This window comes from Ictidomys tridecemlineatus, chromosome 2, assembly GCF_052094955.1.
Source record: "Ictidomys tridecemlineatus isolate mIctTri1 chromosome 2, mIctTri1.hap1, whole genome shotgun sequence".
Taxonomy (NCBI): domain Eukaryota; kingdom Metazoa; phylum Chordata; class Mammalia; order Rodentia; family Sciuridae; genus Ictidomys; species Ictidomys tridecemlineatus.
This window is the reverse complement of record NC_135478.1, coordinates 58,989,282-59,061,370: the sequence shown is the minus strand read 5'-3', so window position 1 is coordinate 59,061,370 and position 72,089 is coordinate 58,989,282. Positions and strand designations below refer to the sequence as shown.

At 33.1% G+C, this 72,089-nt stretch overlaps 2 protein-coding genes across 3 annotated transcripts in view; both read left to right on the top strand.

The window, feature by feature from the left end:
* LOC144370512 (uncharacterized) overlaps positions 1–7,638 on the top strand; it is a 19,132-nt gene extending 11,494 nt beyond the window's left edge. Inside the window, exon 7 of the mRNA XM_078031326.1 lies at positions 7,604–7,638. Within this exon, the coding sequence (XP_077887452.1) occupies positions 7,604–7,638 (35 nt within the window). The remainder of the gene's footprint in view (positions 1–7,603) is intronic.
* A 6,269-nt stretch (positions 7,639–13,907) lies between these two features.
* Positions 13,908–66,392, top strand: LOC144375094 (ankyrin repeat domain-containing protein 26-like). Of its 2 annotated transcripts, XM_078038653.1 has the most exons (13): positions 13,908–15,420; positions 17,750–17,807; positions 17,900–18,048; positions 30,463–30,558; positions 32,807–32,900; positions 36,701–36,774; positions 45,016–45,109; positions 46,011–46,212; positions 48,087–48,270; positions 52,811–53,755; positions 58,818–59,090; positions 59,885–60,054; positions 64,388–66,392. In XM_078038653.1, exons 1-12 carry the CDS (start codon positions 15,388–15,390, stop codon positions 60,020–60,022), a joined length of 2,340 nt encoding a protein of 779 aa, XP_077894779.1. In that variant the 5' UTR covers positions 13,908–15,387; the 3' UTR covers positions 60,023–60,054; positions 64,388–66,392. The 2 variants fall into 2 exon arrangements, with proteins under 2 accessions (XP_077894779.1, XP_077894780.1); XM_078038654.1 differs by lacking the exon at positions 58,818–59,090.
* Positions 66,393–72,089: the final 5,697 nt, after the last annotated feature.

The window sequence follows — 72,089 nt, the reverse complement described above, 5'->3', positions numbered from 1 at the left end:
CATAATAATAGTCTATGAATTGTGTCTATTGGATTTGTGAGTTGTTTATAATTCTTTTAATTGTTGTTGGTATTGTCTGAATGTGAGATTTCATCATCAACTTCAAGCTCTGATATTTTTTCTTTCACTTTAGTCTATGGTTCTGACTTCAAGTGGATATTTTTATTTGAGATATTGGGCTTTTTATTTTCAAGATTTCTACTTGATTCTTTTTCAGAATCTTTATTGAACTGTTCTTTCATGTCCTGCATTGTTTTCATTAATTTATTCAGTTTTTCTTTGCTTTATCATTGAATTAATTCATTATTTTAACATTTTTTTGACATTTTTTCATCATTTTGTCTCTTGCAGTATCTTTGGAAATAGTTTCTAGAGTTATGAACTATAAAACAATCATACAGATCTTTTTATTTTTCTTATATTTCTATATTGAAATTTTTATATGTTCAGGTATATATAAAACCACATTTATGTGAGAGTCTGCTTAGGAAATAGCCTGCTCTGCATGATGCATCTTGTGCTATTGGTTTATTGCATAATGTTAAATTATTTTCCAAATGGTGTATGTATTGTAGTTTTCTATGTCTTACCTGTGATTTATAAATTGTGATAGTTTACACTGTCAAGTTCTTAGGTAATAATTTTCTGCATCAGTATTGTGAGAGTGAAGTCATGTTGGTGGAATAGTGATATAGGCAGTAGAGTATCTGAAATGCACTTTCTATGGTGGTTCCTCCAAACTTGTCAATATTGTGCTCTAAAAGGATATGGGAGAGACCTAGCCTGAGGACCTGCATAATTCCATAAGAGTTGCTTCATTTATTTCTAGTCTTGCTTTAGAATGAGTGTCCATACCTTACTGAATTTTGGTCATCTCTATCCATTACTAAATGGGAATGTTAGGTGGAAACATTTTATCTCTGTTATTATTTTATTTTTTTTAGCACCAGGTTTTATTTGTTCTTTTTAGATATATATGACAGTAGAATGTATTTTGTACATACATGGGCTATAACTTATTCTATTTAGGATCAGAGAGAACATTTGGCCTTTTTTGTTTGTTTGTTTGTTTGTTTTGGTATTGGCTTATTTCAGTTAGTATAATAGTCTCAAGTTCCATTCATTCACCAGCAAATGCCATAAATTTCATTCTTCTTTATGGATGAGAAATACTCCATTGTGTATATGTACCATATTTTCTTTAACCTTTCATCTTTTGAAGGGCATGTAGGTTGTTTCTATAGCTTAACTATTTTGAATTGAGCTGCTATAAGACACTGATGTGGCTTTGTCACTGTAGTATGTTGATTTTTAAGTCATTTTGATATACATTAGGCCCAGCTGTCTATCTTGGCACTTGAGTTGGTTCTATAGCTTAACTATTGTGATGTTGTTATAAACATTTATGTGGCTGTGTTGTGTCACTGTAGTATGTTAATTTTAAGTCCTTTGGTTATGTCATGTCACTGCAGTATGTTGATTTTAAGTCCTTTGGTTATATATGTAGGCCCAACTCTCCATCATGTCAGCTTAGGAACTGACTTCCTCAACAAGACTTCTAAATTGCAAAAAATAAAATCAAGAAACAACTGGGTTGATAACTGTTTGAATGGTGGTTCCATTCCAAATTTTCTGAGGAATCTCTGTACTGTTTTCCAGAGTGCTTGTACCAATTTGCAGTCTCACTAGCAATGCATGAGTATAACTTTTTTCTCACATCCTCTCCAGCATTTATTGTTACTTGTATTCTTGATAATTGCCATTCTGACTGAGAATGGAATCTCAATGTAGTTTTAATTTGTATTTTTCTAATTGTTAAAGATGTTGAGCATTTAAAAAATATATTTGTTGACCAATTGTATTTCTAGTTCTATGAACTACAAGTTCAGATCCTTTGCACATTTATCAACATCCTGTACCCACTAGAAGAAAATATAGACCCAAGAATATTGGGTTATGTGTGTGTGTGTGTGTGTGTGTGTGTGTATGAAGTTTTTTGATTTTTTGTGGGGGGGGAATTACTGGGGACTAAACTCAGGGGCATCCAATCACTGAGCCACATCCCCAGCCTTATGTTTTACATTTTATTTTATTGTATTTTTATTATTTTTAGTTGCATATGGACACAATATATATGTATGTTTATTTTTATGTAATTCTGAGGATCAAACCCAGAGTCTCACACAAGCAAGGCAAGTGCTCCACCATTGAGCTCCAGCCCTAGCCCTGTTTTGCATTTTATTTAGAGGCAGGGTCTAGTGCCTCACCATTCCTAAAGCTAACTTTGAACACTCGATCCTCCTGTTTCAGTCCCCCGAGCTAGTTTTTTGAGTTCTTTATATATCCAGAAGACTAATGTTCTTCCATTTTGTAGGCGCTCTGTTCATGTTCTTGATCATTTTCTTTGCGGTGAGAAAGCTTTATACTTTGTTACCTTCCCTTTTATTGATTCTTAATTTTATTTGTTGCAATTTAGAAGTCTTGTTGAGGAAGTCAGTTCCTAAGCCAACATGATGGAGATTTGGGCCTATATTTTATTCTAGTGGATACAGAATGTATGGTCTATTGCGTAAGTCTTTGATATACTTTGAGTTGAGTTTTGTGCAAGGTAAATACATATTTCCAGTTTTTCTCAGTACCATTTGTTGAAGAGGCTGTCTTTTCTTTTAATGTATGTTGTTGGTGCCTTTGTCTAGTTTGAGGTAACAGTATTTATGTGGTTTTGTCTCTGTGATGTATTTTCTGTTCAATTGGACTTCTTTCCTGTTTTGATGCACCATTCCATTTTTGTAGCTCCATAGTATAATTTGAGATTAGGCATTGTGATGTCTGCCACCTCCTTCACTTTTCTCAATAAGGATTGTTTTGAATATTCTGATCCTCTTGTTTTTCCAAGTGAATTTCATGACTACTTTTTCTATTTCTAAGAAAAATATCATTGACATTTTAATAGGAATTGTATAAAAACTGTAGCATTTTGATAGTATGCCAATTTTGATAACATATTTTTGCCACTCCATGAACATTGGAGGTCTTTATCTTCTAAGATCTTCTTCAATTTCTTTCTTTAGTGTTTGGTAATTTTCATTACAGAGGTCTTTCACTTCTTAGGTTGTTTCCTGAATATTTTATTTTTAAAATTTTTAGATCCTATTGTAATTCATCAGCTGATGCATAATTTGTGTGTGGGACCATAATTAATTTAAGGGTGTTAATTCTATATCCTGTTACTATTCTAAGTTGTGTGGTGTTTTTTGGGGGTCTTCTACATATAGCATCTTGTTGTTGGCAAATAGGGACATTTTGAGCTTTTCTTTTCCTATGAATATTCCTTTAATTTCTTTTGTTTTCTTTATTTTTTTGGCATTTGGAATGTTCACCTTGGGATTTTTGGTATAGAGCTTTTAAAATGTTCAGTTATGTTTCTATTATCCCTAGTTTTTCTGTCATTTTGAACATGAATGGATGCTATATTCTTTCAAATGCTCTTTCTTAATCTATTGAGATAAATATGTGGTTCTTTTTTTTAAAGTCTATTGATGAATTACATTTTGCTTTCTGTAGGTTGCATCCCTGGGATTAACCTCACTTGATCATGGTGCACTATATTTTAAATATGTTTTTGTATGTAGTTTTCCAGTATTTTATTAAGAGTTTTTACATGTATGTTCACTAGGGATATTTGTCTAAAGCTTTATTTGTTTGATGTATCTTTGTTTGGTTTTGATATCAGGGTGATTCTTGCTTCATAGAATGAGTTTGGAAGTGTTCCATCCTTTTCTATTTCATGGAATAATTTGAGGAGTATTGATGTTAGTTCTTCTTTAGAGGTTTGGTAGGAATTTCCAGAAAATTTATCTAGTCCTGGACTTTTCTTTATTGGTAGGTAAAAATACTGATCCATGAAAAATAACTGGTTCAAAAATGATAGAAATGGCTGGGCTCAGTGGTACATGTGTATTAATCCCAGCAGCTTGGGAGGCTGTGACAGGAGAATCATGAGTTCAAAAACAGTATCAGCAATGGCTAGGTGCTAAGCAACATAGTGAGAACCTATCTCTAAATCAAATACAAAGCAGTGATGGAATGTGGCTCAGGGATCGAGTGCCCCTGAGTTGAATCTGCAGTATAAATGCTAGAAATGAGAAAAAATATGAATATGTATAAATGTCCATGAATCATTCAGGTCACAATTAAACAGGAAAGGAAAAAAAGAATATATATATATATATATTTTTTTTAAATAGATCTCAGTGCTTTTGTGGTGCTAGTAATTGAAGCCATACAATCAAGAAATTGAGGCACATTCTCTGTGAGTGGGCTACATTTATAGTCATTCTTTCATTTCTAGTACTCTTGTTCATCAATATAGGGCATGAAGTCATATAGATTACATGCTGAAAAAGTGTGCAGTCTATAAAAATTTTTCACTTATGAGGAGGATTGAGAAAATTGACATCATATTGTATGACAGTACTAACTGGACCATCCTGCTCTGCTGGGACCAGATAAACTCTTCTCAATGGAATTTTACAGTCTCAGGAAGTCATAGTTTGGGCTGGGGTTGTGGCTCAGCAGTAGAGCACTCGCCTAGCACATACAAGACACTGGGTTCGATCCTCATGAAAATAAATAAAATAAAGGTATTGTGTCCAAATACATCTAAAAATATTATTTTTTTTAAAAAAAGAAGTCATAGTTTAAAAAATTGTCCTCAAAAAGTCTTTTACATCTACAATCCCATGGGAAATAAGACTAGATATGAATGGAATGCATGAATTGAAATAATCCTCTTCTTTTGAGTGGTGAGTATAAACTCAGTCTTTATAATTTTAATAGTACAATTCTTTTAAAAATCATCATAATCATTATCATTATAGTCATTATCATCATTTATTTTACTGTTGGGCATTGAAGCCAGAGCTCACACATTCTATGTAATACATTACATTACCACTTAGCTCTTTCCTCTGTCCTACCAGTAGGTTCTCTCCGAGAAAATGCCACAAAATTTAAATTTTTGTTTGTTTGTTTGTTGTTGTTTGGAAAGACAATGTTGGGCTCATTCTGAAAGCATGAGTGACTTAATAGCCTATTTAAATATTTTATCATGCCAACTATTACTACATAACAACTTTCTGCTACCTCCCTAGTGCTTCTTTCTACATTTCCCCATGACAATGTGGTATGGATAAGAGTGTATAAACTCCGAAAGGTGTAATCTTTCAACAGTTTTATTCCTAGGGGAGGTAAAGTTCTGTTTGTAATACACATAAGATAGAAAAAGTAGCTGGAAGTAAGAGATCAGCATATTTGCTGTCTCCTACACTGGAATGTCTTTTTAAAACTGTTTACTGAATTCCTCTAATTTCTATAGATGTTTTCATATACTTGTTGATCATTTTTATTTTTTCTGTGAAGTTCCTGTTAAATTTATTTGCCCATTTGTTAATTGAGTGGTGGTGGGTGGTGGTGGTATAGTTTTAATTTATATTTTTTAGTTCTTTATCTATCCTGGAAGTTAATGCTTTTTCTGAGGTGCAGGGGGAAGGGTATATTTCCTATTCTGTTGGTTCTCTTTTCACATCCTTGGTTTTTTTCTTTGCAATGAAGAAGCTTCTTAGTTTGATGCCATACCTTTTATTGATAATTGATTTTACTTCTTGCTGAGGGGCCTGCCTTTCTAGCATCAACTGATGGGAGCTTGAGGGAACAGAGAAACCCCCTCCAGAAACAGTTTCATAGAATGGTGTCTGGCTGTATGTGCAGCAAAAAATAGCTTTTATAGTGGGTATGTGCCAATTTACATATAACAATCATGATAGGCCAGAGATGATACACAACATATCATATTATGGGAGTCCTGAAACCAAGAGTCTAGGAGCTGCCATGTAGGCTAACCTTGTACTAACAGGGAAATAACTTCTTGTCAAAGAAACAGGGAAATGGTGCTTGCCAGTGTTCTGACAACACTCTGTCTCAAAACATAGAGCTGTAGTTAGCATTTCCCTACTGCACAATCATTAGCAAGATAAGCATTCCTCCACATAGATCCAAGGTCAGGCCCACCAACAACTTCTTGTGCTTTAGGGATCTTATTAAGAAATCAGATTCTAAGCAGATATGGTGGAGTTTGGGGCCTACATTTTCTTCTAGCAGGTGCAGGGATTCTGGTCTAATACTTAGGTCATTGATCCACTTTGAGTTGAGTTTTGTGCATGGTGAGAGAATGAGAGTTTAATTTAATTCTGCTACATAAGGATTACCAATTTTCTGAGCACCATTTGTTGAAGAAGCTATCTTTTCTCCAATGTATAATATTGGTGCCTTTGTATATAGTATGAGGTAACTGTATTTATATGGATTTGTTTCTATATCATCTGTTCCATTGGTGGTCTTACCTATTTTGTTGCCAATACCATACTGATTTTCTTTTTATAGCTCTGTAGTGTAATTTGAGGTCTGATATTGTGATGCCTCCTGCTTCATTTTTCTTGCTAGGGGTTGTTTTGGATATTCTGTGTCTTTTGTTTATCCAAGTGAATTTCATAATTGCTATTTCTGTTTGTGTGAAGAAAATCTTTGGACTATTAAGGGGAATTGCATTAATCTTTTTACACTTTCAGTATGATGGCCATTTTGACAATTCTGGATATCCAAGAACAGAGAAGTCTTTTCATCAACTATGGTCTTCCACAATTTATTTCTTTAGTATTCTGTAATTTTCAATGTAGAGATCTTTTACCTCTTTTGTTAGGTTGATTCACAAGTTTTTTTTTAATGAGATAATTTTCCTAATTTATCTTTTAGTTTATTCGTTATTGGAGTATAGAAACACAATTTATTTATGAGTATTATTTTTGTATCCTTCAACTTGATGAATTAATTTGAGTTCTAGGAGTTTTCTGGTGGACTTCTTTTGGGGTCTTCTAAATATATAATTATGTCCTCTTCAAGTGGACCTAGTTTTAGCCCTTTTTTCCCCTATTCATATTCCTTTAATTACCTTTCTTTGCCAAATTGCTCTGGCTAGAGATTAACAGACTTGATTTGTTCAGCTCTCTATTCATTCAATAGTGAATTTTATCTTGTGGGATTTTATTACATTATGATTTGATAGATTGCAGGGTATTATCTCTACATTTTGTACTTGCTACAAGTTGGTTTGTGTACTAATAGAAATAGTGAAAGTGGGCTCCCCTTTCTCATTCCAGTTTTCAGAAAGAATACTGTAGTAGTACTCCTTTAGTATTAGGTTGGCCTTGGGTTTGTCATATGTAGCTTTTACAGTGTTGGTATGATTCTTTCATTTCTGTTATTTCTGGTGTTTAAAGCATGAATGGATGTAGTATTTTTTAAAAAAGAGATGCTGCAATTATGTATTCTTATCTCAGTGTCTATTTGTGTGATGAATTAAATTTACTGATTTCCATTTGTTGAATCAATGTTGCATTCCTGGGATGAAACCCACTTGGTCATGGAGCACTATCTTTTTAATATATTTTTGAATGAGGTTTAGCAGTATTTTATTGAAGATTTTTGCATCTATGTTCATCAAGGATATTAATCTGAATTTTTCTTTTTTTGATGTTTCTTTGTCTAGATTTGTATCAGTGTGAGATAAGCTTCATTGAATGAGTTTGAAGAGTTCTCTCTTTTTCAATTTCATGAAATAATTTGAGGAGGATTGGTATCGGTTTTTCTTTAGTGGTTTGGTAGAAATTGGCTGAGCATCTATCTGGTCCTGAGCTTTTCTTCGTTGGTAGGCTCTTAGTGACTTCTTTATTCTCATTACTTGTAATTGATCTGTTTAAATTCTCTAGATTCTTCTGGTTTGATTTGGGTAGCTCATATCTCCAGAAATTACTGATGTCTTTAAGATTTTCTAGCTTATTGGGGTATATATATATTTTAAATAGCTTCTATATATGCTCTGTTTCAGTCGTGTCTGTGGTGATATTTGCATTCTCACCATAGGTTTTGGTACTTTGCATTTTTTTCTCTTAGTTACCTTGGCTAAAGTTTGTCAGTTTTATTTATTTTTTTTTAAAAAAAACACAACATTTTGATTCATATTTTTCAATTTTTACATGTTTATTTTATAAATTTCATCTTTAAATTTTATTCTTTCCTGTCTTTTGCTGATTTCAGTGTTTTTCTCTAGGACCTTGAGAGGTAATGTTATTTACTCAATAACTTTCTATTCTTTTAATTTATGGGCTCAATGATATAAACATTTATCTTAAAACTGCCTTGGCAGGGTCCCAAAGATTTTTATATATTATATCAAAATTCTCATTTTTGTTCATATTTTCTTTATTTTAACCTTGATTTGTTCATCTATCCATTCATTATTCAGTAGTGTATTTAGTCTACTAGTGTTAGCTTTTTTAATCTTGTTGATTTCTAGTTTTATAACATTATGATATGATAGAGTGCAAGATATTATCTCTATTTTTAGTATTTGCAAAATGTTGCTTTATGTACTAAAATATGTTCTATTTTTGGAAAATATTCCCTGTGTAGCTAAGAAGAAAATGTATTCAGTCATTGATGAGTAAACTGTTCTATATATTTCTGTTAGATCTAAATTATTAATTGTAACTTTAGTTCTGTACCTTCTATGTTTAATTTTTGTTTGTTTGATCTGTCTAGTGATGAGAGAGGCATGTTAAAGTTCCCAAAATTATTGTGTTGTGATCTGTTTGATTCTCAATGTTGAGAAGAATTTACATAGATGCTTCATAGTTTGGAGCATATATATTTACTGTTGTTATTTCTTTCTTTTATATTACTCCCTTAAGCAATATGAAATGGCCTTTTTATCTGTTCTAAGTAACTTATGCTTAAAATCCATTACGTCAGATATGAGAATAGAAACACCTGCTTGTTTATGAGATCCATGTGATTGATGTGCTTTTCTTACCCTTTCACTGTGGATATCTTTGGATATCTTGTGAATATCTTTGCCTATGAGGTTAGTCTCTTAGAGACAGCATAGTGTTGGGTTTTGTTTCTTAATTCAATCTGCCAGCGTATACCTTTTGATGAGTTGATTCCATTAACATTCAGTGTTATTATTGAGATATGATTTGTATTTCCTTTTATTTTGATTTATTTCTAATTATCGAGTTGAATTAGATTCTACTTTGATTAACTATTATTTTAGTTGTAGTTTTACTCTGTTTTTATTTGAATATTTTATTTTTTCTTCGTGAAATATTTTATTGAGTATGTTTTATAATGCCAGATTTCTAGTTGTGATTTTTTAAAAATTTTTTTATGGATAATTTTAACTCATATTTAAATCTGACATAATTTGGTATTCTTGGTGTGGTATCCATTTTCTTCCAGAGCTTGGTACATATTATTCAAACACCACCTAGCTTTTACTGTCTGGGTTGATAAGTTAGTTGAGATCTGGATCGGTTTTCCTTGCTTTTCAATGTGACCGATCATTTTTCTCTAGCAGGTTTTAAAATTCTATATTTACTCTGTTTGTTAGGCATTTTCATAATAATGTGGCTAGAAGTGGGCCTGTTGCAATTTTATATATTTTGAGTTCTATATACCTCCTGTGTTTGCTTTTCTATTTCATTCTTAAGATTTTGGAAATTTTCTCTTATTTCATTGAATAGATTGTTCATTTTTTTGGTTTGAAACTCAATGCCTTCATCTACCCCAATTAATCTTAAATTTAGCCTTTTCATATTATCGCATATTTTTTGAAAATTTTGTTCATGGTCTGGTAACATCTTTTCTCCATGATGAACTTTATTTTCAAGATTATGTACTACTGCTTTATCACCTAAACATCTGTCCTTCAAGTCACCTCGTTTATTGGTGATGCTTTGTATTGAATTTTTAATTTGGTTTATTTATTTATGCATTTGAAGAATTTCTGATTGATTTTTTTAGAACTTCTATTTCCTTATTGAAGTGATTTTTCACTTCTTGTGTTTTCTCTGATTTTACTCCTTACATTATCTTTTATCTCATAGGTCAGTTGAAGTATAAACTTTCAAAATTCCTTCTCTGATGTTCTCTTCACTGTGGTTTTTGTGGAATATGCTGTTGAGTCATTCTGGTTTGTTTGGAATGATTTGTTCCCTTGCTTGTTCATATTGTTTGTGTGTCCACTCATTTATCTAAATGAATCTGCCTCCACAGAACTTCTAGTCGATGCATTTCTAGTGATCTTGAAGATATCCTGTGGCTCAGATATTTGGGGGAGGGGGAGTCAAATAATTGCAACCAACTGTGTGTACAATATATAGAACTAAATTGAGTACTTAATTTTTATTTTCACATAAAGTTGTTACAATAAACAGAACTGTATTGATTTCTGTCAGTAAAGACAGTAAGTAACCATGAATTATATCTTTCATAAAATCAAAGAATAGATGTTTCTGATGGCTTCAACTGTATTAATTGTTGTTTCAGCATTAGTGGTGGTGTCTGTGGAGTTTTATAAACAAATTAGTGTTAGGAGAAATTAAAAATAAACTTCCTTATGAGGAAAGGTGCAGTGAGGATAGAAAACGATTTGTAGTTTCCAGGTGTGAATAGGGCAGATGCATAGTTGATATAGGATGTGTTGTTTATGAGGAAGAAGGAGAAAAAAAGAAGTAAAAATATAGAGTAAAGAGAGAACAATGGAATTTGACTGTTTATAAGAGAAAAAGGAGAAATAGAAACAAAGGGAAATAAAAGTTTTGAAACAGAATATAAAGTCAATACAAAATATGCTAATTGACCAGAGGGTCAAGCCTAACCTCAAAAAAAAAAAAAAAACAGAATAAGGAAAAATAATCATGTTTAAGAATGCTACAAATTAGAAAGCAGAAAAATATATGTACATGTACAACTGTATAAATGTCTACCATGTATTCATCAATACACGTTGAAAAACTAAAAAAGGAAAAAAAAAACCTATAAGATTGTCAGTGAGAGTATGTGCTTGCTGTTTTGGGTGTCTTTCCATCTCTCAGTTTTCATTCTCCATGGGATGGTATGAAGAACTGTGAGAGGTGCTGTCAACTCTACCCCCAGGGTATAGGTTATGCTGGGTTCTACAAGATGTTCTCATGGGAGGCAATGAGGTCTAGTTTTTGCCCAAGGTGTTTCATTGCATGAAGAGTTACTGGGCATAAATAAATCAATGCACCCCTAGGACTATACCCCACTCTTCTCCCCAAAGCTACACTCATGTCACAGAAAAGCCAGTTCTTCACCAGTTCTTTTTTTCAGAGATACTATTCTTTCTGACCTCCTGAGATCTGCTCCCAAGCACCAAGCTCCATCACTCCTGCTCATTCAGATTTTGAATCCACTGCCACTGGTCTTAGGCATTGGTCTATCAAGATAAGAGAGTAGGAAGGCTTTCTTTGGCCTATCTGACTTGCATTACCCCCAGGAAAACTTATTTCCATACCAGATATTCTCCTGATTTGCTAGGCTCAGTTTATATCTTGTGGCTGGTGTCTGCCAGGTTTATTTATTGAACTGAGCCCCAACACAGGGTTCTAAGTTCCCAGTCTGAGTTGGTGCCACAGCAATGCAGATGTTCAAACATGTCTCCAACTTCAGCTCCCCAAACATAGCAGGTAGACCAGGGGTGACTTTTATGTCACAGTTTATTGATTAGAATAGCTTCTGAGTCTGCCCAGGTTAGGCTTGACCCTGTGGTCCAAGGTTCTGCATTCCAAGACTGTCTGTAGCACTCTTCTTCTTCTTCTTCTTCTTCTTCTTCTTCTTCTTCTTCTTCTTCTTCTTCTTTTCTTCTCTTCTTCTTCTTTCTTCTTTCTTCTTCTTTCTTCTTCTTCATTATTACTATTATTATTATCATTATCTTTTTTAGTTTTAGGTGGACACAGTGTTTTTATTTTATTTTTATGTGGTGCTGAGGATTGAACCCAGTGCTTCATGCATGCTAGACAAACACTCTACCACTGAACCACAACCCTAGCCCCTTCTCTGCAGCATTTTTCAGTCTTTCCTGTCCTTATGTACTGATTTACCCAACTCCCATAGAACCTAAGCTCCATTTCTGTTTTTCATCTTTGTCTAATGCACCCTAATTTCCCCAGTTTTCAAGGCTCTCTGGCCAATATTGAGTACCAGTGGCATGCTTTTATCACCCACCTCACAGAGAAGCAGTTTTCTCACTCTGAGTCCCATGTGGTGGAGCTGTGAGAAAAGCCACTTCCTGCTAATCAACCATCATGTCTCCCCTTGTTTGATACTGATATCTTTATGCTATTTTATGTGACAATGATAAGGTTTTCTTTCATCTTGAAGCTTTTAGTAAGGATTATGATTATGGTAATTATTTACTTTTAATTATCAAATTTTTGCAATTTTCTTGTATCTTCCTTGCATTTGATAAGTACATAGTAGGAGACATAGGAGTTGTTAATCATTGCTTGCCTGTCAGAAATATAATTAATGTTAATTTTAAAACTTCTCTATGTATGGGCCTAAAGGAATATTTTATAAATATTTTTTATAAAAATAAATTTTTATAAAAACATCAGTCATCAACGTTTAGTATTTTACATTTCTGTTTTTGATTAAATATATATTTTACTGTTTTCTTTAATAGTAAAAGAAAGTTCTAAAGATGACTCATTAAGAAGGTATGAATTTATAGATTTTAAATGAAAAATATCTACTAACCCTAAGTGGAGAGTGAAGATATAAGGATTTGTTGAGTATTCTATTCTGGGACAGACACCACATTCAGTTAACACTTTTTTCCTAAAGTTTTCTTACAAACACTTTGAAAGTGTCTGTGCTATTATAACCTGTTAATTACTAATAAAGCAGCAGTCATTTATAGAGATGACTATTTGTCCCATATTTGCCTATTTAATAAGTGTTGGGCCTGTGGTTAGACTGTAGCCTTACCTGGCTGACAACTCCATTGTGTTGTCACAATGTACAGATTGATACCGAGATGTATCATCAATTCTATATCATCAGTTTAGAAAGTTAAAGGCAATTATGTGTTAATTCTGATTTATGTTTTAACTGAGAAGCCGGGTTATAGTCAAAGAATTTGTCCTGACTTTGAAAGTTTACTGGTAACCAGTTTTCTTTTGGTTTGTTTGTTTTTTTAATACACAAATCTTTTATGTAAAATCTCACAGATCTATGGCCACATGGTTTTCTAATAAACAAGATCAGACAAGTGCTATAGAAAAATTATTTTTCTGGAAGTGAAGAATAACATTGTTTAGACAATGTTGTATTAATTATATTAATACTTAGAGGACATTTTGATTTCTCTACTTCCTGATTTTCCAATAAGTTTCTCTTTAATTACTATCCCATCCATTTTATGAAGACTTTTACTTTGATCCTTTTTTTCTATTACTATAATCTCTGATTTAATTTTTATTTGTATTTTCTGTTTTTTTCCATTTGTGTTTTTATTTTGTCAATTGAATTGAATATTATTTCTTTTTCTGCTGACATATTCGAAAATTCAGAGAATTTCAGAATTTTAAAGAATTTTAGCAACCATCTAGTCTTTCAACATGTATTTGACATGCTGGCCAAATGATAATTTTGAGAATGAACCTGAAATTTAAAAATATTAAAGGGGCTTTTGTGGGTACAAATGATGACAGCAATGATATTTGAACTCCAGTTCCTTAGTTCTAAGCTCAGTACATTTACTGGTTATTATTTTTTCTTGAGAGAGGGAGAGAGAGAGAGAGAGAGAGAGAGAGAGAGAGAGAGAGAGAGAGAGAGAGAGAGAGAATTTTTTAATACTTATTTTTCAGTTTTTGGTATACCACCACATCTTTAATTTTATTTTTATGTGGTGCTGAGGATCAAATCCAGCGTCATGCACATGCCAGGGAGCGCTTACCACTTGAACCACATCCCCAGCCCCTGGTTATAATTTTTAAGGTGAATTTTTTTTCATAATAGAATGAGGACTGACTATAGGAACCCCAAATAAAGAGGACAAGACTAGAACTATTAAGTGACCAGTGTAATAGAGGATCAAATTTAATTAATGAAGAAAGGGACTATTTTGAAGGGTAACAATACTGTATCTCATAGGAATAAGGGTTTTAGAAAACAGTCTAAAATCTTGGGGTTTATGATCTGTTTGAGGCACACAAAACAGGAATTAATATTAAAAGCTCTCTCTAAAGGCATTTTAATACAATATTTAGAGGATTCTGATAGCTTGTATTTTTTTGTTTGCATCCTTGTTATGCAAGAGTGAATTAGAGACTAGTGAATTTGTTAGAATACATGGATAAAATTTGTTGGAATATATGGATCTGTGGCCCAAAGTGGGTGTCCATTAACCTTCACTTTCTTTCCAACTTGCTGGTGTTCTTACAATGTACATGTACTATTGGGTGCAGGATTGATTGACAGGCAAAGTCATTACAAAGATTCAGTTGAGTAGTTGGTAAGGTATTTAGACAGGCCATTGAGACTCCATTTAGTTTACCCTTGTGTCAGGAATCTGCATATTCATGGGATATAAATTTCAAGTTTGGAGACTGCCACTGAGTTCTGCAGATGAGGTACTGGGAAATGGATTCCCAGAGGAAGGAAGACACTTACATAATGGTTAGGGAAACAGAGGTATGAACACCAAGACTCTGCTTTTATGGTAGTCTTTCCCCTTGAGCATCTGAGTGCCTATAAAGGTTTTAAAGTGCTTGCTAGTTTATTTGGACCTGAATAAAGTTGGACCTATATAGGAAAAATTAATTTTATAATTTATTTCAATTTTTCTGACAAAAGTATTCTAATTAACATATATATTCACTTTTTAACTTTCAATTTTTTTAAGTTTCAGAGAACTCTGTGCTCTGTTTGTGGGTAAAGGGAATAAATACGGTATTTCTATTGGTGATTTCCATGCTGAAGAACAAAGACTGCCATTTTCAAGCCCTCTTCCTTAGTATTTGACTCATAGATATCCAAGAGAGGGAATTACGCATCTTGTTACCTTGTCTTGGGTTATCAGAGATTTGTTTCAGTTCAGGTGGAAAAAAAATGTCAGCCATTACTTGGGTTTAAGTTCAGCCTTCAAGACTGGCAGTTTGCAAGTATAAATTATCCTCAGGTTCTGCTGCTGTATTGACTATCACTCTGAATTGGAACTCAGAGTACATTCATTGAATATTTTATAGATTTACAGCAGTAGAGGCAGAAGGAAGTGAATATGAGCTTTTTTTGTAAATGGAGGTCATATTTTAATTATTTCAATCAAGAACCACCATTTAATAAATTATACCTAAACTTTAAACAGACTTTATTTTTAAAATAAAATAACTCACCCATTGTTGTTGTACATTTTTGCTCTAAAGATCTACCCAAAAAACTCATCCAGGTGAGTCCTGCTTTGAAATGATTGAGAACAACTATGAAGCTCATATTAAGGTAAAGAGATATTTTGTAAAATTCATGTTCTTGCTCTGAATTTTGTGTTTTTAAGATGTTAATGCTGAAAATTCTGCTATATTTTTTCTGACATTTTATATGAAAATTTTCTTAGTTTAACAAGACTTATAATACTTTAATAATTTAATGCCTAAATTAATTTTTCTAGAATCATGAAATTTCCCTGGTGCTTTTAGTTTGGAATGTATAATATACATTGCACATAGCTTTTCTTTATTCATTTGAACCCTTGGTTAATGTTTTACTATCATAACATTTTCAGAGATTTTTATTCTCTATTTCTCTGCTTGGCTCTGTATTTATACTAAAATAATATTGGGAATTGTGGCAACCAAAAGTCTAGAATCTGTATCTTAATACTTGTATTAAAAAGTGTTTACATATCCATACTTTCTGAGTCTTTCCACTAAAAGTGACAGTAATTAAAAAAAAAACTACTGTAAATAACAGAAAGATTAGTAGAACAGAAGGAAGTACTAGGTCCTGAATTAGAACAAATTATATTCTATAATTTTATAATTATATGCTAGTATATAACTTCTATTGTGATGTATAACTAAAAAGAACCAATACAAATCTAAAAAAATGAGGTAATGAACTTTTCTAAAAATTTACTCTTCATCTAATTGAAGAATAGATGGTGTGTGCAAAGTAATAATCAGTTCTGGAAGCAGAGACTCTCAATAATTGTAGTAATACTTTAGTTTCAGAATTGTTGTTTTTCCATTATAATTTCTTAAAATATCTAAATTCTATGTCACATTCTGAAATTTCAAATTTTAGTTTCTGTATTTACTTAAATATTCATTGTAAAACACTACTATATTTATGAACTATTCCAGGTTAGAAATATATTTGTAAAAATCGTGGAGTAGTAAAATAAAATTTAAATTTTAAATTTTGTTTTTGAAATGACTTTAATTTTATTTCAGTGATTAAGAGCTAAATATTATGTGAAAAAGAAGTGTGTAATATTTATTTGGGAGGAAATTAATATAGAGCTATCATAGTGTGTTCCACTTAGAATGCTATTATGGTATTATTCATAGCTTAACTGAGCTCATTTGGCCTGGAGAAATGCACCATTTCTAAAAGCTGGTGTTATACACAGTATTGAACATGAGTAAATGTGGAGAAAATAAATGTCTACTTGCTGAAATGTCCTAAGTAATGTAATATGCATCAGACAACTAGTAATTAAGTCTACTGAATTCAAAAATATGCTTTAAGTTTGTATTCTCTTTTAATATATGGTATGTGAAAGTTTGAGTAAGTTATCTCAAATTGGTGCTATAAAGGAAGAATCCTTCTTACTTATCTTTCATTATACAAATACACATGTGAAGATGTAAATTTGGTGTCAACATAACTTATATACTAACTTACATACTAACCAGGAGATGATAAACTGTAGTATAAAGGTGTATTAAGAATTGTAATGCAAAAAAAAGGACTTCTTCCACTGTCTTGTTACCTATGTCAAGCAAACCTGGTGATATGATTTGCAGCACCACCTGGTTTATTAAAAAATATTTTATTGTTTTATATCTTATTGTTTTGTTAACTCAATTATATGAAGTTACTGGAATAAAAAGAAGATATGCCCCTTTCTAAAACAAATGACTTACTCTAATACTATTTTCCTTGAAGAAAACATCTCTTCATTGTCTATTCATTGTGCCATCTCTGTCACTGTGGTTTGGTCATTGAGTTAATGTTTCTGTATAACAACACTGTGTGGTTTTTATTCATTGATATCACTCCCACATGATTTTTTTGTCATTCCTCTTTTCCTTGGAAGGAGAAAAATTTGAATAATCATTTATCTTGAGCTATTTGACACATAGGATAGATAAAACTTATACTGTTTATGTATCCAATCACTCTTCTTTAATAGATACTCTTAAAGCTCATATCTTACAGCTTTCCCCACAAGAGGTAATTCATGCCAATATAAGTCATAAAAACACATTAAAATATCACATATAATTTCTCATATTGTTAGTCTTTTTCAAAAGTACTCTAAGTAAAGATGGCTACAATTTTTATCCTACATCATTCAGCTTAAGAAAATAGTATAATGGATTTCAGTATTTGTGTAAAAATCAATTGAAGAGGAGTACATTTTGGAAATCTCTATGTCATGGCTCATAATCCTTTCCTCATTAGAAGGTATAGCTTAGTAAGTGAGAAAATTATAGTTTGAGTATGCATCAACATGCTTATTCTATTGTACCTACAGTCATGGAGAACATTAATTAATTTTTTAACTTTGTTTCTTATTATATCTTAATCTCTTTTTCCCTAGAACATCCCAGAAGAAGGAGGAGAATTAACTGAAGCTTCCAGACAATCCATGAAGGATGGTAAGCTATTTGAAGACTGCCTGATGTTGTGCAGCTTATTGACTTGAAATTACAGAATTTTTGTATATCATTTATTTTGTTTTTATTGTTAGAAGTAAAATATGACACTGGGAACCAAAAGAGTGGAAACTTACCTGACAACAGTAACCCTGCCAGTCAAAAGAAGGATGTAGTTGAAACACTTGTGCAAGCAATCAGAATAAAGAATGATTGTCCTTTCTTTTCATCACCTGAATCAAAGGTAATTTTTTAAAACCTCTTTCATTCTTTCTTTCTTTTTTTTTGCATATCATCTTCCATGATGACAAAAATGCTAGAAAGAAATAAGACTACAAAATTACAATAGAAAACAAGGATAGCAACAGGTGAATTAACATTGACAGAATGTGGCAGGAATAAACAATTCTTTGGTGTGCCCTTATGGAAAGAAAGAAATAGAAAAGAAGCCAAAAGAATAGCTTTATAAATTTGAAGCTGAGAAAAGGGGATGCATATGAAGAGCAAGATAAGTATCCAGATTGAATAAGAGAGTCAAGATGGCTGATACTTAAAATAAGAAATATTGAAATTAATAAGAGTAGCAACTCAATATTAGTCCAAACATAGGAATATTTGGGGAAGTACATGCTGGATATTTGAACAATGTGTCATATTTGTCTGTTTTTTACTCTTGACATTCTTGAATGACTAGGAGGCAGGGTGTGGGATTACCATCACAATAATTTTGTGATTATAATGAATAGAAAAATAAACAAATAAATGAGGCATATTTTAGACACTTAAAAATCAATAGTTTCTTTACTTCTGTTCTTATTAAACCTTCAAGTAATTTATATTTAGTATCAATTAATATAAACTTAATTTATTGATGGTTAGTGCTTGTTGAATTATATCAGAATGAACTCTACTGTCACATATAACTAAAAAGAAATCAATTATATATATATATATATATATATATATATATAACTGCTATTCAAAGAAAATATAAATCTAAACAGAACAAGCAATAGTGGTAATGAACATGATAAATAAAAAATAAATAAAGTTCTGAAAATTTTAAAAAGATGGTTAATTTTAAAAAATTTGTACACAGTAATTACACAAAATTTTTATGGTGGCATGTTTGTACATACATATAGATCAATTATACTCCCCCAATACTAACTTTAACATTTCTTTATCCATACTCCCAATTTTATGTATGCTAATGGATAAAATTTATTATTCATCTATTTTCATGTTGAACATTTCTACCTCTAGTTTTCTATATGAGAGCAATATATAATACTTGTTTTCTGAGTCTGGTTTATATTACTTAACATTAGGCTTCCCTATGTCATTCATTTTTCTAAAATGGATTTAGTTTTGTTTTTTTGAATGTGTAAAAATCTTCCTTGTGTATATATAATACATTTTTTATTCATTTTTTTTTGTTAACATCTAGCCTGATTCTTTAACTTGCCTATTTTGAATGGTGTCATGGTAAAGATGGGCATATGTATATCTCTAAAGTAAGCTGACTTTAATATTTTCCTGTAAGTACTGAGTAGTATAGTTGTATCATAAAGTAGTTTTATGTTCAGTTTTTTGAGTAGCCTTCATACAAATTTCCATAGGGCCATAGTAATTTATATTTCTACCAATAGCGTATAAGAGATTTTCTCCTCAATTTTCCCACTATTATTTGTTTTCTTGACGATTACTTTTTTGAATGGTGGAAAATGGAGGTTTGATGTTGTTTTGATTTACATTTCCCTGATTGCTAAAGATGTTATGCATTTTTTAACCAAAGTGTCGGCCATTTATATCTCTAATTTTGAGAACCATCTGTGAATTTGCTCATTGATTGAGAAGATTTTTGTGTTTCTGGTGTTAAGATGTTTGTGTTAATATTTTCAGGATATTAACCTTCTGTCAGAAGAGTAGCTGGCAAAGCTTTTCTCCAATTCTGGAGGCTACCTCTTCATACTGTTAATATGTTTCACTTACTATGCAGGAATTTTTCAGTTTGAAGCACTCCCTCTTATCCATTGTTGCTATTATTTTCTGAGCTGTAGGAATCTCTATTCAGGAAGTCATTGCCTACATACTTAAGTGTTTTGAATATATTTTCTTCTAGCAGTTGTAAACCTTCTAGTCTGGTACATATGTTTTTTGTCCTTTTTGAATGAACTCTTGTACAGTGTTAGAAAATAGTCATCTAGTTTTCTTTTACATATGGATATCTAGTTTTCCCAACACTATTTCTAAAATGTTTTTTGTCTTTTCTCCAAAATATATTTTTGGCAACTTTGCCTAGAATCACATGAATGTACTTCTGTGGGTTTGGCTCTCTGACTTCTCTTCTATTTCATTGGTCATGGGTCTTCCTTCTCACCAAGATCATGGTTTTTATTACTGTGGCTCTGTTTTATATTTTGAAATTGGGCATTGTGGTGTATCCATCATTGCTCTTATGATCAGCATCACTTTGTCTAAGTCATTTGTTTTTTTTTCTTCCATATAAATTTAGGAGTAGTTTTATTTGTTTTGTATTTGCCCCACATTTATGTGAACAATATCATTTGAATTTGAATGGGAATGCATGGAATCTATAATTCACTTATGGTATATGGCCATTTTCACAATATTAATTCTGCCTTTCCATGAACATAGGAGATCTTTCTACTTCCAGTTGTCTTCTTTAGTTTCTTTTTCAGTAATTTGTAATTTTTCTTGAAGAGGACATTCACTTCCTTAACTAGGGTTATTCCTATCTATTTTTAAAGCTATTTGAATGACCTATTACCCTTGCTTTATTCTCTCCAGGTTTGCTATTGGTATATAGACAATTTATTGTTATATATATTTATTTTGTATCATTTTACTCTGATGAACTTATTCATTGGAAGTAGAATTCTTATGACATTTGTGGTCTTCTAAGAATAGGACTATATAATTTGCATATAAAAATAATTTAACAATTTTAAGTTTTCTATTTGAATCCCTTTTATTTCTTTCTCTTGTCTAAAATTTTAAGTACTGTGATTAGTGAGGTTGGTGGCAATGAACATCCTTGTATTTTTCTGATTTCAGAGAAAATGTTCCTCTTCATTATACTATTGGCTTTGGGTTTGATACACTTGGTATTTATTATCTTGTTATAAACTTCTCTTCTTTCTAGTTCCTCAGAGCTTTATTATAAAGAGCCATTGAATTTGTCAAAGGCTTTTCCTGCAGCTGATGAAATGATCATTTGGTTTTGCCCTTGATTCTATATGTGGTGTATTAGTTCCATTGATTTGCATTTATTGAATTATCCTGGAGCAAAATCAGCTTGTACTTTTTTTTTGTATATGACACTAGAGACTCAAACCAGGACCACAGTACCACTGAGTCACACCCCCAGCCCCTTTTATTGTTCACTTTGATACAGGTCTCACTAATTTTCCCAGGCTGGCTTTGAAATTACAGTGGGCCTGAAATAACACCCTACCTTTCTGAGAATATAGACATATACCACCATGCCTGACATTGTATGTTATTTTGTAATGTGCTGCTGAATATGGTTTGCAAAGATTTTTATGAGAATTTTTATATTTTGTTCCTCAAGGATATTGGTCTCTAGTTTTTTCCTTGTTCTGTCCATATTCACTTTTCCAATCAGGGTAATACTTTACAGAATTGCTTTGAAAGCATCTTTCCTTTGCTCTTACATGTAATGGGGGGATTAATATCAGTTCTTCATTAAATATCTGATAAAATTTAGCAATGCATTCACCTCTGGCCTTGGAGGCTTCTATTATTGCTTCAAATCAATTGCTTGGTATTGAGCTATTTGTTTTTCTCTATCCTTTTGATTCAAAAATTTTAGGACATATTTCATCAATATCTTCTAGATTTTTTTCATGTATTGCAATTTGAGTCTTTAATATAATCTAGATTTTCCTATGCATTGAAATACTAGTTTTCCACTCTCTAGAGATCCTCTGGATTTCAGTGGTATCTGTTGTTATATTTCTGTTTTTGTTTCTAGATTTATTCATTTGTATCTTCCTTCTCTCTCTCTTTATTTTTTATTTACCTTTGCTAAGGGTTTATTAATCTTATTTACCTTTTCAACAACCATTTGTTTCATTAGTACTATGTTGGTTTTTTAAATTTAACTTTCTACTTTATAAATTTGGCTGTGAAATTTATTAATTCTTTTTTTGTATTGGTTTTAGAATTAATTTGCTGATGTTTTTCTTAGACTTTGGGATGCATCATGAGGTTTTAAATTTGAAATATCTCAGATTTCTAAATGGAGGTAGCCATTGCTATAAACTTCCCTCATACAACTGCTTTTGGTACATTAGGGGAGAGACATGGGGAGGGAAAGAAAAAGTACTGGGTAGTAAGATTTATCAAAATATATTATGTGCATTTCTGTATTTGTTATACTGAATCCCATTATTTTATATACATATACACACACAATGTCTCAATAAAAGAAAAGAAAAAACCAAAGAACAAAAAAAAAGAACTGTTTTTACTATATCCCATATTGTGTTTTGATTCTCACATGGGTCTGATGTTTATTTAAAACTTCCCCACCCCACCCCCGATTTCATCAGTGACCCTTTGATTATGCAATTGTATTATTCATTCTTCAAGTGTTCATGCAGTTTCTATAGTTTTTCTCACTGTTTACTTCTTTTTCTTAATTAGATAATTATTTCATATATAATATTGGGGTTAATTTTGAAATAATCATACAAGATTGGTATACACTTTTCCAGTTTGATCCCCAGTACTCTCCCTTCTTGCCTACCTCTGTTATCTTTCTTCTCTACTGATTTTTTTTGTATTTATTTGTAGTTGTTTTAATTAGTGCATCATTAATATACATAAAGGCACTTAGAGTTATCCAGGTACATTACCATTTATCAATGACTTGGTACTTCTCTCTTGAATTTGTAAAAACCATTCTTAGCTCTAAAATTTGGAATTTTAACCAAAATATAATGTGGACAGTTTCTTTTTCGGCCATATCTATTTGGCCTTCTAAATGCTTTCTGTGCCTGATGTACATATTATTTTCACAAATAAGGGTATGTTTCTGGTGCTAGTCCACTGAATAATTTTTCTATGCCTTCAGTTTGTATATACACTCCTTCCTTCAAGAGCTTAGTCTCAGTTGATCTTTTAAAGTGGTCGTAAAATGCTTGTATATTCTTTTAAAAGTCTTTCCTTTTTATTACTGTAGGAAAGTTCTACATCATCCACCTTGTCTTCAAGCCTTAACATTCTTTCATCTATCTGATGTAGTATATTGGCAGTACTTCTAATAACAAATGTATTATTTTCAAATTTTCTCCTTTTTTAAAATTTTTTTATTGGTTGTTTAAAACATTAGAAACCTCTTGACATATCATATTTCATACATTAGATTCAAGAGGGTTATGAATTCCCATTTTTACCCCAAATACAGATTCCAGAATCACATTGGTTACACATCTACATTTTTACATAATGCCATATTAGTAATATTGTATTCTGCTACCTTTCCTATCCTCTACTATCCCCCCTCCCCTCCCCTCCCATCTTCTCTCTCTACCCCATCTACTGTAATTCATTTCTCTCCTTATTTTTTCCCATTCCCCTCACAACCTCTTATATGTAATTTTGTATAACAATGAGGGTCTCCTTCCAGTTCCATGCAATTTCCCTTTTCTCTCCCTTTCCCTCCCACCTCATGTCTCTGTTTAATGTTAATCTTTTTCTCCTGCTCTTCCTCCCTGCTCTGTTCTTAGTTGCTCTCATTATATCAAAGAAGACATTTGGCATTTGTTTCTTAGGGATTGGCTAGCTTCATTTAGCATAATCTGCTCTAATGCCATCCATTTTCCTGCAAATTCCATGATTTTGTCATTTTTAGTGCAGAGTAATACTCCATTGTGTATAAATGCCACATTTTTTTATCCATTCATCTATTGAAGGGCATCTGGGTTGGTTCCACAGTCTAGCTATTGTGAATTGTGCTGCTATGAACATTGATGTGGCAGTATCCCTGTAGTAGATTCATTTAAGGTCTTCAGGGAATAGTCCGAGAAGGGCAATAGCTGGGTCAAATGGTGGTTCCATTCTCAGCTTTCCCAGGAATCTCCATACTGCTTTCCATATTGGCCGCACCAATTTGCAGTCCCACCAGCAATGTACAAGTGTACCCTTTTCCCCACATCCTCGCCAGCACTCGTTGTTGTTTGACTTCACAATGGCTGCCAATCTTACTGGAATGAGATGGTATCTTAGGATGGTTTTGATTTGCATTTCTCTGCTAGAGATGGTGAGCATTTTTTCATGTACTTGTTGATTGATTGTATGTCCTCCTCTGAGAAATGTCTGTTCAGGTCCTTGGCCCATTTGTTGATTGGGTTATTTGTTATATTCTTGTTTAATTTTTTGAGTTCTTTGTATACTCTGGATATTATGGCTCTATCTGAAGTGTGAGGACTAAAAATTTGTTCCCGTGATGTAGGCTCCCTATTTACCTCTCTTATTGTTTCTCTTGCAGGAAAAAAAAAACTTTTTTGTTTAAGTAAGTCCCATTTGTTGATTCTTGTTATTAACTCTTTAGCTATGGGTATCCTATTAAGGAATTTGGAGGCCAAACCCACAATATGTAGATCGTAGCCACCTTTTTCTTCTATCAGACACAGAGTCTCTGTTTGATATCAAGCTCCTTGATCCATTTTGAGTTAACTTTTGTGCATGGCGACAGAAGGGGATTCAGTTTCATTTTGTTGCATATGGATTTCCAGTTTTCCCAACACCATTTGTTTAACATGCTATCCTTCCTCCATTGCATGCTTTTAACCCCTTTATCACATATAATATAGTTGTAACTTTGTGGATTAGTCTCTGTGTCCTCTATTCTGTACCATTGTTCCACCCACCTGTTTTGATACCAATATCATGCTGTTTTTGTTTCTATTTCTCTGTAGTATAGTTTGAAATCTGGAATCGCTATGCTGCCTGATTCACACTTCCTGCTTAGATTTTCTTTTGCTATTCTGGGTCTTTATTTTTCCATATGAATTTCAAGATTGCTTTATCTATTTCTACAAGAAATGCCATTGAGATTTTGATTGGAATTGCATTAGACCTATAGAGAACTTTTGGTAATAGCACCATTTTGATGATGTTAGTTCTGCCTATCCATGAACAGGGTATATTTTTCCATCTTCTAAGATCTTCTATTTCTCTCTTTAGGGTTCTGTGGTTTTCATTGTATAAATCTTTCATGTCTTTTGATAGGTTGATTCCCAAGTAATTTATTATTTTTTTTGAGGATATTGTGAATGGGGTGGTTTTCCTTATTTACATTTCAGAAGATATGTCACTGATATACAGGAATGCCTTTGATTTATGAATGTTGATTTTATATCCTGCCACTTTGCTGAATTCATTTATTAGTTCTAGTCGTTTCTTTGTAGACCCTTTTGTGTCTTGTAGGTATAGAATCATGTCATCTGCAAATAGTGATAATATAAGTTCTTCTTTTCCAATTTTTATGCCTTTAATTTCTTTCATCTCTCTAATTTCTCTGGCCAGTTTTTTGAGAATTATATTAAATAGAAGTGGTGATAGAGGGCATCCCTGTCTTGTTCCAGATTTTACAGGGAATGCCTTGAATTTTTCTCCATTCAGAATGATGCTAGCCTGAGGCTTAGCATAGATAGCTTTTACAATGTTGAGGTAAATTCCTGTTATCCCTAGTTTTTCTAATGTTTTGAACATAAAGTTATTCTGCGTCTATTGAGATGATCATATGGTTCTTATCTTTGAGTCTATTGATGTGGTGAATAACATTTATTGATTTCTGCATATTCAACCAACCTTGCATCCCAGGGATGAATCCTACTTGATCATGTTGCACAATTTTTTTGATGTGTTTTTGTATCCAATTCGCCAGAATTTTATTGAGCATTTTTGCATCTAGGTTTATTAGAGATGTTGGTCTGTAGTTTTCTTTCTTTGAAGTGTCTTTGTCTGGTTTCAGGATCAGGGTGATGTTGGCCTCATAGAATGAATTTGGAAGAGCTCTCTCTTTTTCTATTTCCTGGAATAACTTGAAAAGTATTCATATTAATTCTTCTTTAAAGGTTTTGTAAAACTCCGCTGTATATCCATGCAGTCCTGGGCTTTTCTTGGTTGGTAGTCTTTTGAACGCTTCTTCTATTTCATCCATTGATATTGGTCTGTTCAAATTGTGTGTATCCTCCTGACTCAATCTGGGTCACATCAATGATTATAGCAGCACAATTCACAATAGCTAGACTGTGGAACCAACCTAGATGCCCTTCAATAGATGAGTGGATAAAAAAAATGTGGCAGCTATACACAATGGAGTATTACTCTGCACTAAAAATGACAAAATCATGGAATTTGCAGGGAAATGGATGGCATTAGAGCAGATTATGCTAAGTGAAGCTAGCCAATCCCTAAAAAACAAATGTCAAATGTCTTCTTTGATATAAAGAGAACCACTAAGAATAGAACAGGAAGGAAGAGCATGAGAAAAAGACTAACAGTAAACTAAGATGAATGGGGGGAGAGAAATGGAGAGAGAAGGGAAAGCATATGGAAATGGTAGGAGACCTTCAGTGATACACAAACTTATAAGAGATTATGAGGGGCAAGGGGGTTGGGGGGAAAAGGGAGAGAATTGAACAACAACAGAGGAGGTAGAGAGGGAAGATAGGAGGGAAGGGGAAGGGAGGGGGGGATAGTAGGGGATAGGAAAGGTAGCAGAATACAACAGTCACTAATATGCCATTATGTAAAAATGTGAGTATGTAATAGAAGTGAGTCTGCAATTTGTATTTGGGGAGTTCAAAACCCAATTGAGTCAAATGCATGAAAGATGATATATCAAAAGCTCTGTAATGTTTTGAACAATCAATAAAAAAATGAAAATTAAAAAAAATTAATGGCAAAAAAAAGAAATTTATCAATGTCTTCACTATCTTCTATTTTATTGGAATATAGGTTTTCAAAATAATTTCTTGTTGTCTTCTGTATTTCTGTAGCATCTGTTGTGATATTGCCTTTTTCATCCCATATGTTAGTAATTTGAGTTCTCTCTCTTCTTTTCTTGTTTAGCATGGCTAAGGGTTTGTCGATCTTATTTATTTTTTCGAAGAACCAACTTTTAGTTTTGTCTTTTTTTTCAATAGTTTCTTTTGTTTCAATTTTGTTGATTTCAACTCTGATTTTAATTATTTCTTACCTTCTGCTACATTTGTTCTTGTTTTGCTCTTCCTTTTCTAGGGCTTTGAGATGAAGTGTGAGCTCATTTATTTGTTGTTTTTTTTCTTTTTTTTGAGGGATGACCTCCAAGTGATGAATTTCCCTCTTAAAACTGCTTTCATTGTGTCCCTTAGGTTCCGATATGTTGTGTCTGTATTTTCATTTATTTCTAAGAATTTTTTATTTCCTCCTTTATGTCTTCTGTAACCCATTGATCATTCAGTAACATATTGTTCATTTTCCATGTGATGTAGGATTTTTCCTTTCTTCTTTTATCATTGATTTCCAGTTTCATTCCATTATGATCAGATAAAATGTATGGTATTATCTCCACCCCTTTATATTTACTGAGGGTTGCCCTATGGCATAATATATGATCTATTTTTGAGAAGGATCCATGTGCTACTGAGAAAAAAGTATATCCACTTGATGATGGTTGATATATTCTATATATGTCAGTTAAGTATAGGCTATTGATTGTGATATTGAGTTCTATAGTTTTCATATTCAACTTTTGTTTGGAGGATCTGTCAAATGGTGTTAGAGGTGTGTTAAAGTCACCCATAATTATTGTGTTGTGGTCTATTTGTTTCTTGAACTTGAGGAGAGTTTGTTTTATGAATGTTGTAGCACCATTATTCGGTGTATAAATATTGATAATAGTTATGTCTTGTTAGTGAATGGTTCCTTTTAACAGTATATAATGTCCTTCCTTATCCCTTTTGATTAACTTAGTCTTGAAGTCAATTTTATTTGATATGAGGATGGCCACCCCTGCTTGCTTATGTGGACTGTGTGAGTGGTATATTTTTTCCCAACCTTTCACCTTCAGCCTATGTATGTCTTTTCCAATCAGATGTGTCTCCTGGAGGCAGCATATTGTTGGATTTGTTTTTTTAATCCATGTTACTAGCCTATGTCACTTTATTGGAGAGTTTAAGCCATTAACGTTTAGAGTTACTATTGATATATGGTTTGTACTGCCAGCCATGTTTGATTATTTATCATTTTTTTTAATTTATTTTTTTCTCCATGATTAGATTTCCCCCCACCCTCTGTCTTTACTGAGGTACTTCCCATAGTTGGTTTTGGTTATTGTTTTTCATTTCTTCCTCGTGTAGTGTTTTGCTCAAGACACTTTGCAATGCTGGTTTTCTGGCTGCAAATTATTTTAACATTTTTTTATCATGAAAGATTTTTATTTTTTTGTCATACTTGAAGCTTAATTTTGCTGGATACAAAATTCTTGGTTGGCATCCATTGTCTTTCAGTGTTTAAAATACATTGTTCCAGGATCTTCTCACTTTCAGCGTCTGTGATGAAAAATCCGTTGTTAACCTTATTGGTTTACCCCTGAATGTAATCTGCCTCCTTTCTCTTGTAGCTTTTAATATTTTCTCTTTGTTCTATATATTGGATATCTTCATAACAATGTGTCTTGGCATTGGTCTACTCTGATTTTGTATGCTCGGTTTCCTGTATGCATGGTCAGTTTGTATATCCGTTTTTTTTTTATTTCTGGAAAGTTTTCTATAATTATTTCATTCAGAAGGTTGCTCATTCCCTTAGTTTGAACCTCTATACCTTCTTCTATCCTGATGACTCTTAAGTTTGTTTTTTTTTATGTTATCCCATATCTCTTGGATGTTTTTCTTGTGATATTTACCAGCCTTTCTGAGTTGGCTAGACTCTTTTCAAGATGATATATTTTGTCTTCATTATCTGACATCCTGGCTTCTACTTGTTCCACTCTGTTAGTGATACTCTCCTTTGAGTTTTTAATTTGGTTTATAGTTTCCTTCATTTCTAGAATTATTGTTTGAATTTTTAATAATCTCTATTTCCTGATAAAGATGCTTATTTGCTTCTTTTATCTGTTTCTGTAATTCATTTTCAATGTGTTCTTTCACTGTTTGAATTTGCTGTCTCATATCCTTTTTAAGATTTCATTCCATCGGTCTAAGGTATTCCTTGAGTTCTTTATTTGGCCATTTTTCTGATGCCTTTAGGTCCTTCTGAATATTTAGGCTTTCCTGCATTATTTGTACTCCTTTTCTTCCTTGCTTTTTCATGCTGCTCATGTTACTTCTTGTTCTGTTTGACTGCTGAGTTACTGTTTACTCCTATGAATTTATTTGATGCTTGGGAGGAAAGGTATTAGAAGGGAAGGGAAGATGTCACTTTCACCGCTGGTTTTAATGAAGTTATCTCCTCCGCCACATTCTGGTGATGTCAGTTCTCTGTCATGGTGGTATCCTATGCAAATTGTGTCAGTTTGTTCCCTTTGCCGGGTGACCCATGCAACAGGTGGGCCCTGACTGGCTCTCCCAAGCCCCGTCTCAATCCTGTGGCCAGTGCCTATGAAGGATTGGTTGGTATTAACCTCCGCAGGTTCACAACGGCTGACCAGTTGTTTCAGTGGGATCATTTAGTGTTGAGTCACAGCGGTTTGTCTGCGAGAGGCAGGTGAATGGGAGCTTGAATTCTCTCCTTTTTTTTCCAGAAACTCTTATTGTGGAGATGTTCTATCAAAACCTGGATTGCCTTCATTAATTCATGTTTTAATCCTTTAGTTCCTTGAACTATTTTCATAATAAATTGTTTGAATCCTTTGCTCAGCACATTCTACACATCAATGTATGTGGATTAAATTATTGGGAAATTAATCACTTTGTGTAGTGTCTTACTGTCTTTTTCTCTCATGTTTCCTGTTTAACATGCAGAGTTTTGTGCAGGTGTTCAAATAGGTTTCTATTCCCCTCTTAGATGTGGATCATTTTATTGAGTAGATTTCTCTTCAGATATTCCCTGAACAGAATGTATGATCTATTTTCAAAGTCCCAACTCATTGACAGAAGTGCTAGGACCACTAACACAAAGCACTTTAAGAGAAAATAATAGCCATCATTAATATCAAAAAGTTAGGAGCTAAACACATGTTGATTTATGACCAAAACAAAAACTTTTAAAAATTGTCTCTACAACTCCAGAAACCAATGCAGAAGTGGTAATAAAAAATAATGCCCAAAATGTATGTGTTAGTGATTCTAAAATTAATACTAAAATATATAGAAAAAAAAGTGGTGAAATAGAAAAATGGAGAATAAGGAAAAAATGAAGAAGAAAAATAGTGCAAATACCAATGAAAATAAGAAAACAAGTACAAAGAAAGTTAAAAGATCATGTAAGCTAGAAAATGAAAAACAAATGATAAGAAAAGCCACTTAAAGATGCAATGCCAAGAAAAATATATGATTTCCTTATCTGATGTAAACCAAATATAGAGAGTTTCTTTCCCAACTTCTAGTTTAAAGATTAACCATTTTGGGGGTGTTTCTGGGGAGTACCTACAGTTGTACTAGTTTCTTCTCAATTCTAGCCCAAACAGGCCAGTACTGACTGTGGAGTCTTGGATGTGGAAAATTTTCACCCATGCCTACCAGGAAGTGCTATAGGACCATTTTCATATGAAGAGGTAAATCATTCACAATATTGGTTTTTGTGGACCTGAGGATTGGACTCTGGCTATAGTAGGAGCTATCAACAAAACTCTCACACATAAACCATGTGAGTCTGTCTGTGCTGAAAACCCTAATTCCCAACTTCTTTTAGTGAGCTCAGGGTCATGCAAGACTCCAAGTCTCTGTGGATTTTGGTTTCATTTTCTCTAAGCATGGTAGAGGTGGACTGCATGCAGGATCTGTGCTTGGTTATGGGAGATGCAGGAAACAAGCTTTTCACAAGACCTTTTCAAGCACTCCCCAAAATATTCTACCCCAGAAAATCACACACAACTCATCTTCTTTCCTGTTACTAATCTCTAAACACCAGTTTTAACATGGAGATGTCCCCACTGCCCTTCATTCCATAAGGTGGCAAAACAGCACATCATACTTCCTTCTGCTCAGATTTTTCAACACATCTCTGTTAATCTGAACCAAAAGTGTGGGTATCTACAATTCAAATAAAGAGAGTTAGTCCCTGTGTCTTGGAGATTAAACATGCAAGAGATTCTGATATCTCAAAAATAGAGTTGCAGCAATGGGACATTTCTAAAGGGGGTACCCCCTTGGTGAATCACCAAGGAAGTGACTATAATTGCTTCAGTTGAAGAAGTGGTGATTCTTCCTTCACATGCCTCTGAGCATAGTGAGATGGCCTGACTTGGGAGATCAGCTCTCCCCTCTGGAGATTGTAGCAGGAACATTTCTACCAGAATCAATCCTGACACACACTGTCACATAGTTCCTACAGGCACATTTAATTGAAACTCACCTCAATTTCTATCCCTTGGCTGGCCATGTAGCCATGACTACAGCTTTCCAGAGCACCCTACAGATCTGTGTCTCAATTAGTATATCTGATAGAGACTGACTTGTGTTTTGGATGCTTCCTGACCTACCAAATTCATGTCATTGTTGGGTACTGGAAATATAAGAACATAAATGCAGAGTTTCTAATCTCCCATCAAGAAAGTCTAGAAAAGGGACACCCAAGTGAAGAAGTTTCTTGAGTAGGCACTCATAATTCTGCTAAGAATCTGCAGTGCACCTGTCCTCCATTGACATCTCAGGCAGAATCCAACTGGATGAAACTCATTACTGGAATTTAAAATATGATTTTCTTGAGATTATAGATTGTGTGCGCCTACCAGAGAAGAGCTTCCACCTAGACAGTTTTCCTCTGACAACTGTTGCAGATAAAATATTTTATGAACTCTTTTATTACTCTAAAAATATATATTTCTGAATTTTATCTGTTCATTGGCTCTCTGTAGTTTCACTTCACTGCTTGCCCCTTACCAATGTTTATATAGTCACACATCAGTTGATGTGTCTCAAATTCAGGGTGCAATCAGTTACCACTGTATGCATCTACATACACGCTTTTTACCATAGTATAATATTTTATAGTTTTATTCTTGAGTGGAAACTGATGCATACTCTACCATCATATATTAAAAAAAAAGAAAACCTTTACAAAACAAGTTTATCATTAAACTAGATTTTTTTATCAGTAAAAGATTCGTCAAAAGAAATTTAGATTTCTGTAAGCCCCTGCTTACCTGAATAAGAAAGTGGGAGCATGGCTTTTTTTCTACTTGATGTGACATAATTCAGTCTCTATAACAAAGCCCCTTAGTTCAGCACTAAAAGCTTATAATTAGAATGTGTTAAAGTTTAATGATGTGTAGCATCATATGTATATATACAACTTGCATAAATTATACATATTATATATTATATATGTTATATATGGTGGAGGGTCTTCTTGTTTTTAGTGGTAAAATATGAGTAATGTTAGGTATAATGAAGTTACTTCCTGATAGAAAATATGCACATCAATTAGTTTTCTTTTATTATCATTTTTTGTTGTTGTTTATGGACCTTTGTTTGACTCATTTATATGCAGTGATGAGAAATGAAACCAGTGCCTCAAACATGCATGGCAAGCCCTCTGCCACTGAGCCACAACCCCAGCCCCCATGTTGGTAGTTTTCTATTGTCTTCCTATCCTGGTTTAATAGAGTTAGTAGACAAATGAATATAATATTTGGCTGATTTGCAGAGGATACATGACACTCTGATATAAAATATTTCAATTTCCAATGTGTACTTCTCTAGTTAAGTCCAAATTTATTTCAAATCTGTAAAATTAGGTGTCTCTTTAGAATAGGAATTAGGAAATCTTCATACAACTCATTAGTGTTATTAATTTTTCAGAGTATCTCTCAGATTCTTCCTCAGAGTAATGTTGGTCATTTATTTGGTGAAGCACATCAAAGAGCAAAAGATGGTGTAAGTGGACATACAGAAGGTAAGAGCCACTCATTATAAAATCATTGGATATAATGCTTATTTAAAACATGCGCACTAGTATGATTTAATACTGGAAGAAATGAAAATAATAAATAGTAAGGAGATTGAATTAGTGTATCTTATCAAGTTGCAAGCACAGGGTAAGTTGGAGGGGCCCTAGAGGAGCTGAATTATTAGGTCCATTTCCAGACCTGCTTAGATTAGAGGAAAGTTGAGAAATAAGTAAGGGGGTAGGGAAGAAGTGGGAATGAAGAATGAGAAAAGACTAAAGACAACCAAAAAAAAAAGGAAAGGAAAAAGAAGCAGGTGAACATTGATCATGGCCTGATAAAATGTTCCCTGGAAAGATAATGACTTCTAATACACCTACAATTTGGGGGACAAGATAGGGAGAATTTTAAATAGGCAAATTAAATGGACAGGCACATGGTGCACGCCTACATTCCCAGAAGCTCTGGAGGCTACAAATGGAGAATTTTGAATCCAATGCCAGCTGAGTAACTTAATGAGGCCCTCAAAAAAATTCAGCAAAAGCCTGTCGCTAAATAAAATATAAAAAGGAATGGAATGTAGCCCAGTAGTTAGGTACCCCTGGGTTCAATCCCCAGTACCAATAACAAAATAACAAAGCAAAAAGAAACATCAAATGGGCAAGTTAAGTTAGAGAAATTTGTAGAAGATTAAGCATGCACAAGAATTCTCAAATTTTAGTGAATCATATGTTGGGGTGGGGCCAATGTACAAAATGTATGTTCTGACTTAGCAGGTCTTTGGTTCTACATTGTGAATACATTCAAAGATGTTTCCAATGCTCCTTGATCCACAAAACACATTCTGGAAACGGAAAAGGAACAAACTGCCCTTTAGAAAATCTAAATAAAAAGCCATTGTGTCTTAGTTCAGGGCATAACCAGATCAAGTTTTAAGATATTTTTAGCTGTAAATGGACACAATACCTTTATTTTATGCGGTTCTGAGGATCAAACCCAGTACTTTATATGTGCTAGTCAAGCACTCTACCACTAAACCAAAACCCAGTCCCTCGAAATTGTATAAGACAGAGTTTCTGATTGGGCAGAAAAAGTTGTGGAAAAATAAACAACAATTTTTTTAAAAAATCAACACCACAGATATAGAGACTGCTTTGGAAAAGCAAAGAGAAGGGTAATGGGGAGGGCACAAAATTAGGTAATTTTGAAGGTAATAAGAAGACTCAGAGATTGCATTTCAGCTGGTTTCAGTATATCTGCCTTCAAACCAAAGTGAGAATTACAGGTCTAGAGATAATTTTAAGTGGGGAAAATTCTTAGAACTGGGGCAACCAGCCACTGTGTATTTCTTTGCTCCATAACTACCAAGAATAGGGAAGTATTGATATCAGTAGTTGAGAAGAGAAAATTAGTATTTAAGAAACACTGGATATTTTAAAAGATAGTTAATTTTTTTTCTTTACTGAAACCATGGCTTTGGGCATGCTAGGAATACACTCAATTACTCTGCCACATCTCTAGATGGCTAAAATTCTGATAGGACAGATATTTCATGAAAATCCTTGAAAGTCTAAGAGGATATACCAAACCAGACTTTGTAGGTTAATTTATTGTATATCAATGCTGTTATTCTTGGTATATATGCCAATGAATTTGAAATATAAAAGGTTATTTATATCTGATAATTCTTTGGCATTTCAGTTCACTTTTCTCCTTTGGATTACCATATTTTAATATTTTATGCTTATTAAACATTATTTATGAAATACAGTCTCTATGTCTTCTCAAATGAGTGGATCTAGAAAATTTCAGTGGGTCAGACCAGAGGATATAGTAAAAGAAGATACACCACTGTCCTGCATGGGTATGGAAAAATAGATAATTTTAATAAGTACATATCTAAGCTGATCAGTTTAGAGAACTTTTTTCAATGGAAGTGAATTATACTTTGCACTTGACTGTTATCACAACTTTGGACTTATTATATTGTAGGACAAATAGAGGAACAGGATGCATACCTGTAATAATATTGATTAAATGATTGTGATAGGCTATATTAAACACACCTGCATATAAATTATTTTCTTCATTTTATATATTTATGCCCCAAAGTTTCTCTTTTGCTCCTCTGATTAAATATCTCTATTCCCTCAATCACTTTTACTTGATAGGTGTACATTCCCTATTATATTTATGGTAAGTGGAAATATAATCACACATTTGAAAACTTAACTAAATGTTTAATTAAACTAATAGTGGATATTTTCCTTCAGTATATTTCAGTCATGTTGCTGTACTCAACATCAACAACAACAAAACACAGCAAACACAGAAACCCAAAAGCTATAATATTCTTTATCAAAGCTAACCCATGGAACACAGCTCCATGTTGATTCAGCAGGAATGTGTGGGTTGTTTTGTCACTCTTGTGTGTACTCAATGATTTAACCCAATAACTTTGCAACGTTGGCAAGTACTCTGTCAGAGTTGCATCCAAAAGCATGAATGTGTGGGTGGTTTTGTCACCCTTCCTCTATTTGGAATTTCTGCTGCCTTCTTATTTATTTTTGCTCATGCATATCCTCTCCACACTCATCCTGCCCCCAGCATTTGGAGCTATCTAGCTACAATGAAAGTGTGCCATGAACCTCTGTATACGGTGAAAGGCCAGCTTTTAAAATTACCCAGAAATCTTTCATGAGTTCAGCCTAACACTTTATCCCTTCCCTTGCCTTCACTATGCTCTGGCATTGCTCCTCACCAGTTCCTATATTTTCAAATACTGACTCATTTAATGCTTGACTCTATGTCTAGCTACAGCCTTTTAAGCTCTCCCCACTTTCTGCCTCTGGCTGGTAACCTTACTCCTTTAGTCTCTGCTGAGTCCTAGCTCCAGAAATGCCACTATCCCTGGCACCTTTTTACTCTATTCTCACAGGGAACATAATAATTGTGGGTTCAAATAAACTGTTGATGCTAAGGGGATGTAAAAGTGATCTCCTTAAGTCCAGGAGCCAAAGGGGTAGACAGGGGAAGGAGTAATTTACAAGTCAGCTTGTAGATATTCAGTTGAACAGTGGCTGAAATGCTAAGGAACCCCAATGGGGGGGGCAACACTTTATGACAAGGAGATGATAATCATGCAGGACTAAATAGACTGAGTCTTATAGATGAACACATTTTTTTCAGAATAATGAAGAAAAACATTGCATATACAAGATATTCATTGATAAAAGTATAGAACGTATCAGTCATTGTGAAAATGACTAGTTGAATAGTTGTTTTTAAATAGTTACTATTATGAGGAAGAGAATGGCAAATTGTGTGAATCCCCACATTTCTATAGTGTTTTTCAAATTTACTTCTGACAACTTTTTATTCATCTTGAGTGGATATACTTTTGAGATATTTTTGTCTTAATCCTAGTTCTCCCCAGGTAGACTGTTGAAGTTTTTATCACTAAAAACATTCTCTGAAATAGTCAGTATCTTCTGGGTACAGTGGGTCACTTCTAAACACAGGTACTTGGGAGACTGAGACAGGAGCATGGCAAGTCTCAGGCCAGAAAAAACACTTTAGAGAGACCCAGTCTCAATATATATACATATGCTTTTGGATACAACTCTGGCAGAGCACTTTCCAATGTTGCAATATTTTGGGGTTAAATCACTGATCACACACTAGTATACCCCACTAATAAACAATTTAAAAAGGTAATAATCACCTAATATTACTTTTTATTTTTGAAAGACTAACATTCTCTCTAAATGTTCTAAGTAGTTTAAGTAAATTTACATACATTTTTCAGCTGAACCTCTTTGTTTCTCATCATCTGAAGAAGAGGAGGAAGGTCTCAATGGCACCAAAAATAAGCAGCCAAAGGTATGTATACATTTACTTTTAAATTCTGGATTTCCTCATGTATTACTTGTTTTAAGAAAGTAATAAGGGCAAATTGAGTTATCTTTTATAACAGTGTTTTGAAATATAAAGATGATGATTTAGTATTCAAGTCTAAAAGAATTTAACTGGTTATGAATCTGAAAATAGCATTAGAATTCATGATAATATATATATATATATATATATATATATATATATAAACATTATCCTTGTTATTGAGGCAGAAATTTTTCTGGATATTGTTTGTGCTTACATTTTTTTAACTCCCATAAATGATGGAGAAGTTAAAATTAAGTGGTTTTGTGAATATCTATTTTAATTAATGAGCATATAGAGTGTCAATGGACATTGAGTGCATTTATGGTAAAAGATGGTCCTTCCCAATGGCTCAGTTTTAGTTACATATGAACATGCTTTCATGCCAAAGTGAAAGATTTTTGTACAGCCTAGACATCAGTGTCTCTGTCAATGAAAATAGTAGCCTCAAAGAAGATACACAATGGCCTATTAAGGAAATTGAAACTTCCCAGAATGAGATCTCTTTTTTGTTTGTTTTTGTTGTTGTTGTTTTCTTTCCATACCATAAGACATTCAAAATTATTAAACATTTTTATCCAACCTCCTTAATGAGTGGTAGCAAAAAGCCTTTGAATGCTGTTATTGGAGAATTAAGGAATTTGATGTGTTTTTGCATTTTTTTCTCATGTTGTCTGTGTTAGAAAGGCCAAGGTTTTGCATGCATTGGGATAGATTTCTCTTCCGAGGATATGTGTGTGTTCTTTAGTGCAAACATTTCTCTTTGGAATGCACGCTGGGCAGGGGTGATATCTCAGCGTGAAGTACCCAACTTTAAATTACCAAGGTGCTAGTTTCTCCCACCAGGATCTTTCTAAGAGTAGATAATAACCTCCAGTAAGAATGTCAATTTAAAGCAAAACATATATTACCTATTAAAGAAAATGCTTGTAAGTGATCTCTATAAGTTCACAAACTGGCGAGGTGTGGTGAGAAATAACAGTATACACCTGGCTGAAAAAAACAGTCAGTAGTGGTCATAAAATTTTTTGGGTGTAATTCAATAAGAAAGGAGAACGAAATTGATGTGATTAAACATAGCTGTAGGAGGAAATAAGGAGAAAAAGTAATAAAACTGAGAAAGAATTGGGTTTGAAGTGGCAAGAAGAGGTGATATAGGGGAAACATATAAGAAAGGAGACAAAAATTTTAGAAATGAGAAGGAACATGAGGAAAGACATAATGAGGAATCCTCCATACACAACAACTCACACAAAAGCCTAGAGCAGCAATAAAAACAAAATTTCTTATTGTTAATGAAATTGAAATTGAGGAATTTCTGTCTAGAATCTCCAATTATAAAAACCAAAACCATGGTGTGATTGCTTGAAGGCAGATGTAGTCCAACTTTTCTGGTTTCTCCAGCTGAAACACACCTAATCTGGTAGTGACATGATAGTGGAGAACACAAGCTGAGCTTCTCTCAGTTATGCCCAGCTCCTTGCATGGGATGCTTAGGGAAGGTTTTCAGTGCAGATGAAAACTCATCCTCAGTACTTTTCTTTTTACTCAGGGATGGGGGGGGTACATCTTTCTGATAATGCTTTCACCATGGAATCTGTAGACTGGTCTCTGATGCATACCCCAATTGGGGACTCCTGCAGTCAGTGATCTCAGGGGTGTACAAGATTCCAAATGTCTGAGAGGTTTTCTGGCACTCTCTTTGAGCATGGTATATGAAGTCTGTTGGCAGAATCTGTACTTTTTTTCTGGAAAAAAATGCAAGAAACTATCTTCTCACCAGACCTTGCCCCTAGCTCTCCTGGATCTTTAAGTATTTTGAACTACTACACAGCTTTTCTCCCTCACAACCACTATTCTCAACGCACCTATTTGCAATGTGCAGTGCCCCTGTTGGCCTCTACAGTATAGATTGTCCAGTTGACACAACACACCTCTTGATGATGAGAGTTTTTACCACATTCCCTTCAGTCTCTGTCACAAACCCACAGTATCAAGTCAAATGGCTGCCATCCTGTGAGGAGAACTTGCAGCTGCACCTTCAAAGTACAAGTCAGGCCATGCGTTCTGATTTTTCACACAGACACTTCCAAAAGGGGGTCGACCAGAAGGGCCCATTTAAATCATCTTTCTCTTCTAAGGGAAGATCTTAGAATCACTTCTGTAGCAGAAATGGAAGCAAATACTCCAAAGCCACTGATCATGGTGGGTTGACTTCACCTGGGATATCTGCTCACATATATGGTGATGCATGGTATAAGTTTTCTACCAGACACTTCCCTGGCATGATGTCACAGAACTGCAAACACAACATGAGAATGAAAGTACCTTGGGTTTTTCTCATCCTTCCATAGACCACAAGGCCTGCTGTAGCTGCCCAGAGCTCTTGTGTCTCTGTCCTTCATTTTCTCTCTCAGACCTGTCAAGAATAGTGTTGTGGTATGCCTCCAGAGCACTGTAAAATATTGAAAAAGATTTTTTTAAATGCTGGGGTTTTTGATCTTCTATGAGAAATGACTAGAAAAATGACCCTGAGTAAAGGTGGCTTCTGTCCAGTACCCAGACACTGCTAGCAGGAATTTGCAGTCCATTCATTTATCTGGGCTGATTGTATAACTTGTTGTATAAATTACATAGCTACAAACAGTGGTGTTGATGTGTCTTGCTCATAAATTGATTTTTAGTTTCTCATGATATATGCCAAGGTGTATTATGGCTTGGTGTTGAGGTAATTATATTCCTAGTTTTCCTGAGGAAACTCCACACTGCTTTTCAAAGTGGAAGTTCTTATTTTCAGGGTTACAAACAATATATGTGAGTGTTTACTTTTTTCTCTATTAATAAATGGGGTTGGTAGAATTGTTCTCCTCATCTCACTAGAGAGGAGCTTCCCTTTTTCTACCCCGTTCAATTTTTCCCTAACAATGCAGCAGGATATTTCTCCTATTGTGCAGACATGTGATGGAATCAGGGTCACTCCAGGTGAATTGGGCTGGAACTAAATAACCACACAGACACAGAAAATATCTTTTTATTGGGGTCAGTATGGCTTCTCAGCCTCAGCTCCCACAAGGGAGTCAAAGAAAGGCAACAGAGGCAGGCAAAGAGAGACATAATACCTGAAACCCACCTATTGGGGAGAAGACATTCATAGAATATCCACCCAAATAAAGAAAGGGGTCAGGTTTTGGAGGGTGAAGTCTTTCTTGGTGATGTCTTGGTCAGCAGTTTGGCTGACATTTTGGAAATTCACACCCATCTCAGGTGCAGTGTGGGGATCACAGACAGAGTGAATGAAAAGGCGCATATACATTGCAGAGCCCAATAGGGCAGCAAATTCAGACCAGTTTTCCTCATATACCCAAATGCTTGCATAGCTCACACACACAACCCATGGATGGTTCACAACACCCTATCAATTCATTTACTATTCTAAAAGCCAAAATTCTGGGTTTTATGTGGTCTGAGGCTCTCTCCAGTGATTTTCCCACAGCTGCTCTTTTTCATCCAGAAAGCACACACCAGCCAATATAACTCGAGCTCTGAAAAATAGTCAGGAAGTACTGTATATTTTTGTGCTGTCATCTTTCTTCACTGGTGTACTTTTTAGTTCACTCTTAGAGGAACATATTATTTACTCTACCCAGATTCTGTGTGCTGCTTTATAACAGTAAGATTAAAAAAAACACGTTTCTTCATCCTACTTTGTCATTTTATTGAACTGGATTTACTCTCAGTGAAACATTTACTAAAAATGCTCTTCAGAGACTATGATGACCAAAATGAGGAAAGTCCAACATCAATTTATCTGCTCAACATCACATAATTCCAACTCTTTATCACATGAAGTCTCATATTTTAACACTAAAAAAATCTGTAAGTTCATTGTTTAAAATGTGTAATGCAACACAATATTATATTTCTCAAGAGTGCTTAAGTATTTAATGCATTCTCATTTCTTGTGGGGTTGTGAGATATGGTTGGTTACACACTTAGAGTACATACATTTCTGTTATTGTATTATCAAGGAATTCCATTTCTGTTACATCCATCCTGCTTTATTTTTTATTTTTTTATTAGTTGTTCAAGGCAATACAATGATCTTGACATATCATACATTTGATTCAAATAGGGTATGAATTGTTATTTTTCCACGTGTACAGATTGCAGGATCACATTCGTTATACATCCATGTGTATACATACAGCAATCCTAGGGTCAGTTGTACTCTGCTTCCCTCCATCTCCCCCTTCCCCTCCCCTCCCTTCTCATCTCTATTGTCTACCCATACTACTGTGATACTTATATATCTCTCTTTTTTTTCCTTTCCCTTCCCCTCACACCATAGTATATGTATTTTGTGAACCTAGAGGGTCTCCTTCTGTCTTCTGTGCATTTCCCCTTCTCCCTCCTTTTTCCTCCCTCCTCTTTTCCTTATTTCATGGTAATCTTCTCCTCATGCTCTTCCTCCCTACTTTGTTTTGAGTCACGTCCCTTATATCAGCGAAGACATTCGGCATGTGTTTTGTAGAGATTGGCTAACTTCGCTTAGCATAATGTGCTCTAGTGCCATCCATTTCCTGCAAATGCCATGATTTTGTTATTTTTTTACTCCTGAGTAATATTCAATTGGGTATAAATGCCACAATTTCTTTATCCATTCATCTTTTGAGGGGCATCTGGGTTGGTTCCACAGTCTAGCTGTTGTGAATTGTGCTGCTATGAACATTGATGTAGTTGTGTCCCTGCAGTATGCTCTTTTTAGGTCTTTTTGGTATAGTCTGAGAAGGGGAATAGCTGAGTCAAATGGAATCTCCATACTGCTCTCCAAATTGGCTGCACCAGTTGCAGTCCCACTAGCAATGTACGAGTGTATTCTTTTCTTCACATCCTCACCAGCACTTGTTATTGTTTGACTTCATAATGGCTGCCTTTCTTACTGGAGTGAGATGGTATCTTAGAGTGGTTTTAATTTGCATTTCTCTGATAGCTAGAGATGGTGAGCATTTTTTTGTGTACTTGTTGATTGATTATATGTCTTCCTCTGTGAAGTGTCTGTTTAGATCTTTGGCCCATTTGTTGGTTGGCTTATTTGTTTTTGTTGTTGTTGTTGTTGTTGTTGTTTAACTTTTTGAGTTCTTTGTATACTCTGGAGATTAGCGCTCTATCTGAAGTGTGAGGGGTAAAAATTTGTTCCCAGGATGTAGGCTCCATATTTATCTCACTTATTATTTCTCTTGCTGAGAAAAAGCTTTTTAGTTTGAATATGTCCCATTTGTTGATTTTTTATTTTAACTCTTGTGCTTTCAGTGTCCTATTAAGGAATTTGGAGCCCGCACCCACGAGATGAAGATTAGGGCCAACTTTTGCTTCTATTAGATGCAGAGTCTCTGGTTTGATTTCTAATTGTTTTATCCACTCTGAGTTAATTTTTGTGCATGGTGAAAGAAAGGGATTCAATATCATTTTGTTGCATATGGATTTCCAATTTTCCCAGCACCATTTGTTGAAGATGTTATTCTTTCTTCATTGCATGCTTTTTGCAACTTTGTCTAATATAAGGTAGTGGTAATTTTGTGTACTGGTCTCTGTGTCCTCTATTCTGTACCATTGGTTTATCCCCCTGTTTTGGTACCAGTACCATGCTGTTTTTGTTACTATTGCTCTATAGTATAATTTGAAATCTGGTATGGCTATACCACCTGTTTCACTCTTCCTGCTTAGGATTTCTTTAGCTATTCTGGGTCTCTTATTTCTCCAGATGAATTTCATGATTGCTTTTTCTATTTCTGTGAGGAATGTCATTGGGATTTTGATTGGCATTGCATTAAACCTATAGAATACTTTTGGTAGTATGGCCATTTTAATGATATTAATTCTGCCTATCCATGAACAAGGTATATCTTTCCATCTTCTAAGATATTCTTTTATTTCCCTCTTTAGTGTTCTGTAATTTTTGTTGTAAAGGACTTTCACCACTTTTATTAGGTTGATTCCCAAATATTTTATTTATTTTGAGGATATTGTGAATGGGGTGGTTGTCCTGATTTCCCTTTCAGAGGATTTTTCACTGATATGTAAGAATGCCTTAGACTTATAAGTGTTGATTTTATATCCCACCACTCTGCTGAATTCATTTACTAGTTCTAGAAGTTTTTTGGTAGAACCTTTGGGGTCCATTAGGTATACAATCATGTCAACTGCAAATAGTGCTAATTTCAATTATTCTTTTTTATTTTAATGCCTTTAATTTCCATCATCTGCCTTATTGCAATGGCCAGGGTTTTGAGAACTATGTTGAATAGGAGTGGCGAGAGAGGGCATCCCTGTCTTGTTCCAGATTTTAGAGGGAATGCCTTCAATTTTTCTCCATTCAGAATGATGGTAGCCTGAGGCTTAGCATAAATAGCTTTTACAATGTTGAGGTAAGTTCCTATTATCCCTAGTTTTTCTAATATTTTAAACATAAAATGATGTTGTATTTTGTCAAAAGCTTTTTCTGCATCTATCAAGATGATCATATGGTTTTTATCTTTAAGTCTATTGATGTGGTGGATTACATTTATTGATTTCCATATATTGAACCAGCCTTGCATCCCAGGGATTAAATCCTACTTGATCATGGTGCACAATCTTTTTGATATATTTTTGTATCCAATTTGCCAGAATTTTATTGAGGATTTTTGCATCTAGGTTCATTAGAGATATTGGTCTGTAGTTTTCTTTCTTTGAAGTGTCCTTATCTGGTTTAGGAATCAGGGTGATGTTGGCCTCATAGAATGAATTTGAAAGTACTCCCTCTTTTTCTATTTCATGAAATAGCTTGAGAAGTATTGGTATAATTTCTTCTTTAAAGGTTTTGTAAAACTCTGCTGAATACCCTTCTTGTCCTGGGCTTTTCTTGGTTAGTAGTCTTTTGATGGCTTCTTCTATTTCCTCAATTGATATTGGTCTGTTTAAGTTGTGTGTATCCTCCTGACTCCATCTGGGCAGATCATATAACTTAAGAAATTTATCAATGCCCTCACTATCTTCTATTTTATTGGAGTAAAAGGTTTCAAAATAATTTCTCAAATACTAGAAGCCTACAGGACACCAAACATACAGAATCATAATAGACCAACTCCAAGACACATTGTTATGAAGATATCCAACATACAGAACAAGGAGAGAATATAAAAAGCTACAAATGAAAGGAGGCAGATTACATTTAGAGGTAAGCCAATTAGATAAATGGCGGATTTCTCAACACAGACACTGAAAGTGAGAAGATTCTGGAACAACATTTTTCAAAAGCTGAAAGATAATGGGTGCAAACCAAGAGTTTTATATCCAGTAAAACTAAGCTTCAGGTTTGACAATGAAATAAAAATCTTCCATGATAAACAAAAGTTGAAAGAATTCACAGCCAGAAAACCAGCACTGCAAAGCATTTTGGGCAAAATGCTACATGAAGAGGAAATAAAAAACAACAACAAAACACAACAATGGGCAGTACCTCACTAAAGGGGGGGAATGAAAAACTAAACAAAGAGGAAAAATAAACCAAATCTTAATAAATAAATAAAGAAAGAAACAAACAAACAAACATGACTGGAAGTACAAGCCATATATCAATAGTAACCCTCAATGTTAATGGCTTAAACTCACCAATTAAATGACATAGGCTAGCAACCTGAATTAAAAAAGCAAATCCAACAATATGCTGCCTTCAGCAGACTCATCTGATAGAAAAAGACACACACAGGCTGAAGGTGAAAGGCTGGGAAAATTCATACCATGCACATGGGCCTCAGAAGCAAGCAGGGGTGGCTATACTCATGTCAAATAAAATAGACTTCAAGCCAAAATTAATCAAAAGGGATAAAGAAAGACACTATATACTGTTAAAGGAAACCACTCACCAACAAGACATAACAATTATCAATTTATGTGCCCCAAACAATTGTGCTGCTACGTTCATAAAACAAACCATCCATCTTGCTTTTACCAAATCAGGAGCCATTGGAAGATAAGAGTTCAGCTTCATCTGGAGCAGAATGCTAAGTTGCCCTGTGGAAAGTATGACTTTTCAGTCTGTTCTTGTCTACATTTTAGTTAGCTGCTTTCAAGACCAAAATTTGGATGTCTAAAAGAGTGATCATGAAGTCTTCATGCAGCTCATCAGGGTCCTTTATTTTGCAGATATTCTCTGAAGGTCATCCACAGATGTGTGTTTCTCAGTCATCTGGAGAGAAACATTGTAGAGCAAAAGAGAAAGCAGACGGACATGTCCATGGTAAGAACTACACACTCTTCACAGTTCTTGAATAGAATATTGATTTCTAACATGAGTGCTGATATATTCTAATAATTGGAGAAATGAACCTAGTAAATAGGTAATAATTAAAAAGTGAGAAAAATAATGAGTTGTCTCTCTTAAGACCAAAAGTCCAGCAGCAGGTTACAGTGGGATTGTCCCTTTTAGTTTCTATACAAGACATATATAGATCACAGGGGAGTTGGAAATTGTGAAGTAGAGAGGAGAAGTGGGAATAAACATTGAGAAAGGCAGAGAGAGTGAGTACAGGAAATAAATGAAGGAAAAAGAAGCTGTGCAGGCAGAGAAATTTCATTCACGTACCAGAATAAAAAGACCAGCCAATTCAAAATGTGGTAAGAAAATGGGAGTTTCAATTATGGACATGACTGAAGGTATGAGTGAAGTTTGTGTGTTTTGATTTTGGCTTTTTCAGGTAGAAACTGAATCTGTATCTATTACTTCATTTTGGATAGACCCAGGTTGCATAACATTCTCAGAACATTTTTTATGTTGGAAAGAATACTGTTCTTCATATTCTACCTGCTTTCTATTCATTTCTCAGTGTATTCCCATTTTCCTCAAGGAATCTTTTCTGTAGATCAGATTCCTTTATTAGATCACAAACTCTTATATCATCTGTCTAAAATTATAATAATCTTTTATGTGTCTCTCTTCTCCCTTAAACTTTAAGATAAAGAACAAAAGGGGTCTTATCTCATCTGCTTTATCTGCAGAGTGAAGCATAATGTATCACATGTTTAGACACTCATTGGTTTTGTGTATGAATAATGCATGTGAAATATATAGCACTAATATATGTAAATTACTCATATATTTTCTCATATATTTTATTTCTGTCTTCTTTTATTTCTGACAGATTCTGTTAGCCCATCAAAAACCCAGAAAGCAGTTCTATCACTTCAAAGAATAATAAAACTTAAAAAAAGTCATTGCACACAGTGTTTGCTACATGTAAAAAAAAATGCACAACTGGACAATGAGATTCATGCGCTAAAAAAGAGGGTATCAGAGTTTAAGCAAGAAAATACAGAATTGAAACAACAACTTCACAATTTGAGGTATTACATCCTACATTAAAGAAAGGGTGGCATGTTTTCTTTTATTCTAGTAGAAATAAGAAGAAGATTTTTTTTAACTGTTGACTTATCTGTTAGCATTTTGCAGTAGATAAAACTTGAATAAAATATAAAATTCTTACAAATGATATAACATTCATTATTAAATGTGATTACTTCTAAAGACTAAATGCATATTTATTCCCACCACAATTTTAATGTCTCTATGGAAACCCAACTGCTTATTTTTGTTAAATGTATTTATTTAACAAACAGAGTTTGGGATTGCTATTTGTTTATATTTTAACTTTTTTCATTACAATTAACAGTTGAAGAAATATTATTTAGAAAAAAATTATTTTCTACTCAGATGCCATGGTATGTGTCTATAATTTCAGCAGCTTGGGAGCCAGAGACGGGAGGATCAAAAGTTCAAATCAACCCTCACCAACTTAGCAAGGTTTTAGCAAATTAGTGAGACCCTGTCTCCAAATAAAAAAAAAAAAAGAAAAAGGCCTTGGGATGTAGCTAAGTGGTTTAGTTCCTATGGTTTCAATCCTGAGTAGCAAAGATAGGGGTGAGAACAAAAGAAAATGAAAGAAAAATAATTTTCTTATTTTTGTTTACTTTTGAAAAAAATTCAATGTAGAGTTATTTAGTTTTAGTGGGGGAACTTTAAAAAGATATTTGATCAGGATTTCTAAATTGTTCTCAAGAAAGTTTGTATTCCACCAATGAGGCATTTTTCACTGCCCTGAAACATGTTTTTATAGATTTATAGTTTTTCTTCTGATGCTTGGGATCAAACCCAGGGTTTTGTGTGACTAATGTAATGTGCTCGTGCTGAGCTAGACCCTCGGCTACATTTTTAGCATTAACATTCATTAAAATATAAAATGAAAACTGATCATAAGTTATTTATTTAAATTCATTTTTATTCATAAATCAAATTTGTTCAGATTTCTATATTGAAAAAACATATATATTTTTTAGTTATACATGACAGTAAACTATATGTTAAAATAAAGTTAGTTTTCATGGCTAATATTCCATTTTGTGTGTGTTATATATAGATATACATATATATACACATATGCATATTATATATATATATACATATATATACATATGCATATTTTATATATATATATATATATATAAAATATGCATATCTCCATCCATCCGTGAAGGGCATTACTCTTCATTATTGGATTAAATATTAGCTTCTTTTTTTGTTCAAAAGGGGGTTTTAAGTTGTTTGTAAAATACATAATGATCAACAAGTTGAAAGTGTTACCATAAAGGAAACATAAAAAGTGTAATAACAGGTATTAGATTTCTTATGGCAGTTTTGGGTTATAGTATAGTATATATAACAAAAGATATATGTTGAAAGAAGAATTTTTGAATATGTTGTTACACTGTAAGCCAATTGTAGATATAGCTGACACATTTTATGAAGACAAAATCTTATTACTACTGAATTCATAAGTTTGTATATAAACAAACGACAAGACTTTAAAACTTATTTGACTTGAAATTATCATTTTAACTTGGAAGGATCTATGATAGTGCCAATAAATCACTTTTAACTTGTCACTTTACGAAGTCATTTCAAAATTCCTTTTGTGTAGTATCTAAAGGATTTACTAGTAATAGAAACTTACCAAATAACAAAAAATATTTTATTATTGCTTTTCAATTATGAATGTTTTAGATAATATTAAAGGAGAAATTAAAAATATGAACCTAGAAAAGCTACAGAGAACATAGAATTTTTATTAGGATACTAAATCAGCATACAAAGAACCAGAATATAAAAGACATTTTTGTTTTCTGGCAAAAATCAATTTAAAGGTAATCATATTTAACTTCAGATGTACCTTAAAAGAAGAAGAGGCGAAGAGAAAAAATGATGATATGTTGCATGAAAAAAGTAATTACCCATTAAAAGAAAAAGAAAAAGAATATAACAAAGAGGATAAAGTGAGAAACCAACCTGAAATCTCTGCTTGTAAAATAGATACAGAATTGGAGAGTACAAGAAATCATTTTAATCAGGTAAATGAACCTTCAGTAAAGTTTCAAATTTTTACTTTATTTCATCAGCATTATTATAAAATCCCTTTAATTTACTGTATGTGGCCATGTTTTACTTAACCATGGCAATGTGGTCTGAGGAATGTGCTGTTTGGCAATTTCACCAACATGCAGTCATCATGTGTGTGTGTGTACTTCCATACACTTCAGACATCTACCACAGGAAATAAAGACTTTCAGGACCTCCATTTATATGAAATGTGTTGTATCCAAAAGCATTGGTATGTGCTGTGTGAACTAGTATTTTGATTTAAAACACAATGTTATCTGACTTTAAAATTAAATGATGACATCTATGGCAAAACTAGTTACTGCAAATCTTAGCATCCCGAAGATGTTTAGCAGTTGTTTCCTGAATGAAGAAGTTGAGTTTGATCACTGAAATGAATACCAATTTAGGGCTTTTTATGTTAAGATACAGACTAAATAACTATGAACTAGTTAAAACATTTTTTATAATTTTTTTTTTAATTTTAAAATACTTTAAAAAACTGGTATCCCAGCACCCACATTAAACTCAGCTTAGTGTTTTGTGACATTTGCTATAGGATATTTTGAAAGTCATAAACATATCAGATATATTGATATCTTCTACTTGTAACCTGATTCTTATTTGATTTCCCCAATATAGCCAGTATTTTGAATGTAGTACATTAAAATCTCACAGATTTTATAAAGATGATACCATTACTTTTTTTACAAATCACTAAAGTTACATATCATTTTGGTAGGTTTAATATCTTGGAAACGACACACCACACTCTGTAGTTTATAGTGTTGTCTTCTATTAGGCTGACATGTATAATTCTAGTTTATTTACTAGAAATGTCAAGGAATTATATTGTAAAATTACTATAATTTATTTACTCATTAAGATCTTGAGGGAAATGTTTTTGTTTGCAAATGCTTACTAGTAATAGATAATTTTACAATGACCATTCCAAATGCATATCTCCTTTAAAAATGTGTCTCACAATTACATCTCTGCCTGTATTTTAGAAATGTTTTTCCTCAGCCAAATTTATCTGTCATTTGTGCAGTTGAAATATAAGACATTTACTCATAAAGAATAAATCTACCTTTTAGATTTCTTTTTTAATCTTGAAGGTACCACTCTTAAATTAACCTTTTAGACTTTCTATCACCTGCTGATATGCAGACAAAATCTTGCTGAAACACATTTGTAGATTTTAGCAAGACAAAATGAAACCTACAATTTCTGTGAGACCCAAATGCTAGAATTTACAATATGAAATTTCAGTAAAACATCTTTGCAAGCAAAAAGAAATAGACATATGCAAAAGGAAATGTTTTCTGAATTATTTTCCTGTTTTCAAATGAGTGAGTGTGTGTGTTTGTGTTTGTGTGTGTGTGTGTGTGTGTGTGTAACATAGTTAAACATCCTTCTTAAAATTAAATGTTCTTTTATTTGCCAGTATTCATCATGGGAACATATAGAAGGTTTTAAATCCATATATTTATAACCAAAATGTACATATATTGGAGGTGAAGGTGCCATTTTTTTGTCCCATTGAATTAAATAATGTTCTTAATTCAACTCTATTTCTCTGCAGGAGTCCCATGATGACTTTCAGAGTAACCTTATAAAGAGAAAAGACTTTTAATATTTTCCACAGGAATAGATGATTTTTAATGATTTCAAAACCCTTGCTTCTAATAGTAGATCTTCTATTTTGGGGAAATGACTTCACTCCCTTGTTGTGTTGATGTATATTATTACTCCCACTGTTAAGTAAGGAGGAAAAGTGGGGCCAGTGAATACTCTAGTTTTGTATATTATTTTCTCACATTTGAGGAGAGAAACAAACACTTTGCTCCAAGTAATCTTCTATTTCAGTACAAAACACCTTTGGAAACAATGGCATACCATAATATGTTCTTAGAAATAAATTACTGGTATTTGTTCCCAATAAATAAGGTCCATTTATTTTCCCTATTTTATATTTACTCATGTTTCATATTTCACTGAGATGAAACAAATGCTACTGAGTAGCAATCTCAGGGTTTTCTGAGTAGAGCCTTATACATTTTGCCTTTTTGGAATTTGTATTTTGAAACACAATTCTTCTTTGGTGTTTATCCATTCACAGGACAGAAATAACTGGCTTTGTGGATGAGCACTAGAAGCAGAGGCAAAAGACTTGGAGAAAATCCTGCAACTTGCCTATGTTTTTAGCTTTGTGCTCCTTTTCAGAATAGTGATACATTGTTCATTGATATACATACATGTGTTTAGTGCTGTTCCTACATCTGTCATTTATCAATAGATGCAATTCTCATTCCTGGATGCAAAATGTTAGAAAACAGAATATGTTAGGAATACTTTCAGGAAAAGACCTTGGGGAATTTTTGTATGTCTCAGTAGATGTAGAGCTAAGGCTTTTACTACTAGCTGGTTGAATACATGAGGTGTCAGATTGCAAACTTATTCTTCTTAAAGTTAAATGTTCTTTTATTTGCCACTGAAGCCATTACAACAGATAGTTATATAATAAAATATTTGGAATTTTTAACTGTTTAAAGTGTAGATAATATAATTCTAAAAGTGGATCAACATGAGAAATAGTGAGTTATTATTTTTATAGGTATATATTACAGTAGACGTGTTTTGACATATTATACATACATAACATATAACTTCTTCTATTTAGGATTCCATTCCTGAGGTCAAAAATGATGTGAAGTTTTGCTGGTCATGTATTCATATGTGAACATAGAAATGTGATGTCAGATTCATTCTACTATCTTTCTCATCCCCTCTCAGCTTTTTTGTCTAATCCAACAAACTTCTATTCTTTTCTCCCCCACATTTATATGTGTTAGCATCCACATATTAAGGAGAATATTCAGACTTTGGATTTGAGGGACTGGCTTATTTTCACTTGGGCATGCTATTCTCCAGTTCCATCCATTTACCAGCAAATGCCATAATTTCATTCTTCATAGCTGATTCCATTGTGTATATATGACACATTTTCTTTATCCATTCATCTGTTGAAAGAGGAACCTAGGTTGGTTCCACAGCTTAGCTTTTGTAAATAGCTTCTATAAGTATTTATGTGACTGTGTTACTATAGTATTGTTTGAGAATACAGTGAGGAGCAGAATAATTGGGTCAAAATGTTATTCCATTCCAGGTTTTCTGAGGAATATCTATACTGCTTCCCTGAGTGATTGCTTGGTGCAATGTATGAGTGAATCTTTCCCCCACATTCTCATTATCATTTATTGTGACTTGCATTCTTTATATTTATCATTTCTGACTGGAGTGAGATGGAATCTCAGTGTAGTTTTAATTTTCATTTCTCTGATTGCTAGAGATGTTGAACATTTTTTTTCATATGTTTGTTAAATATTTGCACATCTTCTTCTTTGAAGCACCTGCTCAGTTCTTTTGTCCATTTATTGATTGTGTTATTTGTTTTTTGTGGGGTTTCTTTTTGTGTGTGTGTTAATTTTTTGAATTGTTTATATATTCTGGAGATTAATGCTCTATCCGAGGTGTCAGTGACAAAGATTCTTTTCCCATTCTGTAGGCTTTCTGTTCACATTCTTTATGGTTTTCTTTGCTGTAAAGATACCATCACATTTATTGATTCTTGATTTTACTTCTTGTGCTTTAAGAGTCTTTTTGAGGAATTTAGTTCCTACACTGACATGATGGAGCCTTGTGCCTGTCTTTTCCTGTAATAGGCCTAGGATCTCTTGTCTAATGTCTAGGTCCTTGATCCACTTTGTGTTGAGTTGTGTGTGGGGTGAGAAATAGGTGTTATATTCCTCCTACTACATATAAATTTTCAGTTTTCCCAGCACCATTTGTCGAAGAACCTATCCTTTCTCCAATGTATGTTTTATAGTGTGTTTATCTAGTATTAGATAACTGTATATATGTGGGTTTTTCTCTGGTTCTGTTCTGAAAAATGATCTCTTTACATTGGAAAACTAATTAATCACTTACTCTAGTCTTTCATTCTGCTGTAATGCAGATTTTTTCAATCCTTAATTACTTTTTTTAATAATCATGAATTGAACCAGAGTGCTCAACCACTGAGATGCATCCTCAGCCATTTATTTACTTATTTATTTATTTATTTATTTATTTATTTATTTATTTATTTATGAATGAGTCAGTGTCTCACTGAATTGCTGAAGGCTGGCTTTGAACTTGCAATCCTCCTGCCTCAGTCTCCTGAGACATTGGGATTATAGGCATGTGCCTCTACACCTGGCAATTCTGACATTCTTTAAATTCCATTTTTCTTTTACTCTCTTAGATCTATTTTTTTAATTAACTTTTGAACTCTTTGGAATTTGTATTTCTATAAGCTCAGAAGTTTACATCTAATTTTTCTTCAGTGGGGTATCTATTTATTGAAACCCTTTCACCATATAAATGTACAGGTTATTCTTTAATTTCAGTGAGAATTATGAAATGTCACTTTATTGAGTGGTAGCTAAATGTATCCTTGGTCTTATTTAGGTTTCTACTAGTGATGGGACAGTGAACAAGCTATCGCATAAATATTACAAGGGAAAGGATGAAATCTCTATGAGGAAACTGGAAATGGACACAATAAAATATCAGAATCAGGAAAATAAGTGCTTTGTGAATACTGAAATTTTAATAGAAAAGAATGACAGACTTCCATGGGCACACAAATTGAATGAGGAAACACTTCCAGAAATATTCCAATACAAAGAACAGTTGGATATTTGGAAAGCTGAGAATGTGGTGCAAAATTTCACACTAGAGAGTGAAAAACAAAGCACAGAGAGACCAGAAACAGAATCCAAATCACACCCTGCCAGACCCGGTGCTGCTCCACACTATCATGGTGAAAGTCCAACACCAAAAAGACATCTAGAACTTGCTTTCCAGAGAGCAAGAGATAAAGACTTTGGTTCACAGGAAAAAAAGAATATTGATGTATCTAACCTAAAAGTTAGTAGTGAGATTCCTTCCCAACAGGATCTAAAGTCTGAAATAAAAATAAGTGACCTAGAAAACGAGCTGTGCGAGACAAGAGGTACTCTCAGAGTAATGACTTTGGCTACTGAACAGGTAAACAGACACCTAAAACAAAGACAGTTCCAACTTATGGGGATGGAACACAGGTCTCAATATGAACAAAGAAAAAGGGATGAACACCTCAGAAAGCAGGAAGCTTCCAGAGAGAAGATTTCTAAACTACAAAGTGACACTACATTGCATGAAGACCAATTGCATGACTATCAGAACAAAGGTGACATTAAAAAAGATGGGGTTATTAATATCCAAACTCAATTTTATAATGTTATAAAAAAACTTCAAGCTCGGAATGACAAACATCATCTAGTGCTGGAAAACAAATACTTGGAATTAATCAATGAAAATAATCATTTAAAAGAACAATTGGATCAATATGGAAAGGAGAAAGCAGAAGAAGTAAGTATCAAGAATGATAAATGTATAAAGAGTTTTTGAAGAAATACTCAAAGTGATATCTGCTTATGGATAAATGTTGAATCTTGATGAAAATAAAAATTTAGATATTATAAATGTGTTTTCTGTATCAACCCAGAAGTACAACCTGGTTTCCAGCAAATATAACTTAGGCCTCATTCCCAGCACCACCAATCTCTGTTTGAAGTGCTAAGTCTTCTAATTTCTCTCTCTAATTCTTACACTCTGTGTACATATTTTAAAATAACTGTAGGTAGTCATGTGCCAACAATACATAAATGACAGATAAAATGAATTTTAATATTTTAAAAGGAGGACATTTTAAAAACTTGGATCTGACAGATCCCTCAATTTAAGAAATTTTGTTTTTTATAAAGATTTAAGAGGTTGAGTTACAGATTTTTAGTAGAAGTATATGCTGATATTAGTAATATGGTCTAAATAATGCTGAAACAATATCTAATTTTGGTGCTGTTAATTCAACCCAAACCTTCGCACATGCTAAACACATACTCTACCAATGAGATACATCCCATCACTGAATAACAATTTTAATATCTTCTTGTTGCCATTCTTTAAGATCACAATGAAACAGATAAATTGAAATACTCATACCTAGCTTCAATTAAGTTAGTTACTTTGACAGCACATTTCAGATTTCCCAGTTGAACTGAAATGTAGAGGCTGTATTTTGTAATATATTTTCTTTACTATATTTTTATATATTTCTAGTTGATAAATTTATTTTTAGTCATTTCAATTTATCTTAAATCTGAAAATAACTGACCTGATATTTTATATTTTCATTCATGACTTGTCCACCTCTTTAAAAGCATCAATTTGTCATTATCATAAATTGAGACTAATGTGAAGAATTGCAGTAAAACCACAGTTGATTTAATCTGTAATTTGTTGTATGTATCCATGATAACTTGCTAATATTTTTCTTCATTTTATGGCCCAATTGTTATTCTGAAAGTTATATAGTGTCTTTCAGTACAAAGAAAATTGTAAACTAAAGTTTATTAATTTGGCACTGAACCTCCATGTCCATTCTAAAGAGGGTGGCAGGATTTATATACAGCAGGATTGGTGTGAGGACCAGTGAGATTTCCAGGAGATGTGGACAGGCAGTGAGGTGGAGGCCAGGTTACCTAGGGTCTTCTTTATTCTTCAAGAAAGTATACTGGAATTACTTTAGCAAAAGTTCATGAAAGTATACTGGAATTACTTTAGCAAAAGTTCATGAAAGTATATTGGAATTATTTTAGCAAAGCTTTAAAGATGCGAGGATTTGGGGTATTAATTTGATCATCTAATATGAGAAGGATAATAACATCTTTACAATTCACCACCACCAATTAGACTTGTGTAATCATTTCTGATTGAGAATTTAGTTGGTTGTTAAACATTGCAACTCTATCAAGAGCAGTATGTAGAGATACAGAGCTGACCCCATCATCTAAGGAATGTGATAGTGATTAGGCAAAAATACAGAACCTTCTGTTTCCTTAAGGGAATTCAGAAATAAAAAGGAGTGTACATGCATGCAAAAAAGAGGATAAAGTGATGTAAGTAGTAATTTTTTTTCAGAGTAAAAATATCATAATAAAATATTATTAGTATATTTTTAAAGTGAGCTGAATAACAAAATTATTAACAGAAATATCAAGTAATTATAAGACATCTTGAAAAACAACTGGCTGGTACCCTGATATTACAATCTGTATAAGAGGCTTCACTAGAAGATTTATCACATTTTCACATGAATTTAAAAGATAAAGACAGGATTTAATGAAGACACTAGGACAAATGACAAGTTAACTATGTATAAAAGTGAACATGACAATTGTAAATCTACACCAGCTTAAGTAATAAAAATTGTTCTGGGAAGCTAATTTCAATGAAGAGACTTTATATTTTTATTATAATTGATTTTATTATATTTTGGGATCTTTATTCTGCACTTATTTCTTACACTTAAATTTTATTATGGAATTTTTCTCTTACAACATCATACATCTTTTATTAAAATATCTACCCTGAGGAAAGTTTTTTTCTATATCCCAGCAGCTTTTAATGTTATCTCTACTTCCATGGTGAGACAAGGAAAATTAAATCAGAGGTTAGTATTTAATAGAATGTTTCAGGCAATTTTGGTTTTTTTACCTTCATTTTTGTGCATCTATACAGAATCAGCAGGTAATTACTAAATGAATCTCAAAAAAGTCTGTAAAAAAAAAGGTTTTTATGCTTTTCTCAAAATACATGTGTGTTTTAATTTATTATTTAATTATTGGAAAACTTTGGCTATTTATTTTTTTCACTTTAGATACATTATGAAAGCATGTAAATATTTGTATAACGTGTGGACTGATATCCAATCTAGACAATAAAAAATGTCATCTAATTTTTTCAGTAGACCTCTTAAAAGGCATTTTTATGATATATATGATGCACATGCCATCCAATTCACCCATTTAACATGTAAAATTCAGTGTCTCTTAGAATAGTAACAGAGTTATATAACCATTTACAGTCAATTTTAGATCATTTCGTGGTCTTGAAAAAAACCTGCAATCTCTTAGCTGTCAGCTTTCTAATCCCTCCATCTTTCAAAGTCCTAGAAAACCACTATGTGTGTGTGTGTGTGTGTGTGTGTGTGTGTGTGTGTGTTTTTAAGAGAGATAATTTTTTAATATTTATTTTTTAGTTTTCGGTGGACACAACATTTTTACTTAATTTTTATGTGGTGCTGAGTATCAAACCCAGTGCCCTGTGCATGCCAGGCAAGCACACTACCACTTAAGCCATAGCCCCACCAATATATTTTTTTAATAATTTATAAATGTAGACAACAGTAATATATATATATATATATAGTTGTACATGACAGTAGACTGTATTTTGACATATACATACATGGAGTATAACTTCACATTTTTATGTGTTATGTGTTAAGTTATACTGGTCATGTATTCATGTGTGAACATAGAAATGTTGTGTCAATTTTTTCTACTGTCTTTTCCATTCTCATTCTCATTCCCATCCCTTTTATCTAATCCAATGAACTTCTATTCTTTTCTCCCCCATTTCTTACTATGTGTTAGCATCTATTATGAGAGACTTTCAGCTTTTGGATTTGGGAGATTGGCTTATTTCACTTAGCATGATAATCTCCAATTCCCTCCATTTACTGGCAAATACCATAATTTCATTCTTTTTCACAGCTGAGTAATATTTTTCTAATTTATTCATCTATTGAAGGGCACCTAGGTTGGTTTCATAGCTTAGCTATTGTGATTTGAGCTACTATAGATATTGTTGTGGCTGTGTCACTGTAGTATGATTTTAAGGATTTTGTTTATAAATCAAGGAGTGGGATAAATGTGTCAAATGGTGGTTACATTCCAAGACTTCTGAGGACTCTCCATACTGCTTTACAAAATGATTGCACCAATTTGCAGTCCTATCAATATTTATCATTACTTGTATTCTTGCCAATTGCCATTCTGACTGGAGTGGGATTAAATATCAGCCTTTGGATGTGGAAGATTGGCTTATTTCTCTAAATTGCTAGAGATGATTTTTTTTTCATTTATTTGTTGGCCATTTTCATATGTTCTTCTGTGAAGTGCCTTTTCAGTTCCTTTGCCCATTTATTGATTTGAGTTATTTGGGTTTTGTTGTTTTGGTGTTAAATAATTTGAGTTATTTGTATATCCTGCAGATTAATGCTCTATCTGAGGTGCACATGGCAATGATTTTCTCACCTTCCGTGGGCTCTCTGTTCATATTCTAGATTATTTCCTTTGCTGTGAAAAAGTTTTTTAGTTCAATACCAACTGATTTATTGATCCTTTTAAAACTTTTTTTAGTTGTATATAGATCACAATATCTTTATTTATTTTTATGTGGTGCTGAGGATCAAATACAGTGCCTCACACATGAAAGGCAAGCACTCTACCACTGAATTACCAGCCCTCATTTATTGATTCTTGATATTCTTGGTTTGGGGAATCTTGTTGAGGAAGTTGGCTTATAGTTTCAACTCTAAAATTACTCTGTAATAGATATTTCATACAAGTAGATTTTATACAACTCTAGGTCTTTTCTTTTTTTACCAGTTTCTTTGACTTAGAATACTGTTAGAATCCTCTGTGTTGTAGCAAGCATCACTTTTATTTTTTTTTCTGTTGTCTAGTGAACTCTGTTTTATGAATATGTCACTTAGCCAATCATCAGTTGATGAACCTTAAAATGCTTCCACCTCTTGACTACACCAGTACTACATGCCTGGAAACATATATTTACAAGTTAATTTTTGGACATGTTTTTATTACCCTGCCTGCTGGTGGTCTTCATGAATTGTGAAGATTTTATTATCTCTCTGTCTTACTCATGCTGTGCTTTTTGTCTTGTCTGTTTTTATTAATTTGATTTCTTTTATTCCGAGCTCACAAAAAAATAAGTTTTTATTTTTTATGCATTTTCTCTGTCTTTTTTGTCACCAACAGTGTTTAACTGGTGATTATCTTGTTGAAATATAAATTCACTCAAGGTGAGAGTAATATCTGATATTCACACCTATTTTAGAATGAATGGAAAATATTATTGTCTAATAGTTGTTTTTTAAAAAATTACTATTTGATATCATACCAATACTTTTTGTTAATAGATTGATCTGTTAAGACTTTTATTCTAACTATACTTTAGTGATTAAATGTAAAATTAAATTCATTTAACCTGATAGTGAATTCATCTGTATAATGCTCATACTTGTGTCAATATGGGAAAAATCTTCTATATAGATTTCCCCAACGTTCATTATGTAGCCAGAATAGATTTATAGATCTGTAATCCTTGACCAACTGAAAAGCTAATACCTTGCATTATAGAAACAATCTACTCATCATAATGCTGGTAGATTATGTTTTTTTTTTCCAATTGAATTTATGTAAAGTTTGTTCTTTAAGTTTTTATTAAATATTTTCAGTATCTTATTTTCATACTGTGTTATTTCATACTTATTTTATTCACGCAGATGGATGATCTTACTACAAAGATGGACAATGCATCTTCAAAACATTTACAATTGAAATCAAACCATCAATATTTTATGCAGAACTTGTTTTTTTTGAAAAGTATACATGATACATTTGAAAAAATAGAAAGGAATCAAAAAAAGTTGGAAGAAAATGTAGCAAACTTTTCAAGGCACACCCAGAGCACTAGAGTAGAACAATGCCAAGGAGTACAGTGGAAATCTGGCACTGAACAACAAGCAACATGGAATTTAGAGGAGAAGCAAAAACAAGTACTTCTGGTTTTACAGACTATGTTATTTATCTGTAATCTGCTTTAATTTATTTCACTGTAAATTGTATTTTGGATACATACATTATATGTGTATTCTATATCTCTTGAGGAAAGTTGTGTAGATTTCTAAGAGGAAGAAGACATTTGATGCCCCCTTCAAATACCTCAGTTTACATCATTCATATAGCTAATTCAATATGAATAATGATTTTTATCAGATAACTTTGACATTGTATAATAGTGAGCATAAATAAGACTATGAGGAGAAAAGAAAAAGTGTGATGAAGAAATATAACATACTTTTGAATTGTTAGTTTAAATTTTTCAAGTTTTATACTTTGAATTGATTCTATTATTCTTTATCAGATGATCTGAGTACTAACATGAGAATGATTCATGACTAAGAGCACAGTTCAATGGTAGATAGCTTGTCTAGCCTGTGCAAGGTCCTGGGTTCCATCTTCAATAGAAATGAGGAGGAGGAGAGGGGAGGAGGTGAGCAAGGGAGGAGAAGGGGAAGAAGGAGAGGAAGAACTTAATTATTATTAGTTCAAGTTTAATGTAGTTTATGGGCAGGGTAGGAGGAAGGGAAGGAGGAAAGAAAGAACTTAATTATTATTAGTTCAGGTTTAATGTAGTTGATAGTGATGACAGAAGTTTAAAGTCTATCATCTTTCTTCTTCACATTTAAAATTGTGGGGTGAATTTTTGACTCAGAACTAAATGAAATAAAAACATAATAATTATTTAGTTCTAATTGTTTTTAAAATGCATTCTTTTTATTTTCTTTAGACACAAGCAGCAGCTGTGGAAATTTCACAGCAGTTAAGACAGACTAATTTTGCTTCAATAAGAAGTCAAATGGAACTCAGAATTAGCCATCTGGAATCTGAACTAAAAATTCTAAGAAATGCAACTGGAAGAATATAGCACATCTATATAGAAGAATCAAAATTCCACAAGTATGACAAAACCTAGACTTAAAGAGAGCACTTTAATTTCCTTAATTTCTCTCTACTGCATAACTTCAAGACAGATTCATGAGATCAGTAGCATGCAAAAGCTAACTAGACAATACAATGTGTAGATGTAATGTTAGGAAATTAATGTACTTTTGATATATTAGTTTAGGAAATTTATCGTTCACTCACATTTTACATCTGGAAGCAAACTATCAAGCTTTCTTTTCTTAGTGTTCTCCTATATGTAATCTTGTCTATTAGACTTCTAGTTAAGTATTTTTGAAGTTTTTAATCCAGATAGGTATATTGTGTCCAAATTGTTTCTAAGCATTTCATAACATGGAAACATGTACAAGTTTAATAATTTTTGAAAGATTATTACTTAAACCCTACATGGTCGGTGTTGCTAAAACTACCTTCTCGGCACATTCTGACGCCTTTTATATTGATATTTGATATTATCCTTAGATGGTACCTAGAGACAAAATGTTATGTATAGTTTTCTGTCTCTACATTGTCATGCTTGTGATAAAGGGAAAGATCATCACAGGAATGAAGGGAAGTATAACTTGCAAAGTGGTTAAAAATATTCTGTTGATCAGTGTTGGGGCCTGTGAATGACAGAATGAATGGACAGGAGTCTCCTGAAGCCTTGGTAACAAATTAATGTGTCATCTTTCTTGGAAGCAGCTATAATTTATCTTGATCACCAACCTAGGTATCTTGTTCTGCACCAGTGGTTGTTGCTCTGAATTAAGCATTTGCTCTCAGAGTCAAATGCTTAATTTATCTAGATGATTTATCGAGGTAGAATATACATGTGGAGGTAGTAAATGCTTGAAAAGATCTTCAAAGAATGTTCTTTAAGTTCTTGAACTGGTTCACTAAGTATGGATCTTTCTAGCTTTACTAAAATTTTCTAGTTGCATATTTTTATGGAAACCATGATGATTTAATATACTTCAACATAGTAAAATGGCTTTGGTAGTCAAATAAACTAAGGTATATATCATCTGCTATAGTTATCTTTAAAATACCAATATTTCTAATTGCATCCTCCAAAAAGAGTTTTTCAAGAAGGCACATTGTTACCTGAAAAGTCACACATCTCTGATTGTTTTCTATCTTTCACCTACAATACTTTAATTGCAAGTTTGAAGCCCCCTAGAAATATGTGAACTTCTTTAGAGAAATTACAAACTCATGATTGCATGCACTCTCTCTATTTTGATTCTTTTCAGTGTTGTGCCCTCTTACTGAGAATTTCCACTTACTATTTTTTCTTAATAATTTATTTATTTGTAGATAGACACAATATCTTTATTTTGTTTATTTATTTTATGTGGTGCTAAGGATTGAATTCAGTGCCTCACATGTGTACTCTATCACTGAGCCACAATCCCTCTACTTAATCTTATGGCAAGTTTTAAAATTATTTAATTTGGTGAAAAAAATATATATATATAATATTTATACATAATATTGAGGTTAATTTTTATATAATTAAACTAGAATGAAATATAATGTACTCTAATTCAGTGACCAGTACTTCTGCTTTATCTCCCCTGCTTCCTCCCTGTGCTCTCTTTCTTCTGCTCTACTAATCTATGTTATACTTATTTCTAGTTTTTTTAAATTATAAAATATGGATATACATGAAGGTGAAATTCACTGTGATATGTTCATAAGCATACACAGAAAAATTTGATCAGATTCATTTCACTATTCCACACTGAGTGCTGTCCCCAACTCCATGGGTTGGATTGGGTTAGGGTTAGAGTTAAGATCAGGGTTTCATTGTGTAACAGGAGCTCTTCAGTACAACCATGTGATTTCCTTTATATTAAGACTTCATTTGGTTGAGTCAAATATTATTCCAACTGTGATAAGCCATATTTTTAAGAGATGGCAAGAAAAACAATATTCAAGTATTTTGAACCCATTTGAAGATATTTCTATAATATTTGACCATTTTTTGATCAGGGGTAATATTACAACAATGAAATATCTGCTTGAAAATGAACAAATAAAAGGTAGCATCTTGCCTTCATTGCATATCATTGTTGTTAGAATTCCCATTTCACTGAACCTTGGTTTAGATCATTTTTGCTTTTTTATACCAGGGATTGAGCTCAAGGGAAATTGACCTCTAAGCCATATCCCGAGACCTATTTTGTATTTTATTTAGAGACAGGGTCTCACTGAGTTACTTAGAGCCTCACGGTTGCTGAGGCTGGCATTGAACTCGTGATCCTCCTGTCTCAGCCTCTTGAGCCACTGAGATTACAGGCATGTACCACCACACCCTGCTTCCATGGTGTTTTGATGATCTTCTTTAACTCACAGTAAAGCCGTGCACAACCATGTTAAATGTGGCCTCAACCTTATTCTTTTATTTGACATTTTGACCTAAAAAAATCACAGGAGAACAAATCTAAACTTTTCAAAACAATGCTTCAGTCAAATAATTGTGACAGAAAGAATAGTTTTTAATACATAAATTACAATGTATATTTTTTTCAGTTTCTTACATGAATATCTTTCTGAAAAAAATAAAAATCAGGCTTGAAGTGCTTCAGAATCATAAAATTGGATGACTATGTACAAAAATATAATGAAAGTTGTTATGTATGATGAAAGTATAAGTTGTTCTTATTAGTTCTGAACAGAAAAATGAGATAATTTACCATTTACAGACAATGTGTGTGAATGTAGACACAATGCAAAGGGATTTGAGGGGCAATTCTTTTCCCATTGTATTTCTTCGAGAAAGTGATATTTATTTTTTTACTTATTCATAAGCTAGTTTATTTAAAAGTTAATTTAATAGTTCTAGATTTCCTTGTGGAACATTAATTTGTATTTCATGCTACCCTTAATCAGAGAGTTTCAAAAGCTCTCTTCTATTAAGACACAAAGATATGTCTTCTTAATCACTGAAATTTTTTTCAAAGATGAAGGGAGAAGAGGAGAGGAGAAAATACTAGAGAGAAAGAGTAATCAAATTATGTTATGTGTATCTGTGAATATTTCATAATTCCTCTATTATGTATAGTTAAATGCACCAGTAAAAATTTTGTTTAAATTAATTTCCCTGAAATAAAAGACAGGAATGGGAATTCTGTTGATCAAAATCATTTGTTTTCACATCAAAAGTGTAAAGGCATTGGACATCACCTTATTGTTATCACTACAACATACTTACTGTGTTCAGTAAACTATTTTAGACCCTATTTGGGAAATTAGTAAGAGAACAGCTTTTATATAAAGGACACTCTATATGATAATACTTATGCAAGAGTTGCAAGTATTTTCACACATTTCTCATCAAGTGCACACCTATAATGAGCCAAATGCTTCAAAAATGCTGGTCATAACTTCTGAGAAGAAATTAATTACAATTAAAGAGCTATTTTTTTTTCAAGTTTGAAAATCAACAAATGAAAAATCTTAAGTTTGAAACTACCTTTTTCCCCCACTTCTACCTCACTATGAAACTGTCAGCCTGTACACTGACAGTCTTCTGTGGGAAAAAATGAGTTCACCCATTTTTGTGGCTTATGGCCAAAAGCCCAGACTGACCTAGTTAAGCATTTAAAATACCCTGTCATGATTCTGACATTAGTTTACATTTTGCCCTCAAAATAAAAGTCTGAAATTTCTTAGCCCAAAATTAAAATACCCAAATCAACTGGATTCTTGTCAGGTTATTTAGCTTTTTCTCTTCTCATTAGCTGTACTGTCTCTTTGCTCTGGATTCTAGTGACATTGCACCACTGATGATTCCACAAGTGTTCTTTCTCATCTCATTGTCTGCATGCTTCTCTTCCCTTCCTGTCACAATTTCTCCTTTTCCTTCAGGTGTTAATTCACATATTACTTCCACTGAAGGACCTCAAACACTGACACAAATTTGGGACAGAAGTCCCTTCTAAGTGTTCCAGTAGTATCCTGTTTTATCTCTGTCATAATGACAATGAATCTGTATGGAAATTGCCTGCTTGCCTGCTTTTCAAGTTATGGTATATGACTGTTGAGGGGTGTCCATTATCATCTCCATGTTATCATCCTAGTGCTTTTAGAATACCCTAGCATATGGATGTCAAATTTTGCATAAGGGGTGAAGAAACCAAAGCTCTAATACTCAGTAATAATGAGAGCTGTGTATGAAAATATGGGCATATTGCATTTCATAGTAATTTTGTATATTGAACATACATATCTATTTTTTTATTCTTATAAACAATGAAAAGTTCTCAACTTTTCTTCACTGGTTCATACTTATAAAATCTTTGAGAAAAAATATAATTCTTTTTCTCTCCCCTTGCTACAGAATTCGAATCTTGACCATGGGAGCGTCTTAAGAATTACTAATAAGCCAAGACAAGATCTATTTTTGGAAACATCATAAGTATATACAAAGATTTTAAGGAAAAAAATATGAAAGCTAATATTGTGTTTTTCAGACTGTTGATATAATGTTTGAAGTGTTTGATGAAATGTGTGATGTAAAAACTTAATTTAAATGTATGTGTGTATTATATATATATATGATAAAATTCTCAAAATATGAAAATTATTTACATCTGTAAGAAAATTTAAAGTGCAAGTGCAAACCAGTTTTTATTGAGATATGTTTTCAAACTGTCTAAATGCTAGCATCTAAGCTTCATTCAACAACCAAATGGTCAACAGTAATTTGGTGGATCTAAATATCACATTAATGATGGATTATTTGTATTATAAAAAATGTATCACTGAATATGGGTCCAGAGAATTAGGCAACATTAGTTTGGTATGCCAGTTACTGTATTCACTAATGGATTAATGTATTAGAATTATTATATTGCCATCAAACATATAATCTTTAAATTTTTATAATTTTAATTTGAAGCACTGACTTACGATTTCTTCCTAGTAAGAAACAGTATTTGATTAATGTTTTTTGCCTTTTCTCTTTGTTTATACAATCTTGGGAAATAATAGTAAAGTTTCAGGTTCTAATATAAAGTACTTTTGTCCATTGAAACATTTTAAATTGAATTGCTAACATATGCCATCATTCATGATATTTTTAGAATTTCCTACAAGTCAGAACATGCTAGATAACTACAATACAACCTTAATTCATTGTGAATGAATTTTTAAAATATTAACACATAACAGCATACTTATTAATCATATCCATTTCATTATGAAGTTTATATTGTTATCTAGCATGTTCTGACTTGTAGGAAATACTAAACATATCATGAAAGATGGCATATGTTAGCAATTCACTTTAAAATGCTTCAGTGGACAAAAGCATTTTATATTAGAACCTGCAACTTCATTATTATTTTCCAAGATTGTATAAAGAGAAAAAAGCAAAAAAATAATTAAGCAAATGATGTTTCTCAAATCAATACTAATACATTCTATCATAATGCCTTCAACCACTTAAATCCTAAGATTATTTTCATGTTTTTCTAGTAGCCTGATATATTGTCCTTTATAAGAAAACATTTCATTCAGAGCCATGAAATTAAATTAATTGTTGTATTTTACAGGTGCATTCAGATTTAAATATTTCTTCGTCTTAACTTTCATGACCTTGAATCTTTCCAGGGAGAAAGCATGTAGAATTGCTTAAGATGGATTTTCTCATTTCTTTATGATTGGAACTCGATTACATGTTTTTTGGCAAGAGTATCACAGAATCAATTCTGTAATTTTTCTTTGAATCACATCATATGACTTATAATATCCTCATTACTGCTGATGTTAATATTGGTCATTAATGTGGTATTTGCAGGATTTTACTTTCTGATTAATATTTTTGTGGGGAGATAGTTTGAGGCTATAAATATCCTAATCAATCATCCACCACTAAATTTATTCATTTAATTATACCTATAAAGATTTATGGTTTATTTTATTGAGTATGCTGTTACTTGTTAATATTTTTAAGATTTATTTTTCTTTCAGAAATGTTCAATTTTGACAATCTCAGATTTATAGAAGATTTATAACAGTAGTGCAAAGAATTCCTAGGAAATATTCCTCAAATGTTATTATTTTGTTAACTTGTTTCATCTCTTCTTCTCCATTTCTAGATAATAGGTACATAACAGTTTTTATCTCTGAACCATTTGCAAGATGCACATGTCTTTTTATTCCTAAATAGTAATATTTTATTAAAATGAGAAATTACCATCTATAAGTATTGTGCAATAATCAAAATAGGGAAATTGTATTATGAATATCTACTCTACAAATCTATTCCAAATTGCCAGTAATTTCAACAATTGTCTTTGAACCAAAATAAATCCAATTTTGGGAAATTTTAGTATCAATTATTTACTGTTTCCAGTGGTCTTGTTTCTTCTGTCTTTTTTTTCAAATCTGGGACAGTTCCTGAGTATTTCTGGGCTATTCATGACATCTATGATTTTGAATGGTGTATGTCAGTAGTAGTTCTGTAGATTTTCCTTCAGTTTAGGATCATGTGATGTTTTCTCATGAGTGAATTCAGGTTATGCCACTAGAGAAAGACCATCATGCATGCAATGCTTACTTCTTATAATACAGCATACTCAGGCAGCACTGACAGACATGGTCACAATCTGTGATCAGCCTCTAGTAATGGTGGGCATCCTCTAGGATCTAGAGTTAGTCTCTACTTTTAAGAGTAAGCAAATATCTGGAGCCTCAATTACACAGACACAAGAAACTGTGGAGGTATGTAGGGACACTTGGTTTTAACATTGTTTAGTGTTGACTAATTATTTGGTTAAGGTAGTATCTATCACATTGGGCCATGATAAACATAGCATTTATTTACCCTTTATATTCCTTTTTTTCATAAATATTTTGTATATATCTGCTTGGTCCTTAAAATTTTACCCACTAAAATTAATATTTTATTGATGATTCCTCCTTGTCTCAAATTATTACTATGGTGATGGCCAAATAATTTTTTTATTGATTCCACATAAACAAATAAACTTTTGTTTGCAAAAGTGGGCAAGAAGAAAAAGCTTATTATTCTGTTATTCACATCCCCCAGAAATGGACAGCAGCTGCCCTTTTAAGTTGATTTCACATATTTTTGATGTGTTCCTATTCATCCTGGAATACTTTTGACTTTATTGCACAACAAGATGTTTCAAGCACATCATTTATTTTCTTGTTCCAGAGCTGGGATTAGAAATTTTTTCTAGAGGCTCTGTTTTCTGTTAGAGGAGAAATATCTGACCAGTATTTGTGGTGGTTGTCATTATTTCCTTTGGGGTTTTTGTGTTAAGGATATTTATCATATTTATAACATACAAATATATATTATTTTTTTTCTTTACTGAGAATCAAACCCAGAGTTTCACATATGCTAGGCAAGTGCTCTGCCATTGATCCACAACCCCAGCCCACAATGTGTATATTTTATATAGAAAACATGCAAGAAGGATCTTTTGTATTTATCCTAATTTTTTATGTATGTATTCATATATAAAAAGATTTTATACTGATATATTACATATACACATGTAAAGAATATTATAGGATTTACTTTTGAATTAGAAATAGTCTAAATATTCTTAATAATTCTGATTTTACATCTGTAAATAATGTGGTATGCAGTCATTTTTTAAAATGAGGTGAGATTTATACAGTATGTATTATTTCAAATATAAAGCATATTTAAAGCACTTAGCTTGTTAACACATCTTAAGTTCATTTTGTTCTAATAGTTCTAACAACTTGCCAAATTGCAGAAAGAAGCTGCCTGCCACACTGGAACTCCACTTGGTTACAGAAATTTTACTCATAATTAGATTTTAATTTTCATTACCAGTGGATGAATGCTCAAATATTTGACTCTCAAATTAACCTGAATTCTTCTTGTGGATTGGACATAGGGATTCATGTTCCACTAACCTGTCAATATTTTTGGTGATATAAAATTATATCAATGGAATTTGCAAATTTTTTTCAGAGAACCATATCATGAAGACTTTAGGCTTTATGACCAGAAGTCCTCTTTGGTCATAGCCTAAAATCTGCAATATATAATAATTGAATGCCTGATGGCATTCCAATAAAACTATATTTTCATGGGAAGAGGGCATAGATCAGTGGTAGAGTACTTGCATAGCATATATGAAGCCTGAGGTCAAATCCCAGCATGGCAAAAGAAAACAACAGAAACAATTTATTTGCCAAAACAGGTTAAATGCTGTATTTAGTCTTGATTTGTTGGTACAATGTGCTGCTAATGCAGTGAAACTTCAGTGGTGACCTGAATGCATGTCATTTTCCTTTGTATACACAACACACTTTATATGCACTACATCATTTTTCAGTTTATGAAATAAGAGTATTTTCTGATTGTCCAGCAATAAACCAGAATTTTGAAAAAGAATATTTTTTGAATTTGCCCTCATATGTTTTGTTATTAAATTCACCATTTTAATATGAATAAATACTTTGCATATCTTCCCTTAAAAATTATTCTGTTATCTTTTTAAAATATTATTATTAGTTGTTGATGGATTTTTATTTTTTTATTTATTTACATGCAGTGCTGAGGATCAATCCCAGTGCCTCACACATGCTAAACAAGTGCTCTACCACTGAGGAACAACCCCAGCCCTCTGTTATCTTTAAATATGAGAAAACTAATAATTAGCTTATCTAATAAATAAGGAAGAAATTTTCAAGACTTTAAGTTTTTATGAATTTATTACTTAATACTTTTAGCATTTTTGATGTTACATATGCAATTTTAAAAATGTTCAAAATGTTGCATATGATCATTATGTAAAGATTGAAAAATACAGTTAAAGAAGAACAAAATCATATTATTCCCCATTATGCCACTTAGATACAATGTCTTTCAATGGAGGGTCTGTTGACACCAACTTAAAATCAAATCAATTTTCTTTTTTTCCCCCTCTTTTTGGTGATATTCCGGATCTAACCCAGGACATGCTCTACCACTAAGCCATATCTCAAGTCTTCCATTTATTTGTGAAGCTCACTCTTGTGGTTTTCTCTTCCTGCATACCTCCAAGAATTACTTTTCCCAAATTTACCATTGAATTTCACTTTTAATACATCTAAACATAACTTCATGCACTTAATTTTTAGAATTACTCATTCATCAATGAAACATTTCCATTTCTAATAACAAGAATTTCCAACCAGCTGAAGAAAGTTTAGACTCGACACAAACAGCTATACAAATGACTTCTCTTTCCCACAACCACACATAAATATATTTATACAGGCCCAATACCAAGCCAAATAGTTGTAGTAAAACTAATAAGAACTGGAGATAGAGGGCAAAGCCAAGTACTGCCTCGCTGAATGGGGAAGGAAAGCTGTTGCCTTTCCCAAAGATCAGCTTTTCCCTCCAAGTTGACACATTTGTATGATCAGGAGAAACTGCCCATTTCTCAGTTTTCCCAATTTGGGGTCAGAGAAAAGAGGAGAATGTAGCTCCAACATTCTGGATTTTCAGGGAACTCTTTTCTGTCTCCTGTGATACAGGACTGGTGGCATGTTATTTATAAGTAGGCACACTGAGAAAGAGGAAAGAAACATTGAACACCAAAGAACCTCCAGTGCAGACACCAGGTGGAGGAAGAGATTATGTACTTCTGACAGAAGCCCATAGCTCTTTGCCTGGAAATCTAATGTCTGAAGAGAGTGTGTCCCCAGAAAGGGTGCAGGAGCCCACTGGTGAAAGTCTTCCCCTGGGTGAAGCCACCAGGAGAAAGAAGATTTAATCTGAAATTCTCAACCAAAGGCAAACTAGTTCAAGAAGCACCCCTAAGAAAAGGCAGAAGACAGAGCCATGATATCCTGTAAAAACTGAGGGGCCTAGAAAATGAGATTTCTTAGTGTTTCTGTTAATAATGAATGACAAAAACACTTCAGTTTTAAAAATATTAAGAAATAACAATGAAAAACAAATTACAATAAATTCAATATTCAGGGATAGATAAAAAAATATGATTGAAAATGCAAATGATTATGAAATTTGTGGTTCTCAATCTTCCTGACCGTCAATATTGGGGATGGAACCCATGGGTACTCCACCACTGAGCTGTACACACTGTCCTTTTTAAATTAGCAGTTTTAATTTTGTGACACTAAGTGCCCAGGCTGGCTTCCAACTTAGGATGCTCTGCTTCCTTCCACCTCTACTAGGCTGGGATTACAGGCATGAGCTACTATGCTCAGCTTCCCATCCTTAAATAAAGGAAAAAAAGAAGGCAAGTAAAACTTTAATATTAGTAATGAGAAAGAGTAATAATGACAGTCCAGTAAAGATATTGTAACAAAAATAAGAATTGACATATACATGTGTCCCAGTGATTTTACTTGGAAGAATCAGAAAGATCACAAATTCACGGCCAGTTTCAGCAATTTAGCAAGGCCCTATGCAACAATGAGACTCTGTGTCAGATTAGAATATAAAAAAGATGGGGATGGAGCTTGATGGAAGAGTGCCACTGAGTTCAATGAATAAATTCATCAAAATCACAAGAGAATATGGCAGGTAATTAATAGCAATTCACTTGAGAATCAAGAACTGTTTTTTTTTTAATTTCACACAAAAACTTGATGACAAATATGAATGGATGAATTATATCAGAAAGGGGACTATAAGCTACCATTAGATGGACAAGCAGACAGTATAAGTTAATAGCAGAGTTCTAGCTAAATTGAAAGACCAGATTATTAGATTCTAAGGTGTTTAAATATGTTCTGGACTACAGGATTCTAACATGAAAGTCTCAAGTGTTTTATTTATTTGGAAAAACATGAATATCAAAAATTCAATGGCATAAAAGTTGTACAAATAAATGGAAGTGGAAAAAATCTAATTAGAACATCTGTAAAGAGAATCTATAAAACAAAAAAAATACATTCTAAAGATATAAATGCAGATCCCTCTCAGAAAATTTATGTCTAATCAACAGGCTTGGCTTCCTCTTTATAGCAAAGCTAAGGGCAAGGACAGGAACAGTGAGACAAAAACAGCTTCCCAATGACAGCCATGCCAAGGCAATGCAATGCAAAAACATAGCAAGGCAAGGCTTGTTTCCCCCTCAATAGCCAAGCCATGGCAATGCAAGAGAAGAAATATAAGGAGAGGAAGGAAAGCAAGCAAAGGCTCACAGGAAAGGGATGGCTTTCTTGACACAGAAGGCAAGGTGAGGCCAGGCAAAGCCTGGCTTCCTTCATAACCAAGCTGTGAAAATGCCAGGCCAGACCAGGGAAGGCTTGGCTTTTCTTAGATAGCTCAATCACAGCAAGGGACATCAAAGAAAGAAAAAAAAATAAGGCAAGGCAACTTTGGCCTTTTTTTCTGCTTTGGCTGCAAGGCAAATCTGGCTTTTCTCCCCCACTTTGGCTTCCCCTGATGCACAAGCTATAATAAGGCTGGAAGGACAAGTCAAGGTCATGTTAGACAAGGCCAAGCAGGGCTTATCTTCTCAGCAGCCATGCCACAAAGAGACAAGGCAAGGCCAGGTAAGGCAAGGCCAGGCAAGAGTTAGCTTTCCTCCAGTAGTCAAATCATGGCAAGAAAGTCAAGGGAAAACCAAAAAATTCAAGTGTCAATTTTTGTAAAAAAACAAAACAACAGACTGTGTCTCGAAGCTGATTCTTCAGCTAAGTCTGTCAGTGAGATGACCTAATATGGCTAATCATTATGGTCTCATCTACCTTGCAGCATGGGGTCTTTGGGTAGCCAGACTTCTTTCATGGTGGCTTGGGGCATCTCAGGACATAAGGTAGAGATGTGTCCATTGTCTGATTTATTCCTGGAAGTCACAAAGCATCTTTACCACCTTTGCAATTGGTCATGGTCCTACCTATGTTCAGTACAGGAAATACACTACCTAATTCTTAATGGGCAGGTAAGGAGTAGCCAAACAGACTGCTCATTCTGCTCAAAGTTGATTCTTCAGTTTAAGAAGCCCTATGACTCCAATATTCATTAAATTTTGACATCTCCATCTGTCACTATAATGTGATAGTACCTG

What these genes read in the sequence shown, in the direction of transcription:
- LOC144375094 (XM_078038653.1), top strand. Translation starts at nt 15,388, where the DNA reads ATGATTGAGAACAACTATGAAGCTCATATTAAG. An exon ending in CCAAAAATAAGCAGCCAAAG is followed by an intron (nt 36,775 to 45,015) that starts GTATGTATACAT and finishes TTTATTTTGCAG; the next exon opens with ATATTCTCTGAAGGTCATCC. An exon ending in CAACAACTTCACAATTTGAG is followed by an intron (nt 46,213 to 48,086) that starts GTATTACATCCT and finishes ATTTAACTTCAG; the next exon opens with ATGTACCTTAAAAGAAGAAG.